The 72,089-nt window shown below is 42.6% G+C and overlaps 1 protein-coding gene and 1 long non-coding RNA gene across 2 annotated transcripts; both read left to right on the top strand.

Moving 5' to 3' along the window:
- The first annotated feature begins 44,032 nt into the window (after positions 1-44,032).
- On the top strand, positions 44,033-44,758 carry LOC124799065 (putative uncharacterized protein ENSP00000383309). The gene has a single exon (XM_047262604.1). The coding sequence runs from the start codon at positions 44,033-44,035 to the stop codon at positions 44,756-44,758; it is 726 nt and encodes a 241-aa protein (XP_047118560.1).
- A 9,079-nt stretch (positions 44,759-53,837) lies between these two features.
- LOC124798308 lies at positions 53,838-63,327 on the top strand. The gene is made up of 3 exons (XR_007016934.1): positions 53,838-53,991; positions 54,787-54,911; positions 63,311-63,327. It is a non-coding gene; the product is annotated as an uncharacterized LOC124798308 (long non-coding RNA).
- Positions 63,328-72,089: the final 8,762 nt, after the last annotated feature.

Raw genomic sequence — 72,089 nt, 5'->3', positions numbered from 1 at the left:
GCATGTGCAGGGATAACTAGTGACAGACTTTACACATTGGGAACAGTTTTGTCACTGGTTTTTTCAGCAGGCTACCACAATTCCAGGATTTATGTCATCCATCCTATTAATGGATGAGGCCAGCTTTACACAAAGTGGTATCTTCAACTTTCATAACAGTCACCTTTGGGATAGTACACAGAACCCCCTGGGATGGTGACAGTGAGACATCAGCATCAATGCAGCTGGAATTTGTGGGCTGGGATAATTGGTGATGATATCTGGAGGCCAGTCTTCCTTCCATGTCAGCTAACAGGCTGGAACTATCGCTGTTTCTTGCAGGTGACATTGCCTCCTCTGCTGGAAGAAGTGTCATTGATGATTCAAAGGGTTATGTGGCTACTACATGTTGGTGATCTCGTGTCTTCCCTGGTTTATGGATCAGACAAGGGGTCCAGTTGCGTGGCCTGCTCATTCACCGGGTCTCAATCCATGCGATCTCTGGTTATGGGGCCATCTCAAACGTATCATGAATGCAGAGCCCATTCCAGATGTGGAGACACTGGATCAGCATATTCATGCTGCCTTTTGACACTGTTCAGATGCAACCTGGCCTATGTGAACATTTGAGACAGAGCCTGCGGCACATATGTGCATGTGTTGGGGCACATGGAAACTGTTTTCAGCACATACTGTAACTGTGGTTGCATGGTACAGTGCATGTTAGACTGCAGTCTCTGGAACTCTATTTAGAGTCTCTAGCATGGAAACCATGCATTTCCAGACATAAGTTCATTAGAACTTTTTTCTTCCATATTTTCTCATCAATCACTCTCTATAGAGTTAGTACCTAGTGGAAAAAATCGACCTGTAGATTACCTTGATCTGCTATAATTCAGTTTGTAGCTGTCCAGTAGCCCATTTCTGACTGTCTACATTCAAGTTAACTTCCTGTTTTAGTTTGTTGATGTCCAACATTGATTTCTGATAGTTGACATCACCAACTGCTGACTGATTATTGAATTTTTTTTAACCAGTTCTTTGACTCCTTTTGTCACATCATTCATCGACTTACTTTGTATTTTCCAATGACACTTTTGAACTTACTATGTGTTATTTAATTTCATTGCATCTTTTGTTTCTTTGTTGAACATTCTGCTGCACATTTTGGTATATTCTTTGAGCATTTTGTTGAATTTCTCCCCATGTTTGTCGAACTTTTTGTCAAAGTTCTGGCCATATTCCTTGAACTTTTTCATTAATTTTCTTTTAACTATTATACACTCTAGTAGCTTTTGATCATTCTTGCAAATTGCATACTTAGTATATTGTCTTTGTTTTGAGTTTCACGTATCTTGTTTTGATGATTCATTATCGATTTTAGGGGTTTCTCCCACAGAACTCCCCACAGTAGCAAAGATACTGCATTCACTAATACCTGAATGTGTTGTTTCCTGATATCTTCTAAGCATTAAATGTGTGTTCTACAAATTAGGAGTCTGTCACAATGATAGCAGTGTAGTAACAAATTCCACAAAAAGTCCTTGAAACTGACTCTTGAACACAGCTTGTACCCTGCTTACAACTTGATAGCTATATTGTATTTTAGATATACCCCGGAACAATACGAAAAGTGCTTCATAATGCTACTCATGTTGAAACTGGACACTACATATAGACATTAAATAGCTGACTAAAATCACATAATACCTTCTCATATTTTAGTAAGACGCAGTGACATTGCATGTAAAATACATAAAATAAATTCCTGCACACAATGTAAGTAGGATAAAAGAAAGCAATATGCAATGCTGACAGTAGGACCTGTACTTTTGACACGTGAGTGGAACCACATACATGTCAAGTTACACGGATTTAATTTATACAGTACATTCACAACACACGTTTTCAGAATGACAACCAACACAACTTTCCTATAAAATACATGCATTATCTTGAAAAGTTTATGTACAATTTGCAAATACTGGCTGAATTACTTTGATGAGCAGTCAATTAGCAGATAATTCCCATGAAGTCAAATAGCAAAATTTATACTTTCTGTTCAGTTAAACACCATACTATATTTTCATCTAAGGTGGATTATCACATGTGGAGTTTATGTTTAGATAATGGTAAGCCACATTGAGTAAATTTTACACGAGAGACATTTGGAAATTCACAAAATCCCATAAATCAGGTGATGAACATAAAAGACACATTTATTGTATTATAAGATGATACATACATTAGCATTATAAGATACAACACACATTCATAATAAACAGAATTTTTTAATTACTGCACTTAGCAAAAAGCAATATAAAGTACAGGGAATGCATTTAATTTTGTGGTTTGTCATTGTACATCACCAAAGTTTCAGTGGCAACATTTGGCTTCACTGATCACAATTCCTGTCAATCTCAGCCTAATCTAAGACACCGCCATCAATTAGTTCTGGTTCATTAACCTGCTCTTCGGCCTTGTAGTGAGTCAGGGATAGATAATACCCATGACACACAGCAGATATCATGGGAAGCAAGTCCATGACATCAGACTGTTTATGATGCTGTATGGGAATAGATCTGTGATATTTTGATGTTAAGGTTGCAATCCAAGATGTTATTATTGGACAGCCATGCTTTTTGACATTATTTCACGGAAGTCTCCATGAACAGTGTGCTTCAGGAAAACTGAATCAGGATTTGCAGCCAAAAATTTGAACACGGTAGCTTCTGAAAAAGTTATAGGATTTCAATCTGTTACTGTATTTATTTTTGTTATATGTTGAAAGGGCACCTTACTGAACACTAGGAAATGTTCCTTATTCATAACTGTCAGAGCAAATTTCTCTTCTACTTTGCATTTCTTGATAATATCAACCCACTCAGTGGGCAAGAAAACTTGGCTCACATGGCGCCTTTTGCGTTTCTCAATGGATGCAAAATCTCTTATCTGATGGGAGTTGGGTGTGACCAGGTATCAAAAATCTCTGTTCTATTTCTTTGAATTTGTCACCATGTACTAGTGATGACCACATGCACATAATTGTACAGCTCTTATTTTGTCCAGCACAGTAATCTGAATAGCATATTATTCTGGAAGCACTGCTATTTGTCTGGAGAAATATGTGTAAGCAGCTACATATCTCACCACTACCATGTTTTGCAAACATCTTCATTCCACATTTACATGTGTCCGATGCCCATTCCACAATCATGTGTACCCACATTGTACACCAGAGTTTTCACTTGTAACAAGCTGAACCAGCACTACGTTTTGGAACAGGGAGCGCTTGCTGCAAGTTAACTGAGATGACCTTGATGCTGGAATCAGTTTTGGCTCTGCCAATATTTGCTGTCATAGGAGCCTGCTTTGCCTCTGCTTTCTGGTAATATAGTTCTATTTTCTTCTGCAGGTCATCAACTTTTTGTTGCTCATTGGATAGGTTGCAACATTTAATCTCAGTATCAAGCTCATCGCATACTTTACAAATGTCGGCAAGTGCCATCTTGAAACCTATGTTGTATTCTGTGCAGAAAATTCATCTGTACTTATCTTCTGTAACAATGGAAATTATCTTTTCCCCACAGTAGGATAGATAATGATCCTGGTATAAAGAACTGATTGTCATCTCACAGTCAAAATAAAACTTTCTGGGATTCTTTTGCCTGCGGTAGTGACTTTGGTAAGTGGTTTTGATTTATATTTGCTCTTGAACATCTTCTATCACTTCAGGTGGATATTTCCAGTGATTTTTAGGGTATCCTTTTTGATTTTTCTCTACAAATTCTTTACCACTAGCAACTTGCTGTACAATGTTTTCCACTCTTCCTCTTCATTTGTATAGTCCATGAACAGAGAGAAATCCCTTCTTGTAGATGATGACTTGAATCTTGACAGAGCATGTAGCAGTGACCTTTTGAGAAGACTGCTACTTTTTTTTTGTTTGGTAGGAGCTTTTGGAGATACCATTGAGCTACATGAAGAGATGTAGTTGTTTTGAGCATCAAAATTCCCTAAGTCCCAGAAGCCATGGAATGTTGAGGAAGCTGCTTCTCCTCTCTTTGTGATGCATTTTAATTGCAGTCACGTGGAGGTCCCATTTCTCTGGCAGCTACTTTCCTTTTGGTTGCATCGCTTGTATACTCTTGACACTTAAAAATAGAAATAATGCTCATGCTACAATTTGTTTATGAAAAAAACTTGTTACTTACAAAATAATATTAATGTAATATTATTCTCTGCTGGCTCTCCAAAATAACAATACTAATAATTGGTATTATTCAAGGAAATTGTATCATTTTTCTAATATTCTTTGATTCTGTTTAATAGCTATGAGTTAGTACATACTTGATTACACCAGTGTTTACATTTAGAGCTTTTACTCAACTCCAGTGTCTGCTGCCAACATCCATGCCTTCCATCCTTAGAAGGAGAAATAGGCACCTAAAGTCTCCCTCCTTACAGAAGACAAAAAGAATGCAAAAATTACTAACAGCATGAGCCTATGTATCTAAGCTGAACAATACTGCAATCTAACTGCTGTGAGGTGGCAAGCCACAATAATCCCTAGAAAATACAGAAATTTAACAGCTATATAATGACAAGCCACAATAACCCCTCTAGCGGTCACCTAGTGATGCCCACCCTAAGTATGACAATTTTATATGGTTAACGGCCTCCATATAAATATCTTAGAAAATGTCCCAGAGTAATTATTAATATTTAAAGTGTTTTGCACTGTTGGGGAAAGCCACTTTGGCACAAGATATAATATGGCATGTATGTAATTACAATTTGTGATGCTCTGATGATGATGAGATGATGATGATGGTGAAGAGATATCACATGTATCTGACTGATAATCCTCATCTGCAACACTATTAGAGCATGAAGATTCACTCTCAAAATCATCTGCTCCCCTATCAGTTCCACAATGCATTTTCTAATCCAAGCAAGTCACACTGTTTATTCTGTAAGTCAACATCTTTGCTGTGGCTTACCATACTAAAGAAAAGAAATGGTGTGCTGTGTCTTGGGGCAATACAAAATAATAGATCATGTGCTGCTTTCTTTTGGTTTCTTCAAATGCTACTTCCACCAGTTGCTTGCCATCCTCTAGCAGATATGAAAAACATAAAAATCTCCATTTTTCTCATTCTGTGATTTACCATTATCTAGCGCCAAGCACCTCAATAACCGTAGCCAACTGCAGGACAACACATACGGTACACTGAAGTATCATTGCCAGTGGTGTTAGTGTTCCAAGATGACAATATCTGCTCTGCCAACAGTATTGCGGTCTGTTTGTTGTGTGCAAACACAACATAATTGTAATCCAAGGCAACAGCTGATCCAACTAGCAATGGGAAAATACACCATGTGATCAAAAGTATCCAGACACCCCCAAAAACATTTTTTTTTCATATTAGGTGCATTGTTCTGCCAACTACTTTGAGATACTCCATATCAGCGGCCTCCGTAGTCATTAGACATCATAAGAGAGCAGAATGGGGAGCTCCTCAGAACTCACAGACTTTGTATGTGGTCAGGTGATTGGGTGTTACTTGCATCATATGTCTGTACGCGAGATTTCCACACTCCTACACATCTGTAAGTCCACTGTTTCCGTTGCAATTGTGAAGGGGAAGCATGAAGGGACACATACAGTACAAAAGTGCACAGGCCGACCTTGTCTGTTGACTGACAGAGACCACCGACAGTTGAAGAGGGTCGTAATATGTAATAGGCAGACATCTATCCATACCATCACACAGGAATTGCAAACTGCATCAGGATCCACTGCAAGTACTATGACAGTTAGGTGGGAGATGAGAAAACTTTTATTTCATGGTCGAGTGGCTGCTCATAAGCCACATGTCAAGCCAGTAAATGCCAAACGATGCCATGCTTGGTGTAAGAAGCAAAAACATTGGACGACTATACAGTGGTGTTATGGTGTGGTTGTGTTTTTCATGGAGGGGGCTTGTACCCCTTGTTGTTTTGCGTGGCACTATCACAGCATAGGCCTACATTGATGTTTTAAGCACCTCCTTGCTTCCCACTGTTGAAGAGTAATTCGAGGATGGTGATTGCATCTTTCAACATGATCGAGCACCTGTTCATAATGCACAACCTATGTCTGAGTGGTTACATGACAACAACACCCCTGTAATGGACTGGCCTGCACAGAGTCCTGACCTGAATCCTATAGAAAACCTTTGGAATGTTTTGGAATGTCAACTTTGTGCCAGGCCTCGCCGACTGATATCAATACCTCTCCCCAGTTCAGCACTTCATGAAGAATGGGCTGCCATTCCCCAAGATACCCAGCACCTGACTGAATATATGCCTGCAAGAGTGGAAGCTGTCATCAAGGCTAAGGGTGGGCCAACACCATATTGAATTCCAGCATTACTGATGGAGGGCGCCATGAGCTTGTAAGTCATTTTCAGTCAGCTGTCCGAATACTTTTGATCACGTAGTGTATAATCCAATGTAAATATTTTAGACACTTGATCGCTGGTCTCACTGTTAGTATCAGCTTTGGTTAGTTCATAGAAGTCTATAGTAGATGTACTTTCCATTATGTAGTATTTCATACTGTGTCACACTAGCACACAGCTTCTCATAATTAAAGTCCACTATTTGTAATGAATAAATATAAATTTAAGTTCGTTGTTCATAAAAGAAATACCAGTACTTCATTTCTATAGATTCAAAAACACATGTTGCTGCATAAGCATCTCTTGTACTGAATCAGATACTGACATTGTTTTTATTGTGATATTTGACTGTGTTGCCAGTACCTACACAGGGCATATTATGAATTAATATGTGCATGGTGCATTTATATATTCACTAATGTCCAACCAGAGCATGACATAGTTGACATCAGTCACTCAAATTTCAACAGCACATAGGCTGCAACTATTCACTGCCCACATTGCAAAATATCATATGTGAAACTGTTAACTGGGTAGATAGCAAGGGAAGTTCCGAATAACATACTATAAACTCAAAAATACATTTGCATATATTCCGAAAATCCCTTAATGAAAATAACCAATATGAGTTGCTAGAACTAATTATTGACTGCTCATTGTTTATGAATAATTTCAGAATATTTTTGCAACCTAGTACTACAATAAACTGTATAAGTAGTGATTCATACTGTCACTAAACACATTTAGAAACAAGAAGTGCAATTCAATTTAGTGATGTTACTGAAGTTCCATTGATAAGTATATTGATAATAATTCATGTTTGTGTGTACATGAACACTATGAGCAACAAAAACATTAGCAGAAATAATACCACTTTCTGTATAATGCAATTTATTTACAGTTCAGCACTGTCTAGGTATTTACACGGGCTCTGACACCTGTTGACTACCTCATGTCCAGGCGACATAACCAGCTCTGGCGACAATGCCTCAAATAAAATTATGAGACCTAGCATGCAACGTAAATCTTCAGATATTTTGTAAGGTAGGATGACAGTGTGCTCACACATGTATCTCTCATTGTGTTGGCCAAAGACAAGTGTGTTGACTTCTTTGGCATATTTTGTCTCCTCCATTGTCATATCTCCTTCTCCTTCTTCTTCTTCTTCTTCTTCCTCCACCTCCTTTTCTTGTGCCTTTGTCCTGCTTTGGAACAGGGTCAGCATGGTTTTTACAGATCTGGCAAAGTTAATTTGAGTGGTGACCAAACTCCCTTCCTATCGCTACCCTGTTACCCTCTGGGATGAAATATATGAACCCTAACTGTCTCTGTGTAGTGTTATTCATGTGGAAGTGAGCAGAAGTTTCCTGAATTTTACTGAGATGTACTGAGGTTGGACTTGAGTACCAACCCAGTATTCACCTAGTACCATGTGGTAAACCATCAAAAACCACATTCAAGACAGCTGCCTCTGACCCTCATTGTTAATCCATCCAGCAGATCTATTCCGGGGCTGGTACACCCCCTCATCCTGGAACTGCCGCTTTAACATGCACGGCAATCAGGGTGGGTCCTCCTCCACCGTCATGTAGAATCATGTTCTGGGCAATTTATCTAAAGTAAACAATTATTCAGAGGAGGGGAGCAATAAGAATATTGTATAAATTAGATAATCACACATCTCTCAGAGATGTCTTCAAGGATGTTGAAATTACTGCACTCACATATCATACCTGCTAATAAAATTTAAAACAGTTTGAGCTGAGCTCTTAGTTGTGTAATCAAAATACAAGGCAATAAAATAATTTTCATGTAGGCTTCCTCCTCCTTATGTTTTCACATATTTAAAAAAAGTGCAGTGCCTGAAAGGCAACAGAATGGCAGCTAGACCAAATAAGTTTTCTTTAAAGTATTCAGAGTACAAAAGATACATCACAGGACGGGAATTGGTTTGAGCATTTGCCGGAAATGTTATGTAGACTCATGAGTTATCACGTAAGCTCACATGGAGAGCCACGAGGCATTGCAGACATTGACAGTGACCTTACATGGTCACACAAGACACCACAGGGCAGAGCCCAGAAGAGCCAATGTGGAATGGGCAGCATGGCGTACCACATAGAGTATAGGTGAAGGCAGTAGCACCTGAAGGTAGAGTTTGGTACAAACAGCAGTCCAGGAGGGTAGTTTGTGTAGGTCAGGCCCAGGCCCTGGACTTGGAGCATTCGCTCTGGCTCTGCTCACACTTGTAGTCAGTATCTCCCTCCCTGGCATTTTGCAATCACGATTAGTGTACTTTCACTAAATGAGCAACTAAAGATTGTTGTTATTCAAGTCTTGTTTTTGTTCGATTACTTCTCAACCGAGTTCCATAACTATCTCCATGTTAGCTGGCTGGATGGAGATTCCAGTCTCCAATGTCATTGAGCTCATATACTGCTCATGTGATGTGACAGTCTGGCATTTAGAGTGGAATTATGAACTGATGGAGATGCCCCTATCTAACATAATGCAGCAATGTGGGAATTCTTCCCAGTTCAAAAGAAAATTACAAGTGTACCTCAATAGGAACTGTTTGTACAAATTGTCTGAACATCTAGATTCAAGGATTGAAATGTTCAGTTAGCCACAAAGCAAGCAGCAGTCTTCCTCATAAAGTTACATGACAAGCAGCAGTGTGTTGTAAACAGATCTTGGATGTTACAGGGGCTTTTAACTATTTTCTTTGAAAATTATTTAGCTATAGACAAGAGATAAATAGGAGCTACTGAATATAACTGAGGGAGGGGCAGCTGTTTCTACAGTACCAGCTTTTCTTTTAACTTACTCACTTACATTTAGCTGACATAAATAGAAATAGTATCGACCAGTGCAGCAGTAGTTTACGTTTAATACAGTGTTTGTGTCAACTTTTTATGAGCTGCTTTTCTTGTATTACTGTTTACCTTGACTCATTTTGCATCTCTGAAGGGTCTCCCTCTTGATGGGATCTGCTGAACATTATGAATAGATGAACTATGTTCAGTTTTACATGGCAGAGTGAAAGATTCATCCAATCAAATGACTTTCAACAACTGCTCCACAATGCAGGTTAACATATTCAGCACCACGTTTTCCTGTTACAGGCATTTCCATCACTGATGAGGGGTTTTTAAATCCCATCTTGGCCTGGAATTTCCAGTTTATGGAATACCCATCATGTTTCGGTGTTGATAGGGTTTGCAAGTGTGCCATTCAATTCTGTAACAACTTTTGGATCTATCATCCTCTTATTTTTTGTCACAGTTCTCTTCAATTACCCTTTGTCATAATCACTCAACACACACTTTTGTCCACTTGGTGACTTAGCAGGTGATGCTTCTCTGCTTTCCCTGTATGCATTATAAATCTTTGATTTTTTGACTGTTGAAACACCTTACACTTTGGCTCTCATGGTTATTGAAGTATTCACTATATGGGCATGAACAGTTTACCCATCTTTGAATTCATTTAGCTCCAAAATGATGCACTCACAACTGCACAGAACACTGTTCTGACCATGACTGTCACTTACAACATACTGAAGACATTGTACAGGTGCTGCTCATGATTGAGTCATGATGGAGTCATTGCAGAATCTGCTTCAAATTCTTCACCCAGTAAACAAAAGGACCCGTCTATCTTTGAACTGGATATTTTTCAGTATTTTTATACATCAGTGTAGTTGTGAGAACTCTGTAAAATTTACCAGTTTTTGTTATGAGTATACCATTTTCTTTCCATAGTATGTTGCAGTTGAAAAACTGAAAAATTTGAATAATGTAACATGCTAAGCAGGCAAGGCATTTATAGTGGATACAAATGAACAGGCATTAAGAAGTGAAATAATATTCTAACACCATAACCTGACATCAGCTACTGGATCTTAAAACTATATCTCAGTACCAGAAGCTGACATCCACTGTCATGTTATAACATTATACTATTGTTTCAGTGCTGAACATTTATTTATTTGTGTCATCTACCACTATCTTGCCTGCTTAGCATATTATCCTGTTACAATTTTCCAATTCCAACTTGAAACGGGGAAGCAAAAAAAAAAAATAAAATAAAATAAAATAAAAAAAAAAAAAAATAAATAAATAAAAAAAAAAAAATTCAAGTATGAAGAAAATCAAATGCTTCACACTATGGAAGCTGTAAATTGGATGCCCATAGCAAGTGCCAGTAAACAGTACAAAGTTCACAGAACTACTCTGATAAATAAAAAATCTTGAAAATATTCAGTTCAACACTAGATAGGTCTTTCCCATACACTGAGCAAAAAAATGTGAAACTTTGTTTGTTAAGTGGATCTGGGAGTGTCAAAAGAATAGATTTCCTATTAGTAGATGTCCACAAAATAGTTGAAGCTGGGTAGTCCACTCAAAGATGGGAAACCTGTCAAGTAGTGGATAGACTTGTTTTTGTAATGACGACCAAACAGTACAAAAAGAATTCCAGCAACAATGACTCCATAAAAATGCAGTGTTACTGATGACAGTCCAAGGAACGAGTACACATCATAAGAGCTTACTTAGTATATCGTGAAAAGAAGGATATACTGCTACTACTGGAATGTACAAAAATAGTAAAAATAAGTAACATTTTTCTTTTATTTGTGTGAATGTATTTACACATAAATAAGTAAACCATTTTCAGAACGAAGCTTTCTTTCTTTTTTGCTCATTCCCCCACTTCCTCATTGGAGAAATAACAAGTCAGGCTTATAAATTACTTTAAATACAATGTATGGAACCTACATGTGTTTCATACTACATTTTTTGTGTGTTTTGCTAAATAATACAGACAATACTTGGTTTCCTTTAAGACTAGTACAGTAATAACAGAGCTCATTAACACAGCTCTGTATCAGGCAATTTATTACAATTTTGGTGTAACATAGCAATGTTTGGAGCCATTTGTTCTTTGATGTAAAATGGTGATGTATGGTGCAAAGTGTCATATATTCTCTAGTGTGCAACAGCATAAGTTAGTGTTATCAGCAGAAGATGATGCACATTTTGTACATGGTCAATTTTTTACACTTTTTCTGTAACTAGCCATCTATGAAGCAATATGTTACAATTTTCTGTAGTGTGGGGCATTTTCTTACAGTTTGGCTGTAACATGTCAATATGTACAGGGAATTTGGTTATAATGTGTCTGTAACATGGTGATGTACAGAGTATTTTGTTGCAAAAAAATGTATGGTGTAATTTGTTACAACTTTGTGTAATAATTGTAATGTATGAGGCAGTTTTTCACAATTTTGAAATGTGGGGATGAAAGGGATGAAAGGGATTATTTGCTACAGTTTTGCAGTAACTTAGTGTTGTATGGGGTGAAGTGTCATCAATTTGCGATAGTATAATTTATCTTGCAGAGCAAAATGTCTGTCGTTTTCTGCTGACAATTAATACCTAGCATGGAGTCACTGCAATTGAAAGCGAGTTGTTGGAAGTGTGGCAACCATCGACCGCAAGTAACTGCCACCTATGAAGGACAGAGTAAACAGTTTTTTGGGACTCGTTGTTCCTTTGTTTGGTCTGGTGGACTTCGGTTGCAGTGTGCATGTTGTGAATTTTTCTAATGTTTTTTTGTGTTTTGTGTAATTATACGAACTTAATAAAAGTGCCTGATTGTAATTGGTTGGAGTTTTCAGTGCATGGTCAGTCGCTACATCCAATAACAGTAGTACCATGTGTGTTTTGAATTCGAAATCTTCACTTATTTTGATAAATAATTTTAGATTGGTGCAAATATCATATTTTAGAGATAATTAAAATTTTTCTCTGTGTAGAACCATCATTGTCTTGGGGTCTTTTGTGTGTTTACATTTTATATTTGGAGTATTACAAAGCTGTCCTTGCATATTACAAAAATATGTATTTTAAGTGATACAACACATTTAATATCTTGTCAAAGTGCATTGTGCTAACAGTTTGTGCTAAAATGTTGGAAAATGTAACATAGGTGGATCAGTTTGCTTCTTCAGTTGGTTACAGATCAAATGTATAATGTAATAATACAAAAAGCAATATTAGTCACTCAGTAGTGTTAATTATTATTTCTTTGATACATTATCTTCTTCCCCTCTATAATGATACTTGGTCAGTTCATTTTTGTATTTCCAATAACACAGTCTCATTTAAACCTATGAGGAACTGACAAATATCACTGCATTGCTTGCTGAATGTGTTTTGTCATATTGCAGAACAGTTTAGATCTGGCAGTTAATTTGATGGCCCATATTCATGCACAAGTTATATATTAATTGCACTCTTCCAGTAGCTGATAGTCGTAAAACAGTAATGTAGACTGCCTGTTTGTTTGTGACAACCATCACTGCTTGCTTGCTTAAAATTGTATTTAACCAAGATGTGATTTGTACATTTATAAGCTTGGTCAGGTTCGTTTTTGTACATAGCCTCATTTAGGCCCAAAGTGAAGTGTCAGCTGCCTGCTTAGCATGTTACATTTAACCACATGCATTTTATACTATTATAGAGCAATTTAAACATGGTAACAGCACTGGGGCACTTAATTTTGCAGTCCATAGTCAAGTTTTAGGCTTTAATTTTGATGGATATTTTAGATGGGGAAATAGCATTGTGACACTTGAAGTAAGCATTAAGTTTAGGCATTAATTTCGATACATATTTTAGTCAGGGAAACAGCATTGTGACACTTGAGATAAAGATTGTGTTTGTGTTTTTGGAGATGGGGGGGGGGGGGAGATGTTTATGTATTTTTTTGGAGACATAAAAATATTATCATTAATTTCTGTCTTCTTTTGTATTATTTAGCCATGGAAATAACATTATGACACTTGGCAAGCATCACAAATTTTATGGAATGAAAATATAGAAAATTTAGACGTGGAAATATTTCATTCGGGTCCATTGTGCCTTACATCACTTGCAGTATAGCAGTCGAACTAAGCTCTTTCACAAATGCTTCTTAATTTGTAAGTTAGATCATTAGTCCCAAGTTATACAAGAATGTCAGCACGTTTACATGTTACTGATAAATAATTCAATGCTTTTGAATATGGTGCAAAATTAAGCAGGTTCAGATAATTTTGAAGATTGTCAATATGGTAGCTCTGAGATGACATGTGATTGGATATTTTGCTTTAATGGCTGGTAAAAAATTGGGATGTAATTGGCTGTTTTATTTTAAAGGCCAGTATTTGCAATTCCCATCACCATTCCAAGTGATATCACCAATGTAAAATGAGTGGGCCAATCACCATAGCCATTCTACTTTTGAAAAAGGGCAGACAGTTATGCCATGGTGCATGTGAATTATCATCTTGGTAATGGCAAAGCTGGTCAACTGTTTGAATGCTAATTTTGTGAGCATCTATGGAGAGTGACTGAAAGACAGTGAAAACTGAAGTAGACAACAAGGTGTTGGATATCCATACATCATCACAGAATTTGAAAGTTGGAGACTTACCCACTCTATAAAGCAGGATAGGTGGTGACGTGTGTCAGATCCAGTGACGCTGATGGAAGCACAAGTGTTTTGGGGCACACCATTTGGTACACATTGTTAAATATGAGTCTATGAAGCTGACAAACTCTACATTTTTCCATGCTGACACAACAACATCATCAGTCTTGATTGCAGTGGGCTTTGGACCATCGAGACTGGACTGCGGGTCAATGTAAATGTGTTGCATGGTTGGATAAATCATTGTTTTGATGATTGTGACCAGATATGCCATTATCCAGGCAAACACCTGCCACAGATGCAGACCAGTGGGGTAGTATTGTGCTATGAGGGACATTCACCTGGAATTCCAATGGACCAGTGGTAGTAATTGAAGACACCATGACAGCTGTGGACTATGCGAACATTACTGTGCCCCAGCTGCATTCCTTCAAGCTTGATATCTTCCTCAACAATGATGGCATCATCTTAGCAAGATAACTGTCCATATCAAAAGGCCAGAATTGTGATTCAGTGGTTTGAGGAGCATGTCAGTGAACTCATGTTGGTTTCTTGGCCACGAAATTTGCCTGATCTGAGTCCAATGGACCATATCTAGTATACTGTTGGGCACCTACAGCACCCCACATACCACAGGCCCATAATGTACAGGAAATGTGAGGGTAGGCATTTGGTGCCACATGCCTCCAGAAACCTACCCAGGACTTGTTGAATTCATGCCATGCAGAATCGTTACTGTATTTTGTGCCAAAGATTGGACTAAAATACACTGGGTTAAGCAGAGAGTCATAACATTTTGGCTCTCCGGTGTATACACTGCCCATTACACACAGGTTATTACATACTATTTTAACTGAACATTAGGAGATCATTGGATTGGTCATTCGGGAACACAAAGTGGCCTATGTGCACTCAACACACTTAACACTTCTGGACTGTTTTCTGTGAGGAAAAGTAAACCATGGGTCTAAAAGGAAACACTGACTATTGATGCAGATGTGCAGTGTGGTATAACATGGTTTTCAGCATCAATAATTCAAAATGAAATTCAACATGCAGTATTGTCTGTCTGGAATTGCTTCATAGCACATATGAGTGTTTGAGATCTACATTTTGAGCACTTGATATAACAGTCATAATAATAAACTCACGAAACATACCTGAGTTATGTATTTGCTTACATGCAGTTGAGTATGGCAAGCAACAATATGACATTTTAAAAAACAGTCACATCTATGATTCGGCAGCCATAAAAGTTAAAAATTAGTCAGGTACCTCAGGAAACTTGCCATATTGTCCACTGTAATTTAGTGCAAACTACACCTCTATATAGTTACTTGTTCTGGACAAATTTGATATGAGAGGTCTTACCCTTTATGATTAAATGTAACTTCTGTGAATAGCTTTCAGCTTTATCTCTTAATTTGATGGATGTATATTGAAACAATCACATGATGTTGGAGAATATTGTTTCAGATAGTTAACTCAGGAAATATGGCACCTATAATGATTAAATTAATGTAAAAAGATGAACATAACACATACAGTGCTAATGAAATCACAGTTTCATAGAAAAATATTGATTTAATAACTTCTAATTGCTTCAAATGCAATACATTTTGTGTATCTCTAGTAAAATTTAGTTCTTTGAGTGTAACACATCTTTATACTCACCAAACCTGTCATTTCTAATAATGGCAGTTTTACACATTCCCCCCCCCCCCCCCTCCCCCCCCCCTCCCCCCCCCCCCCCCCCCCCCCCAACCCAAACACTGCAAACTTGATAAATTTCTGTGAACTCAAATGAATACTGAATATAAGCTGATCAACCAGAACACTATGAACACCGACCTACTATCTGTATTAACCCATTCAGGCGATAGCTAGTTAGACATATGTACGGTGCCTGTAGTATCAGTGACTGTGCTGTCCATGTTTAGAATGGGGAAAGCATACAATATACCTGAGTTTGAATGATGGCAGATTGTGATGGCCCGTAGGCTCAGCACAAGAATTTTGGAAACTGCACGACTTGTCAGGTGTTCGAGGAGTGCTGTGGTGAGTGTCTCCAACATGTAGCGAAGCAAAGATGAAACCACATCCAGTCGTCATGGGGTTTGGCAGCCGCCCCTCATTACAGAGGTCGGACGTTCATAAGTTGGGCAGACTGTTAAAACAGGACAAGCGATGCACTGTTGTGGAACTAACATCAGACTGTGTACAAGTGTGTCTGAATGCACAGTGCATCAAGCACTCCCAGGGACGGGCCTCCACAGCTGATGACCATGCATGTGCCATTGTTAACACCACAATATCGGCAATTACTACTGATATGGGCACATGACCATCAACACTGGACACTGGCACCGTGGCACAGTGTTGTGTCATCTGATGAATCCTGATACCTTCTTCATCATGACAATGCAAAGACATGAATCCATCGTCTTCCAGGGAAACAGCTCATTGGCACCTGTACTGCAGGAAAGAGACAAGTTGGTGGCGTCTCCATTATGCCCTGGGGAACATTCATGTGGGCATCTATGGGTCCAGTGGAGCCCATGAAAGGCACCATGATGGCCAAGGATTATCATCATACACTGGTTGCAGACTATGTACACCCCTTCAGATGATCATGTTTCCCGATGACAGAGGCACTTTTCATCAAGATAATGGACCATCTGACAAAGCTAGGAGTGTAATGGAGTGGTTCAAGGAACACAGTTGTGAGTTCCAATTGACGTGCTGGTCACCCAGCTCGCCAGATCTGAACCCAATCGAACACATTGGGGATGTAATTGAACGTGGCATCAGAACTCATTGTCTCTGTCCCCAGAATTTACAGAAATTAGGCGACTTGTGTGTGCAGATATAGTGCAGCGACCTACCAAGGCCTCATTGCTTCCATGCCACAACTTGTTACCAGTGTTATCTGTGCCAAACCAGCTATTAGGTAGGTGGTCATAATATTCTGGCTAATCAAGGTAGATTCAAGATTTTATATCAAATATATATATGCAGGAGTAGGCTACTACATTAGCAGTGACACATTAACTCTACGCTGTGATGACATACAAAGTGGCACAGGAGATGCTTAACCATTTCTACTGAATTTGAATATTATGACATATAACATTACAAACTACATAAACACAGAATCACAACATGGAGAATTGATGTCAATGAAAAACATGTTCAATGCAGCCACCATTTTGCAGCCATAGCTGTTAAGAATGAGCATTCATGTTTTGCACTACTCCCCAGTACATATCTTCATCTATGGTGTTGCACACTTCCACAGTGTCAACTCTGACTTCCAATACATCTTGAGTATTCTGATGGAAGACTTCTTCTGTTGAATAACGCCATGGAAAGTAATCACAGGGGTTGTTGTCAGGGCTGTGATGTGGCCAAATTTGGCAACACTGAAGGCGTTGAGGAAAGTGGTGAGACAGCATGCTTTCACCAAATGTTTCATCCAGAAAATCGAGAACAGCTTTGGCTATGTGTGTGTAGGCTCCATCCTGCTTAAACTAATGTGTGTGCATTGGAAATCGAGTGACATGAAATGCAGGAAGGAACTGGTTTCGCCAAATGCCCATTTGTCGTTCAGAATTGACAGTTTCACCGAAAAAAAAGAACCATTTAATCTATGGCTTGATATGGCACCCCAGACAGACACTTTTTCACTGTAGCTGCCCTTTCAGGAAAGGTCACTAGACATTTTATGTATTGATCACACCATTAAATGGATGTATGATTGTCAGAGAATTGGACATTGTGCAGGAATCCTTTCCCTTGCATTACCCAATCATCAATTTACACCTGCTGTTCGAGAAGAGTATGGTGGATCGTCATTTTGTATGAGAATAAATGAAGGCCTTATGGCATCTCTGGCCCAGAGTGCCCTTTCTTTGACTCTGACCTCTTTGAACCGCATTTGTTCTACATGTCTCAGTGCGCAACTTGTGTACTGCCATGTTATTCTTCTTGCCTTGGTGTCTAATAAATGGATTTACGATATTTAAGGTGTGTTTTTACCGATCAGCCTTACGTGATAACCCACAGTGGTGACCCCGACATCGTCATCACACGACCTATTAGCTGTGCTTGTGACCACAAGTGGTCAAGCGTACCTGATGTGCATTTGGTTAAAAGTAAGCAATTATCTACGGCGGCGGCCACTTAACCGTAACTGGCTCAACATGCCCACGGTCAATTGCATCAGCTTAACAATGGCCACAACATGGACAGTGCATGTCGCCAAATGATGTTGTGGAGGATCATCCAGTTAAGGACGTTGTGGCTTATCCTTCAGCTGCGCAGTCTCCTTTGGTTTGGTTTGATGTGCCGACGAAGTTCCAGAACTGTGACTCAAGCATTTCTATGCACGGGGATGCACATTCTTATATACCTAGTTTTGCAGAATCCCCCTCCCCTTTCACACGTTGTCTCAACGACACCGGTTGCCTCCACTGAGCTGGTTTCCGGGAACTTCACTCTGGTTGGGTACCTAGTCAGCCCCCACATGCATGCCCGCCATGGCAGCACCTCAACCACCTTCTGACCACTGTTGTAATGGCACCTGTCGTTACACCCATGCCATATTCGTCGCCATGGCTGCTGGACACACCGTGCCGACTTCTGCATCTGCACACTCCACACCATGTGCTACATGCGGCCACCCCACCACGCAGACCTTGGGCAATACACTGTCCATCACTACTGCACTTCCAGTGTCAGGGTCGTCCTGCTCTGCTCATATGGATCTACGTCTGCTGGTGCTGCCTCAACATGTGTTACCTGGCAGGTTTCCTAAGCTGCTTGCTTTGCAAAAAGATAACCCAAAGATTTGGTTCATGTTAGTGGATCACCCACTGGGTATTCACGGTATTTTGGATGATGACACACATTTTGTGTACCTGGTGAGTCACCTTCATGGTCATCTGAACCTCATCAGTGATCTGCTTCTCTCACCACTCGCCTCACATAGTATTCAATGGAGAAAGCACTGCTCATCAAGCGCCTTTCTCACACCCCGGCAGAGGCTATCTACCACATTATTCTTGATAAGCATTTCGATGACCACACCCCTTAGCAGCTTTGGTGGCACCTCCGTGCATTAATTGACGATCAAGCATTACCTGATGCTTTGGACATTGTGGATGGTCCAAATGTCTTTGAATCTACAACTTCATCTGCTGTCTCACATTGCTGACCTACTCGAGGTTCATTTACGTATGGCTGATTGAGCTTACACTATCATTTGTCACTGACACTGCCTGTCGAGGATGAGTTCTCCTTCACCTTGCCTCGGCATCTCAGCTGCCAGTCAGGAGCTGCCACGTAGCGGCCTACAGGAGGCACTGCCTGCAGCCTCCTCCGACAGCTGCCAACCTCATCCAAGCAGCAGCCTCAGCAGTTACCAGCCCTGACCCAGCCAGCTGTAGCCCCTCCCTCTCCACACCATCTCACCCCCCAGGCTGCCCACTGTGCTGGTATCATGATACTTACAGGAACACAACATGCAACTACCGCTCACCTTGCGCCTACCATAATGATTCCAGTGGGCACGTTTAGGCATCAGATCCCGCCATGTTCCTTCACGGCGCCTACTGTCCGGCACTGCACCACTGGCTTAAACGATGCGACGTCTCTATGCCACTGAATTGTCATCGGGCACTCGCTTTCCTGGCGACACCAGCACCAACATCAGCGTTATCCTGGCCAAGCACGACGGCAACATACTTTTACCTGCTAACCTCACTTTGACCGAGGCCTATTGTGGTCCTTGCCTCTATCAAGATGTCGCTTCACCTATTACCAATCCACACGTTCCCTTGGACTTTCCACATTGCCGATGTGGATGAACCTGTGATTGGGTTGGACTTTCTACACCATTACGAAATTTCACCAGACCTGCAGGCCACTGTGCTCTGACATGCATCTGGTTCTACTGTTTCATACTCAAACGAGTTCAGCACAACTTCGCTCTCCACCTCCTTGGCTATGCTTTCCACATGTGCATCTCTGCTCAAGTGTACTACTATACAGCTCTCTGAATTGTCGTACATGGCACACAAATTGACGAACTCCGCATCCAGAACGATGCGTTATGCACCCGCATTGCCTCTGCCTCCGCTGAATTGTCATACACGTGGTGTACTATACATCGCCTATCTGCAGAACCGAATGAGGCAAACCAATACAAACATCTACTGTGTCCTCTCACAATTTGCTCCTATGTTGAGCAGTCCACCGCATGCTGCCATTTTTGCATCACCGCGGACGAATCTCCAGGATGCACCTGCTCACGCTACTCCAGATTCCTCACACTGCACGGCTACTACACCATGCTTTCCACTGTCGACTACAGCTGGTGCCCTGCTTATGCTGCCCAGATCTGGCGAGGTCGGTGAACTGATGTTGCCTCCGGACCTCTTCTTGACCCCTCTTGCAGGCCTTCTTTCGTGAGTATCGGCCATCAGTAATGGCACTTGTCATAGGATTCGCACTACAGGTGACCCACCTGTATGTTATAAGACCAGGCGCCTTAACGCTTCTAAACTACTGCGTGCAAAAGAAATCGTTCAGGATTTGTTGGCTTCAGGCATGCTCCGTCCCTCCGACAACAACTGGTCTTCACCTATCCACCTTGTTCCTAAAAAGGACGGCTCCTTATTCATGGGTGGGGACTACAGGTCTCTTAATGCTTGCACAATTATCGATAACTACCCCATTCCTCATACCCAGGATTTCACGCAATTACTTCCTGGTTGTAGGTTTCTCTGTGTTAGATTGTTCCAAGGTGTACCATCAAATCCCTATACATCCACCAGATATTCTGAAGGCAGCTATCATCACACCCTTTGGCCTATTTGAATAGTGCTACATGCCTTACGGATTGAAAACTGCTGCGCAGATGTGGCAGTGATTCATTGACTCAATTTTGCTGCCTCTGCCATTTGCTTATGCTTACTTAGATGATACACTGATCTTTTTGTCCTCTGATGAGGAGCATCAAGTTCAACTCGATGCAGTCCATTTGGTCCTTGATGCCCACAGCGTAATGATCAACCATGATAAATCTTAACACTGCTCCACATCTGTTACCTTCCTTGACCATTCTGTCTCTGCCGACAGCCTCTGTCCGAGGAATTCCCATGTCGAAACCATACTGGATCTTCCTCTTCCTGAAGACTATGCTCATTTCCGTCACTTTCTGGGTTTGGCAAACTATTACTGGTGCTATATTCCTCAAGCTGCCTTTGTCCAAATGGCCCTCACCGACGCCCTCTCTATCAAAAACACCAAGAGGAAACAGAAGTTGGATGGACCAAACCCATGCTCAACGCATTTAGTAACCTTAAAACAGCCCTCATAAAAGCTGTAACACTTGCCTGCCCTGATCCTTAGGCCCTTGATTCGATCATGACTGATGCCAGTGACTCAGCTGTGGGCGCTGTTTTACAACAGCACACCGTGGACTGAACCCAACCGCTCCACTACTTTTCAAAGAAACTGACTAAGAGCCCGTGTAAGTGGTCGGCTTTCGACCGTGAGCTCCTTGCTGTGTACGAGACGATTAAACACTTCCGTCGTGACCTCGAGGAGCGACATTTCACAATCTTCTCAGATAATAAGCCTCTCATGGACACTATTCGTAACCTGGCTAAGCACCTTCTGCCGAGGCATTTCCGCCATATGGACAACATCTGTCAGCACTCTTCCAATGCATGCTACATCTATGGCGTGAGTACATTGTGGCAGACTAGCTATCCCACAACTGCATGCTAGTCACACCATTGAATCTGGAAAACTCGCCTGACTTCAGGCCCAAGATGACAATAAACAGCAATTAATTTTCGACAATGAATTATCGCTCTCTGTCCAACCCCATATCCTACATGGGTCGACGACCCATGTCCTTTGTGACATCTCTACGAGCACTCCCCACCCCCTGGCCCCTACCACCCTTCATAATGGGGTCTTTAGCGCTTTGCAAGGCTTGGCTCACCCTGGAACATGAGCCATGATGAGGCTGGTTGTTGAGTGCTTTGTCTGGCCTGGTGTGAAGCAGGGCTGCTGCACTTGGACCCACGCGTGCATACCATGTCACCATAACAAGGTCGTCAGGCAAGTTCAACCTCCATTAGGCAAGTCTGACGTTCCAATAGGATGCCTTCAACACGTCCACATCAAAATCTTTGCCCCCTCCCCCTTCCGAGTCGTACAGATACATCTTATCAATCATCAACTGCATAACCCGCTAGCTTGAGGTGGTCCGCCTTGTTGACATCACGGCTGATACCATCGCTTATTCTTTTGTCTCGAGTGGGTTGCTCATTTCAGCTCTCCACAGTCTCTCATGACTGACCAGGGACGACAGTTTGAGTCCATCCTCTTTGCACAACTGTACAAACTCTGTGGTGTTACTAAATTCCACACCATGGCTTACCACCCGCAAGAGAATGGCCAGGTCGAATGGGGGAAATGCACTCTCAAGGCTGCGCTTATGTGCCATGGCAGCTTATGGTCTGAGGCTCTCCCTTGGGTCCTGCTGGGCATTTGCTCGGCCTATAAAGAAGACTTGAACACATCGCTCACTGAGATTCTATATGGAAACCCCTCCTCCTTCCAGCAGAGTTCATGGAGGATTCACCATCCGCCAATACTATGGATCTTCTGGCTCTCGTTGAACAGGTTAGTGTGCACGTCGCATGCCTCTGCATCCCTCTGCTGCGCCCTCACTCCTTCCTGCCTGTGTTCGTCTACAAGGACCTTGCATCATATGGATTTGTAATGTTGCATGATGACTTCGTGCAAGCAGCCTTGCAACCACCTTATTCGGGCCCTCACCATGTGTTACGTCAGGGTGCAAACACGTTCGTAATTCATCTACATGGACGACCACAGACCGTGTCTGTTAATCGCCCAAAACCGGCGTGGTCACTCTCCGACGCTGCTCTGCCTCCTGATGCCGCTGACCTGCCTTCGACTGATGTCTCTCTGCCTATGCAGCTGTTGGCCACATGGAACCCTTGCAGCGCAGTTTCTAATGCACCTACTTCTCATACTGGCCGCCATCTACAACCAACGCGCTGACACAATGATTATGAATTCGAGTGATGAAGCTTCCCCTGCTGTGCTCCGCACCACCGGGGAGGGTGGGGGGGCTCTGTGGCGCCTCTGGTGCAGAGTGTCAAATCTTTGACTCTGACCTCTTTGAACAGCTTTTTTTCTATGTCTCTTGGTGCAGAACTTGTGTACTGTCATGTTCGTTCTTCTTCCCTCGGTGTCTAATAAATGCATTTACGATATTTAAAGTGTGTTATTCGTGATCAGCCTTACGTGATGACCCACAGCCTGAATGGGGGATGCCCTGAATAGAACGACATGGTATTTCAAGAGCAATTGTTGTTTTCCTTGTTGACCTACTGGGACTGTGTTGCATTGCTGCTCTCACAGCTTCCACATCTTCAGCTGGTCTAATATGATACACACATGACCGCTTTGGTTCTAACATTCCATTATCTTCAAGTTGCCGTCGCAACCTATAGGCTGTATTTTTAGTGGGAGTTCACCTTTTATAAAAATGTTGACGAAAATGTCTCTGTGTAATAATCACACTCCTTGTTTTGCATATAAAAGCACAGACTTAGCTCTCTATTGAGCAGTCATCCATCCCTTGTTCGCCATCTTAATTGAATGATCTGAGCTGAGTCCTACTAGACTTTCCAGGAGCCACTGCATGAACGACCAGGATTTACAAATCACTGTGAAATAAATATAAAAAGGTTAAATATCCCCTGCACCAACACAGCAAAAAGGTAGCGCCTGTCAGATACATCAGTTTATTAAATCTGTTATCAGGTGGCTGACTGCAGAGCAGCTCTTAAAGCTGAATACCGTATACGACCTCTTCATAATTGTTCTTTAAAATTACGTTAACCGAAATCGAAAGTACTACACCATGAACACCTGGACTGGACGCTACAAAACAGATTCGATTCCCAGCCAGGTTGGCAATTGTCTCAGATCAGGGATTGGATATTGTATTATCCTCATGTGTGTAACGTTGTAGTTGAAATTCCACTATTGAGATGGCTGTTAGGCATGACGTAAAAGATAATAAATTTAAAAAAAAAAAAATTGTGTTATGGAAAATAGGACAGCTCATCCCCGTACAATGACTAATAGTTAAAATAACAATAAATAACCGAAATTTATTAAAATTTCCTTGGGAACTATACAGTACGTTAATTGTAAAATGTGCAGTTCATACCGAGGCACTGTGATGCGACGCACTACAATAAAGATCGCGCAACACGACACTTATTGGTGAATCACTCTCGTTCCCTCTGGGCTAACACGATACGCTATTAAGATGCGATGCGAGTCGCCGTACAATAAACAACAAGACAATGCGAATCACGTTTTTGTTTCAGTTTCAGTAGCAGTCATGAGATCTTCTGGGAGGACATTATTGAGGCTTATCGTTGGTACAGCTCAAGAAACTGAAAAGAAAAGGAAGTACTGGATGCACCCGTACAATGCATGGAGGGCTCAGAAGCCAATCAGTGTAAGTCATCGTTTTAATGCAAGTAACTTATATGTCGTAACAGATTCCAGAGTATTAAATCGTTCAGTTGCCGATACCAGTAAGTCACAAATTGGCATTTCTTACGCTAGATGGCAGCACATGTACTGACCATAGAGTAAATGAGCCGAAGTGTTCCGAAGTCATTTAGTGTAAGTCAGTTTGCAACACTGGTTTGTTTTTCTTTGCGTACCGTTAGACATAGTAATCTGCTACTGTCACAGGATGTCCTCTCCACTCTTTGAAAATACACTGTTTTCAGATAGCGGTTCTGAATATGTACCAGATAATGATAATAATTAGTCCGGTTCAGGTATGTATATTTTAACCTCTCGCTTCTTTCCCAAAACTAGTGTATTGTTTATCCTGTTATTGGTATTGTAACCTACCGAATGGAACGTTACATTACAAGCATTACTGAACACGTGTTTTGGAATAATTTTTTAAAATTGTGAACTGTTTGGTGAGTTGCACTGAATAATTTCCTAAATATTTTATTTATTTGTAAATGTCACTGAAGAATATGATCGCCAATTAGACAACGATGATAAAAGCAATGAAAGCGAAAATATGATGATACAGTTAAGGGTATTCAGTTCCGCCAAAAGATGTTCTGGAAAAGCTTATGTGAGAAGAAGTGGGAAAAATCCTTCAAAACTGTGAACTATAAGTGTTCACGAAAGTGTTTTGATTTAGTAAATCCTGAAGAACGATGATCATTGTTCCAATCCTTTTATAAATTGGCGAAAATGCAAAGCAGAACGTCTATCTTTGTGGACTGATCCATAACATGAAGGTGAAGCATCATTGTCCAAGAAACTCATCGAAGGCGCGAAAATCGAAAACTCTGACATGTTATTTGACAAAAACAGTGATGTGTGTGTAAAGAAGTTTTTTATAGACACATTTCAAGTTAGTGATGCTCGTCTTTATAATATATCCATTACTAGAGAACCATCCACATGTATTGATCAAAGAGGCCAGAAGCTGCCACAAATAAAATTGATGTAACAAGTGAAAGAACACATTCAATCTTTTCCTATTATGCCCTCTCTGATGCGCCAAATCGGAGATATTTGCAGTCTGATCTGAATATCAGAAAGATGTACAACCTTTACGTGGAAAAATGTACACAGGACGGTACCGAACCTGTCAAAGAAAGGATGTATTATCAGGTGTTTTCTATTAATTTTAATTTACATTTTAAACGTCTGTCCAAAGGTGCATGCAGATATGTGATTCCCTGCAGAACATTCTTACTTTGGGAATGAAGATGCAAAAAAGGAAGAGACAGAGATTACAAAAGAACTTCATCTTTTGTGAGCACAACAAGCAAGAGATTCTTTGAATTCAGACAAGTTGCTTGCAGAAGAAGATGTTTACGTTTCTAGTTTCGATCTGGAAAAAAGCCTTACCTTACCCAAAACTTTCCCCAACTGTTGCCTATTACAAACGAAATATGTATGTATATGAGTCAAGAGTGTACAGTTTTAATGACACTAAAGGTCACATGTGGGATGAGACAGAAGGATCTCGAGTGTCACAGGAAATTGGAGCATGTCTCGTTAAACATCTTAAACAACATGCCTCACCTCACTGTCATATTATCATGTATTCAAATTCTTGCACAGCTCAAAACAGGGATATCAAACAAAGCTAATCCTTGCAAAATTTTTTGAAAGATCCAGTGATGGCAGCTGATTACACTGACTACAAATTTATGGTATGGGACACAGTTACTCCCAATAGCGATGCAGATTTTGGCTTTATCGAATCAAAAGCAAAAAAGAAAGAATTTACTTTTGGTCCAAGAGATTGGATTGATTTGATAACAATTGCAAAAAGCAGAAATCCATTTCTGGTGACAGAGATGAAGTGAGAACAGTTTCTTCCAACCAAAAACTTGGAAGCTTCAATTTCCAATAGGAAAACCAATACTGAAGGGCGTAAAGTAAACTGGTTGAAAATGAAATGGCTAAGATACTGCAAAAACCAAGAAAATTCCATTTCTACAAAGAACCGTTACTGGAAGCTATCGTATTTTATTGTATTGTATGTTATTGTAATTAGATCAATGTTGTTCGAGATCCCCTGTATCCAGATCATCGACCTGTTAAAGAGCTGAAAAAAAGCATTTGTTGGAACTTTTCCAATATATTTCTCCACATTACCACTCATTTCATCGATGGCAGCACTGGTGCAGATCGCACACGCTTGAATATTAAGTTTGTGAAGATTAGTAATTAATTCTATAATAACTGTCAATTAAGTTAATATTACACAGTAACAAACTCAATTAGAGTCTGTTTTATGTTATCTATTGAAAATTTCACTCGTTTCAAAGTATTTCTCGAAAAGTCTTGTAATCTGTAGTTAATAGAATAGTACTGTTAGTGCCTGGATAAGTTTTCTAAAAATATTGTAAACAGCCATGAGAGAGCAGTGTTTGAGATGCTATAGGAAAGTCAGTTCTGGCTTTCTGTGCAGCTGTTGTGGCAGATGGTTACATTGGGGGGAATGTAGTGGCATAGGAATGAGAGAAGTAAATGGGTCTCTTCCATGGTATTGCAGATTATGTTCAAGGGATAGGAAAATAGCGGAACAGGAAGGGAGGATTAGAGCCCTTCAGGCTGAATTGGATAGTGCTAGGGAGGAACTAATGAGGTTAAGGGGGGAGAAGAGTGAAGAGCGGTGGGAAGTGGTAGCAAGGAACAAGGGGCCACAGAAAGAGAACAGTATCTGACACTTTCATTATTGGCACAAACAATAGGTTTGCATTGCTGTCTCAGTCAACTAAGGAAAAGTCTCAAGTAGATGTGAGTGTAGTCAGCACTCAACAGACTTTCACTAGTAAACCACTGTTGCAAAAACAGTAGAAAGTAGAAGGAAAGTTCTGTTGTTAGTTAGCAGCCATGGAAGAGGTGTGGGCCAGATCTTGCAGGAAAAATCAGGTGATAGGTACCAGGTCACAAGTATTTTAAAGCCCAGCGCATGTCTCAGCCAAGTGGTAGAGGATGTAGGATCATTGTGCAAGGGTTTTACAAAGCAGGATCATAATGTGGTAGTGGGCGGAGCAGAAAACAGTATTGATAGATATTAGGGCTAAAATATTGAGTATGACCTGTTAAAAATAGCATCAGCAATTAACCATAAAAATGTTGGCTCTGTTCCTGATTTCATGTGGCATGGTTGGCCCAAATTGAACAGCTTTGTCAGGAGGGTCAACATGGAGCTAGATCAGCTGCTTCAGGCAGCTACTTTATCAGACATAGGTTTGGTTCCTGTTGATGGTATTGGTAGGCGGGACTTCACAAGACATGGCCTGCATCTCAGTACAAAAGGAAAGGGTAAACTGGCTGGGATGGTACCAAAATCTTTAAGGGGGGCACTGAAGGTCATGGAAGTACTTTTTTAGGCTTAGTTCAGTGTCCAATCATCCTGCATTGATTGAAATTAAGCTTTATGAGAAGTTCCGACAGGCAGGTACTAGAGATATGAAAATATCACAAGATTCTCATAATAGTACACTAAAAAATAATGTTAGTATGTGATAAGATTCACATAAAATCACAGTGAAAAATAATGTTAATACACTCCTGGAAATTGAAATAAGAACACTGTGAATTCATTGTCCCAGGAAGGGGAAACTTTATTGACACATTCCTGGGGTCAGATACATCACATGATAACACTGACAGAACCACAGGCACATAGACACAGGCAACAGAGCATGCACAATGTCGGCACTAGTACAGTGTATATCCACCTTTCGCAGCAATGCAGGCTGCTATTCTCTCATGGAGACGATCGTAGAGATGCTGGATGTAGTCCTGTGGAACGGCTTGCCATGCCATTTCCACCTGGCGCCTCAGTTGGACCAGCATTCGTGCTGGACGTGCAGACCGCGTGAGACGACGCTTCATCCAGTCCCAAACATGCTCAATGGGGGACAGATCCGGAGATCTTGCTGACCAGGGTAGTTGACTTACACCTTCTAGAGCACGTTGGGTGGCACGGGATACATGCGGACGTGCATTGTCCTGTTGGAACAGCAAGTTCCCTTGCCGGTCTAGGAATGGTAGAACGATGGGTTCGATGACGGTTTGGATGTACCGTGCACTATTCAGTGTCCCCTCGACGATCACCAGTGGTGTACGGCCAGTGTAGGAGATCGCTCCCCACACCATGATGCCGGGTGTTGGCCCTGTGTGCCTCGGTCGTATGCAGTCCTGATTGTGGCGCTCACCTGCACGGCGCCAAACACGCATACGACCATCATTGGCACCAAGGCAGAAGCGACTCACATCGCTGAAGACGACACGTCTCCATTCGTCCCTCCATTCACGCCTGTCGCGACACCACTGGAGGCGGGCTGCACGATGTTGGGGCGTGAGCGGAAGACAGCATAACGGTGTGCGGGACCGTAGCCCAGCTTCATGGAGACGGTTGGGTATGGTCCTCGCCGATACCCCAGGAGCAACAGTGTCCCTAATTTGCTGGGAAGTGGCGGTGCGGTCCCCTACGGCACTGCGTAGGATCCTACGGTTTTGGCGTGCATCCGTGCGTCGCTGCAGTCCGGTCCCAGGTCGACGGGCACGTGCACCTTCCGCCGACCACTGGCGACAACATCGATGTACTGTGGAGACCTCACGCCCCACGTGTTGAGCAATTCGGCGGTACGTCCACCCGGCCTCCCGCATGCCCACTATACGCCCTCGCTCAAAGTCCGTCAACTGCACATACGGTTCACGTCCACGCTGTCGCGGCATGCTACCAGTGTTAAAGACTGCGATGGAGCTCCGTATGCCACGGCAAACTGGCTGACACTGACGGCGGCGGTGCACAAATGCGCAGCTAGCGCCATTTGACGGCCAGCACCGCGGTTCCTGGTGTGTCCGCTGTGCCGTGCGTGTGATCATTGCTTGTACAGCCCTCTCGCAGTGTCCGGAGCAAGTATGGTGGGTCTGACACACCGGTGTCAATGTGTTCTTTTTTCCATTTCCAGGAGTGTATATTGTATAAGAATATCAGGGGATTAAAAAACAAAGTTGATGAGCTTCTTGTTTGTTTAGGAGATTTAGAAACTGAGGGTGGAATAGATGTACTATGCCTGTCTGAACATCATATAGTCACTGGTATGGAAATGGTAAATGTAGGTGAATACAAGCTTTCACCACAAGTAAGCAGAAACACTATGGAGAAAGGAGGAGTTGATATACATGTTAAAATCTGCCATAGTATGAAAAATTTGGAAACTAAAAAATTTTGCATTGAGCAACAAATAGAAGCATACACTTGTGAGCTTAAACTAAATACTGACGCTGTTATAATTTTATGCATGTATCGGTTCTATTGGAAAATTTTCAACTATTTTTGAAAAACTTGGATTCTTTGTGGCGCTATCTGTCAGACAGAGGAAAGCAAATTACTGTTTGTGGGGATTTCAATGTAGATTTTCTCAAAGAGTCCGTTAGAAAGCTTGACTTAGAAGTATTACTTCGTTCTTTCAACTTGACATCACTTACTGACTTTCCTATTGAGGGGGTACAGGAAAGCAGCACACTGATAGATAATGTTTTCATAGACCAGGATAAATTTAACCAAATAAAAACTTTTCCTGATAAGAATGGTCTGTCTGGTCATGATGCACAGCTAGTTACAGTATATGATATAGCTCCATACAGTAATGCAAACAATCCTCCAAAATGGAATGTTCAATTAACAAAATAACAATTAAAAATTTTAACGAAAGCTTGCAACGGTTTGACTGGAATGAGATGTAGAGGGAACAAGATGCTAATTTAAAATTTAACCTATTTCATGATACCTTTGCGAGTATATTTGAAAAACAGTTTCCCCAAGAAAACAGTGAAATATAATCGTAAGAAACTATGTAAAAAGCCATGGCATACTAAAGGGATAAAAATATCTTGTAAACAGAAAAGGGAAACGTATCTCATAGCTAGGAGGAGTAATGATCTCAAAACTGTGAAACATTGTAAAAGCTACTGCACTGTATTAAGAAGTCATTAAAAAGCCCAGAAGTATGTGCATTATGTCTGAGATTAGCACATCTGATAATAAAATTAAAACAATTTGGATTATTGTTAAAAGGGAAACAGGGCAACCGAGAGCACAGGAAGACTGTATTTCTATGAAACACAATGAGAAGTTTGTTAACAAGAAGTCAGAAGAGGAAAACATTTTTAATAATCATTTTTTAACTGTTGTAGAGAAAATAGAATCCAGTTATTCATTAGAAAATGCAAGGCAGTATGTGGAAGAGGCAGGACCTATGAAATTTGATAAAATTGAAATTCAACCCACCTCTCCTACTGAAATTAGGAAAATAATAAATTCACTCAAAAATAAAAGCTCACATGGAATTGATGGAATTTCCAACAGAGTACTAAAAGCTTGTTTCCAACAAATAAGTAGGATTCTCAGCCACATATGCAGTAGCTCACTGTAACAGGGCATTTTTTCAGAGAGATGGAAAAAACGCTGTTGTTAAAAGCATTGCATAGAAAAGGGTATAGAACCAGTGCTAACAACTACTGCCCAATCTCACTTCTGACAGCTTTATCCAAAATTCTTGAAAACGTTATGTATTCAAGAGTAGCATCACATATTCGTAAAAATAAAGTACTAACAAAATGTCAATTTGGTTTTCAAAAAGGCTTTTAAACGGAAAATGCAACATATGCCTTCACTGATGAAACATTAAATGCATTGAATAACTGAACATCACCTATTGGAATATTTTGTGATCTCTCAAAGGCTTTTGATTGTGTAAATCGTAAAATTCTTCTATATAAGCTTAAGTATTGTCATATGAGTGGGTCAGTGCACAAATGGTTTAATTCATACTTAACTGGAAGAATGCAGAAGGTTGAAAGTTTGCAAAAACCAGCAGAGTCCTCTAACTGGGGAGGTATGAATAATGGTGTCCCACAGGGTTCAGTCTTGGGTCCCTTATTGTTCTTAACATATATTTCGGACTTGCCACTCTGTATTCATGAAGATGCAAGGGTAGCTCTTTTTACTGATGATACAAGTATAGTAATCACACCCAACAAGCAAGAATCAGCTGAGGAAACTGCAGATAATGTCTTTCAGAAAATTGTTGAGTGGTTCTCTGCAAATGGACTCTCACTAAATTTTGAGAAAACACAGTTTATACAATTCTGTTCAGTAAATGGCATAACGCCATTGATAAATATAGACTATGAACAGAAGTCTGTTGCTAAGGCAAAATACTCAAAATTTCTGGGTGTGTGCATTGATGAGGAATTGAATTAGAAGAAACACATCAAAAATCTGCTGAAAACGTTAAGTTTAGCTACTTATGCTATGATGGTTATTGCAAATTTTATTGATAAACATATCGGTAAGTTAGCCTACTATGCCTATTTTCATTCACTGCCTTCATATGGCATCATATTTTGGGACAATTCATCATTAAGAGGCAAAGTATTCATTGCACAAAAGCGTGTAATCATATAATTGCTGGAGCTCACCCAAGATCACCTTGCAGACATTTATTTAAGGTTCTTCGTATACTAGTAGTACCTTCACAATACATATATATTCACTTATGAAATTTGTCATTAAAACCCCACCCCAATTCAAAAATAACACCAAGTGCATAGCTTCAACACTAGAAGAAAGGATGATCTTAACTATTCTGGATTAAATCTCACTATGGCACAGAAAGGGGTGAATTATACTGCCACAAAAATCTTTGGTCGTTTGCCAAATAGTATTAAAAGTCTAACAGATAGCCAACCAATATCTAAAAGCAAATTAAAAGAACTTCTGAATGACAACTCCTTCTACTCAAGAGATGAATTCTTAGATATGAAGTAGTAATTGTAAAAAGAATTGTGTAAAAAAAACTTACGTTAAAGTGACATGTTTCACATCATTACAAAATGTCTTATTCATGATTCATGGATCAAGGATTAATGTATGTACGTATGCATGTATGTATGATGTTTACCTTCAATAACCAAAGCACACATGCATCATCCTCAAAAACAAAAGAAATCGAGAATACTGCAGAGTATGGCAGCAATAATGATGAACATGTAGATTAAATTCATCAAAAGGTGCAGTAGGCAGTGACCATAAGTTACAGTTTTTGTGTTAAATTATAGTTATGTTGTAAATTATTTAAGTCACTTTCTTCTGTATACTCAGAATAGGTGAGTAGGATTAGGTTTTGATACAAAAAGTCTTATCATTGTATGAAACAGCTGTATTTTCTGTGTTATGTTTTGAAAACATCTAATTATCTTCAGTTTCATTGTGGACTGACTTAAACTGATTGGAATCTGGACCTTCCAAATATCAAACATTGTTCAGTTGTGGTTTCCTGTGAGACCTCACAACACGAACACAAATTCCACTATTTCTACAGACTGAAACCAGGCTCCAGCTTTTGTAGCAACCACTATCAACTATTCTCGCAAAACAGGACACAAATTTTCTACTCGCTATTTTCCTGCTGAGAAGCTACTCTTTTCGATAAGGTAAGGCGCTGAAAGTGTGTGAATGATGTTACAAATACCACCACCAGAAGTTAACTTTTTGTAAGACTACCTAGTATGGCAATTTCGTTCAGTGTGGTACGTACTTATTCTAATTAATGGTTTCAAATTAGTAAAGCTAGGATAGTATTTCTAGAATTGTTCAGTTTCACAGAGTAGCAAATGATTCTCTTTTAAGAGTATTCAGAAGAAACGTTACTAGATTCTATGTCAGATAAGATACCATTGATGGTGTAGCAGTGGTGGTGAGCTCTGCGTAGGGTAGACAATGTTTCTGAGGATATGGAAGAAGCCCATAATGATAAGGAAAATTCCGACATGTCATCCTTGGCTTTGTCCAGCAGCTCAAAATGGCTCTGAGCACTATGGGACTTAACTTCTGAGATCATCAGTCCCCTAGAAATTAGAACTACTTAAATCTACCTAACCTAAGGACATCACACACATCCATGCCCGTGGCAGGATCCGAGCCTACGACTGTAGCGGTCGTGCGGTTCCAGGCTGGAGCGCCTAGAACCGCTCGGCCACTCCGGCAGGCTCCAGCAGCTCATTCAGAAGTAAAAGGAAGTTTGCTTTCAGTTCTCTTTTAGGCCTGTGAAAAAGTTTCCTGACGTAGGGAACATAGACTGAAAAAACATTTAATCAGTTCCATCAGCTGGTGGTTCCCAGTTTTTTTTATACCAGTAAGTTTTTCATTTCCAGCTTTAGCTTGTATCAGCAGTGAACGAAAAAAAACCTCAAGGCTTTGTAGCTCCAGACACAACCATAGTGTCGAACAAGGCGTGTCATAGCTCATCGCTGCAAATGTCAAATTGTATCACTCATTTAGACAAGACTGGAAAGAGGTATTACTCTTCTTACAGCGTTCAAAACAATTTACATATGTTGGCTACATTTAGTAGGCAGAATTATATGCCCTAATATGAAACAAATAAAAACTGTCCAGTGATTACATTTTTCACTTCAAACTTCTCAAAATTTGCAAGGTATTTTACTTTACTTCGAAGTATCACAATAACTATACGTAATAGCAAAAACCAGGGTCATTGTCAAGCTGTGATATCATACTATAATATGTGAAAAAATCAATTTTTTACCCGATAGTTTCTTCAAAATCAAATGAGAAAGATCACATTGCGAAGAACACACATGAATCCCAAAACACTGGAGAAGCGGGATATCAAATTCATTATGCAAAGTAATTAATTGATCAAATAATTACCCCCACCCCCTGATGACATCATGGGTTTTCCCCAGCTAGCACATGGGTCCCCTTCAGGGAACTTCTAGCCCCCACCTCTCCCCTTCCCCCGAATGATGTAATCCAACATGGTGTCCCAGGGAAAAAATGGCTGGAAAAGGACACAGTCTTTGTCAAACTGCTGGACAGGGAGCACCTCATGATGGTGGGCTAATATAGTGTGCAAAAGGCATTGTTTAAACAATTTGTTTCAGAATATTGTTTATTTATTTCTGCAATCACAATACACTTTAAAATAGACGCTGGTGTTTAAACAATTTTGATTATGTTAAACAACTTTGGTTCTTGCAGTATGCGATTTTCACTCTGCAGCAGAGTGTGCGCTGGTATGAAAATTCCTGGCAAATTAGAACTGTGTTCCAGACTGAGACTCGAATTTCAGACCTTTGCCTGTCGCGAGCAAGTGCTCTACAGACAGCTACCACAGCACGACTCACAACCTGTTCGCATAGCTTCAAATGTGCCAGAACCTCGTCTCCTACCTTCCAAACTTCACATAAGCTCTTCTGCAAACCTTGCAGAACTAACACTCCTGGAAGAAAGCGATTTGTGGAGACATGGCTTAGCCACGGCCTGGGGAATGTTTCCAGAATGAGATTCTCACTCTGCAGTGGAGTGTACATGGTTATGAAACTTACTGGCAGATTAAAACTGTGTGCAGAACTGAGACTCGAACTCGGAACCTTTGCTTTTCGCGAGCAAGTGCTCTACCGACTGAGCTACCCGAGCACATAGTGATACACACTCCGCTGCAGAAAGAAAATCTAATTCAGGAAAAATCCCCCAGGCTGTGTCATGTCTCCACAATACCTTCCCTTCCAGGAGTGCTAGTTCTGCAAGGTTCACAGAAAAGCTTCTGTGAAGTTTGGAAAGTAGGTGACGAGATACTGGCAGATTTGAAGCTGTGAGGGTGGGTCGTGAGTCATACTTGCGTAGCTCAGTCAGTAGAGCACTTGCCCACTAAAGGCAAAGGTCCCGAGTTTGAGTCTTGGTCTGGCACACAGTATTAATCTGCCAGTAAGTTTCAACTCTGGTACTTCTTTTTTTATTCTGATAGCGAAAGGAACCATGTAATTACACTGTCACAGACCACACTAAAAGTATCTGAAAACTTCCTGGTGCGTGCTCCATCCACCAGTGCTGCAGCTGCTGGAAGGAGCCATGTGCTGGGCTCACGGTACCGGCCAGTGTCCAACAAGTGGCACCCACAGGGCTGTGCTAAGAACTTCATGTCACGCAGGGCAATACCTCTGCCTTCTGCCTCTGTGGCACAGTTTCTTCATTGTGGCACACGGATACCCCTTGTCATTGAACACAAATGGCTGCAGGAATTATTAAATCTGGTGTTTAAGCAGTGTGTGGAATATTGTCACATATATATCTTGAAGAAGTCACAAAACTCTGCAAAAAGCTGCTGCTTGAGAAGATATGCCACAGGAAATATGAATTAGACAATTCCCTCGACAAATATGAATACATCACAAAAGTACTCGAAACACAATTGCACACAAAACACTGTGACAGCCATAGTGAAAATGTTTAAACAAAAGGACTTTGTGTGGAATATTTCACACAGTTGATAAATTGAAGATGTCACAGGAACTAAATGCAACACTGTACAAAGAGAGGGAGCTTTGCATATGACAACAATATTTAAACTTTTTATTCTGAGGAATATCGCCACACTTGAACACAGACTCTAAAAAGATTGTGGCAGGTTCTGGCACACTTGTGAAACATCCCAGTCTTCATCCAGACTTCCTCCTGAGACACTTCGCACTCTTTTGTGGAAAATACCACAGCCTTCCCTTGTCTTTGAGCACAAACTGTTTCAAGAGTTATTAAACCCAGTTGAATATGTCTCTAAATACACTTTCAAAGTGATCGCTTCACAGTAATGCGCATCAATATGTGTCATAAATAGATCGTTAGACAATCTGCCCAGATGAATTTCACAAATTCAATATATAGTTGCATAGTAGGATATATTAATTCCAACTACAGGTCGACACTGCTTTGGAATATTTGCATGCATAAACAAATTAGGTAAAGTGTTTGATGCCTCAACACATATGCAAATATTGCGTTAAACAATTTGTTTCAAATACACTTGCACACGAAACACTACATTGTCTTCCCAGATGCACACTGAAAGTAAATACATCATAACAATAAATGAAAGCAAATACACTCGAAAACACATCGTACAGGAATACGGTTTATAAACTGAAACTAAGGTAAACGAGCACAAATATGTCGCGACGAAACTCTAAATACGATCCTATATCTCATAACAATATTGATAAATACACTATCACAGTAGTTTGCTTCTTGGGGTATGGTTGAAACCTAGGACCCACAAAGTGGCGCGCCAATCAGTGGCCAGAGCTCGAAACAGAGTGAACCACCTACCGGAAGTGGGCTCTCCCGCTGGATCGACGAGCACGTCCGGCACAAAGAACGGATCGGTGGAAAAAGTGGGTATTTGCAGAGTGCAGTAGAACCCTCATACTAAAGCTCGCGAAATCCATGGCAAGCAGAATAACACCAACGTTTCCTGCGAGCTCACACCAGAATTCATCAGCAGGAGGTGAAGAATGTTCGCTGCCGGCCGGAGTGGCCGTGCGGTTAAGGGCGCTATAGTCTTGAACCGCTTGATCGCTATGGTCGCAGGTTCGAATCCTGCCTTGGGCATGGATGTGTGTGATGTCCTTAGGTTAGTTAGGTTTAAGTAGTTCTAAGTTCTAGGGGACTGATGACCACAGCAGTTAAGTCCCACAGTGCTCAGAGCCATTTTGAAGAATGTTGTACTCATTGGCTGTCTGGGTGAAATGGTAGGTGCCTGGAGTAGAGGTTATATAAACCATCAGCGTGGTGCAGTTAATGTAATTCTGCTATCGTCAGTTCGCCTGTGTGGTTGCTTGTGTGTTCTTATGCCAAGTTTCATTTTTTTCAGGAAAAAACAATGAAGTGTGCAATTTCCAACAACAGCATCAGCAGTGGTAGCAGCAGCAGACGCCTTCGCCAGGACAGCCTGGCATTTAAATTAACTGTTCTAAGCACTCAATGTTCCTGTGAGCCCCATAATTTTAGTATCTCTCACAGCAACTGTTCAGGTCATAGTCGGTAGAGGCTTGCCTCTGTAATACTGAGCTTTTGAACTGTTTGCTGCTGTAATTTTAGTGTGTAACGAATTTTTATTCAATAGCAGGTATTACAGTCCTCGTTTTTTTTCTTGTCATTGTAGCCTTCATCTTTGAGACGTAGGCAGATCTAGATCGGCAGGTGGAACCTGAGAGAGTATTGCAGCAACAACCTCCAATTGGGGCCGCAAGAACGTAAGTGCAGGAATGAAACAACTGTTACAGAATTTTTTTCATGTAAACCACTGCAGTTCTAATGATGAAGACTGGGGAATGTACATACTTTTATTTTTCGTAATATGTTTTGTTCAGTTGTCTGAGACATATTCTTTGCTTTTCTGGACGAGGAAGGAGACGTAGAAGTATGTGTCGAACCTGAGAGCCAGCCTTTTAAGTGACAAAATACGATTTTCAAATTCGGTGTGTGTGTGTGCTATAGAAAACGATTTTCAGTGTGCATGTCTCTAACATTTTCACAAAATAACTATGTTCAATAAATTATTGTTGGAGGTAGTGTCAGTGAGCAGATAGATGGTCCCAAGGCGAGGGTGAAATGCCACAGTGTATGAGATGGCGGATTCTGAGGAAGCTGAAAGGCAGCGCCCTTGTGGCGGCAGCACCGTCCAACGCATGAAGGGCTGAACTACAGCACTGCCGACACAAGTAGGGGCAGCTGTAACGTTACGCAGAATTTCGGCAACGTTGCGTCGCACACTGGACCGCACGGGAACAAAGCAGGCGGGCAGTGCGAGCTAGTCGACGCGACGCGACACACGTCTTCCAGTCCTTCCGCTGCGGACCACGTGCGTCGAGTCAACGTGACTCCGCCGTAAATGCGTACGCGAGGTCGTAAACACAGTCGCCGTTAAAGTGTCTTTCGCTTCTACGCGGACGTTACGGCGCCTCCGGTTGCACCAGGAGCAGAACATTCAGTGACGCGGCCTTTTGTCTCGCTGGGTCCACGCGGTCGCGCCACGGCTCGTCACTGGATTGTACACCCTCCGGGATCGGTGATCGAGCCGTGCCGCCAGGGCAACGCACCTGTATGGACGGACATTAGCGAAGAATGTTATTTGTCATTTATTGTAACGGTAGGAAAAATAAATGTGTCCTGTCCCGAAATCGCTTTAATCGTTTATTGCCACAAAGCCTCTCCCTTGAGCATAGTGCGTGGGCGCGGCGATAAAGCCGGTTCACTGCACATGAGTGACTGTAAGCGGAGATACAACACGTTCCCGCTTCACTGGTGACCCCAAAGTGATCTGAGGCTAAAAAAAGACGTGGTGACGAACGTTCGTCGGTACGAGAGACGTGGAACCACGAGTAGGCTTGCGTGTATACGCCCACGTCGAACAGTGCTCCGTAGTAAAATTTTTTTTTAACTAACTTCTTTTGTATTGTTTTTGTGCGCGTATGTTTTGATCGCGGACTGCTTAGTGTTACTTTTTTTCGTGTGTTTCCCTTGCCATGTTATTTTCACTGTGTACTTTCCTCTAGTACGAGGATTCGACTCTGAACAAAGATGGCGACACTAGAGGAGTTGCAAAAGACCGCGAAGAACTGCTCGCACGCAACACGAGGCTAGAGAGTGAGCTGCAGGCACGGACTACACGCGCGGATGCCGCGCAGCCACAGACAGCTCAGGACAATGTTGGCGCGCAAATCCCCGCCACACCGACGCCTCCTACGACCGCCGGAACGCCGACAAGCGCTGGCCAGGCATTGATCAAGCTGCCTCCCTTTTGGCCGCGTGACCCTGTAATGTGGTTCAGCCAGGTTGAGGCGTTATTTATGAACAACCACGTGACCTGCAACCTGGCGAAATTTGGGCACGTAGTGAGCCAGCTGGACCAGAACTATGCGGCCGAAGTGCGGGATATAATCCCCGCCCCGCCAACGCAGTCAAGCTACAAACGGCTTAAGGAAGAGCTGATCCGGCGGATTTCGTCGTCAGAGGAACAGCGAGTGCACCAACTGCTGCAGCAAGAGGAATGCGGCGATCGGAGGCCCTTGCGGAGCCTCGCGCAGTCCGATATGGCGCCAGATTTGCTGTTATGCACTATCTGGGTGCGCAGCCTCCCAGCTCAGGTGCACGCAGTGAAAGCCGCACAGACGTAGATGCAGCTGGACGCCGTCGCTGACTTGGCCGACAGGGTGCACGACGCGCTGACAACGGCGCCTAGCACCGCGGCTGTGGCAGCTTACGACTCTGTCCCCCCACCTTCGTGGTGACAAGCGCCTCCCTCACCCGCATCGGATGCCGACCTGCACCAGCTAGTGCAAAACTTGACCACACAGGTGGCAGCTCTCTCGACGGAAGTCGACCGGTTGGCGCGCTCACAGCAAGAGGGCAGCACGCGCCGCAGCAGCAGCAGACCGGGCAACAGGCGGCGCAGCTCACGCAGCCGGCAACGCAGCAACAGCCGCTCCAACGGTACCCCGCCGACGCCACAGGACGCACAAAGCGGCTACTGCTGGTACCACGCTCGCTTCGGCAACGTAGCAACCAGGTGCCGCGCTCCTTGCTCACACCCAAACGCCAGCTGCGACCGGACCTAGGCGCACCTGGCTGCAATACGATATCGAAGTGTCTGTTTGTTGCGGAACGGGGGGCAGGCGTAAGGTACCTCGTCGACACGAGTTCGGACCTCTTGATATTCCCCCATTCTATGTTACGAGACCGCAGGCGGGCCGAGGCACTCTGCCTTACAGCAGCGAACAATTCCGCTATTAAAACTTACGGCACACACAGCCACAATATACACTCCTGGAAATTGAAATAAGAACACCGTGAATTCATTGTCCCAATAAGGGGAAACTTTATTGACACATTCCTGGGGTCAGATACATCACATGATCACACTGACAGAACCACAGGCCCATAGACACAGGCAACAGAGCATGCACAATGTCGGCGCTAGTACAGTGTATATCCACCTTTCACAGCAATGCAGGCTGCTATTCTCCCATGGAGACGATCGTAGAGATGCTGGATGTAGTCCTGTGGAACGGCTTGCCATGCCATTTCCACCTGGCGCCTCAGTTGGACCAGCGTTCGTGCTGGTCGTGCAGACCGCGTGAGACGACGCTTCATCCAGTCCCAAACATGCTCAATGGGGGACAGATCCGGAGATCTTTCTGGCCAGGGTAGTTGACTTACACCTTGTAGAGCACGTTGGGTGGCACGGGATACATGCGGACGTGCATTGTCCTGTTGGAACAGCAAGTTCCCTTGCCGGTCTAGGAATGGTAGAACGATGGGTTCGATGACGGTTTGGATGTACCGTGCACTATTCAGTGTCCCCTCGACGATCACCAGTGGTGTACGGCCAGTGTAGGAGATCGCTCCCCACACCATGATGCCGGGTGTTGGCCCTGTGTGCCTCGGTCGTATGCAGTCCTGATTGTGGCGCTCACCTGCACGGCGCCAAACACGCATACGACCATCATTGGCACCAAGGCAGAAGCGACTCTCATCGCTGAAGACGACACGTCTCCATTCGTCCCTCCATTCACGCCTGCCGCGACACCACTGGAGGCGGGCTGCACGATGTTGGGGTGTGAGCGGAAGACGGCCTAACGGTGTGCGGGACCGTAGCCCAGCTTCATGGAGACGGTTGCGAATGGTCCTCGCCGATACCCCAGGAGCAACAGTGTCCCTAATTTGCTGGGAAGTGGCGGTGCGGTCCCCTACGGCACTGCGTAGGATCCTACGGTCTTGGCGTGCATCCGTGCGTCGCTGCGGTCCGGTCCCAGGTCGACGGGCACGTGCACCTTCCGCCGACCACTGGCGATAACATCGATGTACTGTGGAGACCTCACGCCCCACGTGTTGAGCAATTCGGCGGTAAGTCCATCCGGCCTCCCGCATGCCCACTATACGCCCTCGCTCAAAGTCCGTCAACTGCACATACGGTTCACGTCCACGCTGTCGCGGCATGCTACCAGTGTTAAAGACTGCGATGGAGCTCCGTATGCCACGGCAAACTGGCTGACACTGACGGCGGCGGTGCACAAATGCTGCGCAGCTAGCGCCATTCGACGGCCAATACCGCGGTTCGTGGTGTGTCCGCTGTGCCGTGCGTGTGATCATTGCTTGTACAGCCCTCTCGCAGTGTCTGGAGCAAGTATGGTGGGTCTAACACACCGGTGTCAATGTGTTCTTTTTTCCATTTCCAGGAGTGTAGATCTAGGCCTACGGCGCACGTTCTCGTGGTCTTTTACCATGGCCGACGTCAATGAGCCGATCCTGGGCGCAGACTTTCTCGGCCACTACGAGCTGCTAGCCGACATCGCAAATGGCCAGCTCATCGATGCCACAACGAGTTGAAAGATAGCGGGACAGCGCCGGCAGGCTGCATACTACAGCGTTAAACCCAAGAAGTGGCCCGGACCGTGCGCTGACATTCTTGAGCAATTCCCCGACCTCACACCCCCCAGCCGGTGCACCGAGAGACATCAAACATTCGACGGTGCACCACATAATAACCACACCCGGACCCCCCACATCGAGTCGCCCACGTCGACTCGCGCCGGACAGACTCGCAGCAGCAAAGGCAGAGTTCGTGGCCATGCTGCGGCAAGGCATCGTGCAACCATCGAGCAGCCCATGGTCATCGGCGTTGCATTTAATGCCCAAAAAAGACAATTCGTGGCGCCCGTGTGGGGACTATCGTGCCCTTAATTCGCGAATGGTGCTGGACCGATACCCAGTCCCACACCTTCAAGACTTCAGCTACGCCTTGGTGGGCTGCGCGGTGTTCAGCAAGATTGACTGCGCAAAGGCGTACACCCAAATTCCGGTGGCGCCCGAAGACATCGAAAAAACAGCCATCGTAACACCCTTTGGGCTTTTCGAAAGCCTGTTTATGACTTTCGGTCTTCGGAATGCTGCCCAGACTTGGCAGTGGTTCCTGGACAGCGTCTTGCGAGGCTTGCCGTTTTGCTTCGCTTACCTCGACGACATCCTGGTGTATTCCAAGTCGCCTGAACTCCACCGCCGCCACCTAACGACCGTCTTTCAGCGCCTGAGTGAAGCCGACATCGTTATTAACCCTGCTAAATGCGAGTTCGGTGTGACGGAAATCGAGTTCCTCGGCCATTTAATTACGCCCACCGGATCGACATCGCTACCGGAGAAAGTGAAGGCAATACTGAACATGCCGCGTCCGCAGAGGCACAAAGAATTACGACGTTACCTCGGCATGTTGAACTTTTATCGTCGACACCTGCCCAACGCCGCAGCCGTGCAAGAGCCGCTGACTAAGGCGTTACAAGGTCCTACCTCAAAAGGAAAGACCCTCGTGAACTGGACAGATGCAATGGAGCAGAGCTTCACAGACTCAAAAAGGAATCTCGTGGAAGCGACGCTGCTCGCGCACCCGGTACATGACGCAGACTTAGCTGTAGTTGTGGATGCCAGCCAGGCAGCCATCGGCGCGGCGTTACAACTGCGTGTCGGCAGGAGTAGGCAGCCTCTCGGTTTTTTCTCTAAAAAGCTTTCCGATTCGCAACGTGCTTGGAGCGCTTATGACTGAGAGTTGCTTGCGGTATACGCGGCGGTGAAATACTTCCGACCGTCCATAGAAGCCCGACAATTCGTCATTTTCACTGACCACAAACCCATTACACACGCATTCGGGAACAACCACACTAAGTGTTCACTGCGCCAACTCCAGCAGTTAGAATACGTATCGCAATTCACGACTGACATTCGACACATTTCGGGGATAGACAATATCGTCGCCGATTGTTTGTCCCGAGCGTGTGCCGTTATTTCACCCCCTGTGAACTTTGAGAACGTGACCCAAGTACAGGAGAGTGATGAAGAACTGCACCGCTTCCGTCACGACACTTCCAGTGGCCTGCAACTGGAGCTGGTGCCTGTCCCCGGCTCCGCACGGAAGATTTGGTGTGACACCTGAACCGGCACGCACCTACCGTTCCTCCCGGGGAAATTCCGGTGCAGTGCCTTCGACCATGTCCACGGACTGTCACACCCCGGCACCAACACCACTGCGACGCTCGTGGCTGCGCGTTTCGTCTGGCCCGGGCTTCGGAAGGACTGTCGCGAATGGGCGCGCACTTGCACCGCATGTCAGCGCGCCAAAGTCGGGAGGCACACCCACACACCCGTGGGCACCTTCCCGGACGCGACACGCCGATTTGCACACGTTCACATGGACCTCGTCGGCCCGCTTCCTCTCTCACAAGGCAAGCGGTACCTCCTAACTATGGTGGACCGCTTCACTCGCTGGCCGGAAGCAACGCCCGTCGTGGACGTCACAGCCGGGACCGCCCCCACCGCATTCGTCGACACCTGGGTGCCACGCTTCGGATGTCCCAGTCACGTGACAACTGATCGCGGCCGCCAGTTCGACTGCGCGTTGTTCACGCACGTCGCCAGACTGTGTGGCACCCGGTTACACAGGACAACCAGCTACCATCCGGCGTCGAATGGCATGGTTGAACGGTTCCACAGGAGTCTCAAAGCCGCTCTAATCTGCCACGACACCTCATGGCCAGAGGCGCTCCCACTGGTGCTGCTCGGCCTGCGAGTCACGCCGAAGGAAGAGATGGGCGCGTCATCCGCCGACCTCGTTTACGGGCAATCTCTGACAATCCTGGGTGATTTTGTCGAAGATGTAAGACTCCTACGCGACGCCGTGGCACCCACTCTGGCAGAACGTCTGCTCAGTCACATGGCCGGCCTCCAAGCGCACGCACTGACGTGGCACCGCACCGGGAAGATATTCATCCACGCTGACTTGCAGCGCTGCACGCACGTCATGTTGCGTACCGACGCAGTACGGCCACCTCTCCGACCGCCCTACAGTGGACCGCACCGCATGATCGCCCGAGGAGACAAAACGCTGGTCATCGAGTGCAATGGAAAGCCATCGACAGTGTCAGTCGACCGTGTCAAACCAGCCTACATCTTGCCCGCTCCATCAGCCACGCATTTCTTCGACCCGGCAGAAGATCTGATTATGGACGACACTCCCTCTGCCAGCAGTCAGACGGAATCCGCACCCGGAGCCGCTGTCATTGCGCCGCCACGTGCGCCTCCCACCACCACACTCAGGCAGCTGGCACGGCCACCTCGACCGCGCCTACCACAGGCGCACCGGTCGCCCCCACCACAGCCGCCAGCGGACAACGTCACGCGCGCCGGCAGCCGCGTCAGATTCAAACGGCCGTGCTGCATCGCCAGCGCGCCACGACACCCAAACCGGCAATCACGCACTCGACCCGCCGAACGCCGTCAAAATTCGGCGCCCACGAGCCGCCGTCCGTTGTAGAGACCCGACCTCCAGCTGCAAGTGCCTTCGGCCGGTAACTCCAGTTGAGCCCCGGACACCGTCTCCTGCATTCGTCACAGCTCCCGGACCCGCGTTCGCGTCGTTTGCCTCCGTCGCGTCGGGCTTTGAGGCCGGATCGGCATCCACGCCAGCTTACCGCATTCGCTTCTCCGTCGAGCTCCGGACATCTCGCTCCACACCGCCCGGCTTGTCCGTAGTAGCTCCCGGACCCGCGTTAGAGTTCCGACGGCAACGCACTCGCGCAAGCGCCTTCGAGACGTCACCACCAATGACCTGCAACGCGCGCCTTCACGCGCATCGCTACGGACAGTCGCAGCCAGTGCCTGCTGCCGCTGTCACTAGCCGCCAGCGCGAGGACACGCCCACCGCACGCTCGCCGGTCCGGCGCGCTGACGTCACGGGCCGCCGCCCTTCCGACGCCGACCGACCCCCACCAAAGCTGCCGCACTGCCATCACGCAGCGCGCGAACTTCAAACACACGCGCGCCACCAAACGATCGCCGCGTTTTCGCAGCTACGGAGCTCCGCTCTCCAAGGGGGGATCTGTGTGGCGGCAGCACCGTCCAACGCACGAAGGGCTGAACTACGGCACTGCTGACACAAGTAGGGGCAGCTGTACCGTTACGCAGAATTTCGGCAACGGTGCGTCGCACACTGGACCGCACGGGAACAAAGCAGGCGGGCAGTGCGAGCTAGTCGACGCGACGCGACACACGTCTCCCAGTCCTTCCGCCGCGGACCACGTGCGTCGAGTCAACGTGACTCCGCCGTAAATGCGTACGCGAGGTCGTAAACGCAGTCGCCGTTAAAGTGTCTTTCGCTTCTACGCGGACGTTACGGCGCCTCCGGTTGCACCAGGAGCAGAACATTCAGCGACGCGGCCTTTTGTCTCGCTCGGTCCACGCGGTCGCGCCACGGCTCGTCACTGGGGTGTACACCCTCCGGGATCGGTGATCGAACCGTGCCGCCAGTGCAACGCACCTGTATGGACGGACATTAGCGAAGAATGTTATTTGTCATTTATTGTAACGGTAGGAAAAATAAATGTGTCCTGTCCCGAAACCGCTTTAATCGTTTATTGCCACAAAGCCTCTCCCTTGAGCATAGTGCGTGGGCGCGGCGATAAAGCCGGTTCACTGCACATGAGTGACTGTAAGCGGAGATACAACACGTTCCCACTTCACCCTCTCACCATTAGTTGCGATTATCTCAAGTAATAAACACAAAATTCAAATATTAAAACAAACACGAAATACAAGTGATTATCGTCCACCACCTCTGTCTCAACAATTGGTTATATCATCCACAAAAACTTCCATTGTTTGTGGAGAAAAACTTGATGTACTTGAAGAAGCGCTTATATCACTGCTGCACATATTTTTGACAAATGTGCAGGGTACTTGGTTGACTACATTAATAGTAATAGAATTTCTGTGGAGATTCCCACTTTCTCCTAAAAATATGATGTAATTAACAAATTTTTTTAGCCAGTCTTTTTTGGCCACTATCCATACTTTCTAGCTTAATGGCCTAAGCTTTTGCTAACAGAGTGCTTTCAATTTCCATGTTTTTGATGTGTTCCTTTGCCAGTTGCATCAATTCTTACTACAGATCTTCTGTCTTCTTCTTCTTTCTGTGTAGCTGTGTAGTGTCTGTAATTTTGTTGATGGCTCTGTTGGTGATTCCTGCAACAATAAATCAAGAAATTTGTATGCAATATATTCATGCATCTATTAATTCATTTGTGGATCTATTTGTTTCAGCTACCCAAATCAGGAGACAGTTGGAAGAATATATCGAAAGAATTTAGAAGTTGTTGGAATTTCTTTAATTTCGTTCAAGCTATTGATGGGAAACATGTTACTATTACGAAAACTCAACATTCCGGCTCCTATTATTATAATTACAAAGGGACATACAGCTTTATAGTAATGGGTATACTCAACGCAAAATGTGAGTTATGGTGGATGTTGGTGCTAATGGCAGAATATCTGATGGAGAAGTAATAAAAAATATTTAATTTTGGAATCTACTGGAAAACAATCAATTGCAGAGTCCACGGCCATCGGAACTGCCAAATGCAGAAAAGATGTTTCCATATGTGTTTCTTGCGATAAAACCTTTCAGTTGCCTACAAATTTTATGAAAGCATATAACAAAAATGTGTTAAATGACAAGAGAATAATTTTAACTATCATTTGTTTCGTGCTCATCTATGTATTGAAAATAATTTTGACATCCTCATAGCAAAATTCAAGAGTTTTTAAAAAATCGATTAATTTGTCACCAGAGAAAGCAAAAATTGTCGTATTTGCGTGTTGCCATTTGTACAATTTATTAATAGCAATTTGTTCAGCATGGAGAGGTAGACATGGAAGATTGTGATACAGGTACTATTACATCTTGTGTCTGGAGGAATGATCACAGTGTGATGTTTCCACAGTCATCCAAAGCAGGGAATTCTTTATTGCTAGCAAAGCAAGCACGGAAAGACTATTGTGAATATTTTGTGACAGATGGAGAAGTTTCCAATTGTGTCATTATACAATGAAGAGCAGAAACATTATGGCCACTGCCTACTGTGAGATTGAATGACTCTTGCTGGTGTTGCGGGCATGTGGTGCAGTAAGAAAACAATGTAAGCAGAGCAGAGACGAATGGGCTGTCGTTATAGCAAGGTATGAGCCACAAACGCGGAAATCCGCTGATATAAGTGTTTTTGACAAAGAACACATTGTTGTGGTGCTGCGACTGGAAACGAGAATCTCTGCAATGGCGAAGCTGATCGCTTTTTGCTGTACTACTGTCGCCAACACATATGGTAAGTGGGTGAAGGATGGTGAAATAAAGAGTGGGCAATAGGCTTTTGGCTGACCACCTCTCATCACAAAATACAGAGGTCAGAGGATCCCCCACTGTGTGATCCAGGATATGCAGAGCTCTGTGGCAGATCTGACAACAGGGTACAATGCTCGTGCAGGCATAAGTGCTTCAATGCACACCATTCAAAGGTCGTTGTTGACAATGAGGTCCACATCACACAACCCCTACATATTCCTGCGTTGATCCAACATCATCAGGTATGATAACACTGGGCACAGCATCACTGAGGTTTCACCATGAATCTATAAAACGTGTCGCTGTCGAATGAATCCTATTTCTTGTTACACAAAGTCGTTGGTTTGGTCCTCACACGCCATCATCCAGGTGCATAGGTGCACAAGACAAGTACTGCACCACAGATGCAGACAGTGAAGGCAGAAATATACTATGGGGTACACTGAGTTGTGCTTCCATGGGTTCTGTGGTGGTAATCGAAGGCATCACTACAGCAGTAAACTATCTAAACATTATTGTGGATCACGTGTATTGCTTCATTCTTGAAGTCTCCCCTATAGCGGTGACATCTTCCAGCTGGATAACTGTCCATGTTACAAGGTCAGAATCTTGCTACAGTCGTTTGAGAGGCATTTAACTCACACTGACGTCTTGGTCAGAAAATGTGCCTGATTTACACCGATTGGAATATAAATCAGCCGCTGCTATGTGCCCCTAAACCACCATCCCATAATTTGTGGGAATTGCTTGGCCTGTGTGTAGATACCTGGTGCCACATACTTGTGGAATCCTGTCAAGGACTTGTAGAATCCATGCCAAGCAGAATCTTTGTTATACCGTTTTTTGAAAGTTAAACAACACGCTGTTAAATGGGTTGTCATAATGAGGTGTAGAAAATGTGACAAAACACAAATAAACATATTTGTAAAATATTAGTTATCTGATTTTCGGGTGTGGTAATTCCAACCTACTCTTCCATTTGGTCTTCTAAAGAAGATAGTTCATTATAGTATCACAGTGAGAGAACATACACATCGTCAGCAGAACACTGGAGAACATTTATTTCATCATTTTATTGTTCTTTTGCCTGTACGATGTCTGAAGAATATTTCTTTTTTCTTCACATCTGCCTGCATGATGCTGGTTTCCAAAAGATGCAACACCTCCACCATTTTGTTCAGAGCTAGTATTCTTTTATTTTTGTCCAGATAATCACTCGACCTTACTTTCCATAACCGTGGAAACTCTCGATACAGTGGTATAAACTGCAGCACTAATTCTTCAAATGTTCGCGAAGAAACATCACTACCATGGTCTGTCATCTTCGAAACACGTCATTCAAATGCTATCTTTTCGGTGTTTGTTGCTGCTTGACTAATATAGGCATACACGACCAAACATGCTAATCACAACTTGTCAAACTTCTTTTAACGGTAACACTGACCACCTTAAACGGCAATCAGTGCTAACATTAGACCTCTGCGAGGAATTTTTGAGAAAGTTGTGACTGTGAGATAGCCTAATCAGACAAAACAATCAGACGGGGACTACTTTTCGAAACACTCCAGCAGAGTGTAATCAACAGTAAACACGTGGGTCAGGAAAAGACGTTCTCCCAGCACAAAAGCAAGTTGTAATATTACATATTAATATTGGTCACCAGCCTAATTAGGCATTCTTGTGTCCAGCAAAACACACACACACACACACACACACACACACAACTCTCTCTTTATATCTATTCACACTGCAACATAGTAACCTAACTTTGCGGATAAATTAACTTGGAAGACAGAAAAACAAATGACCAATGACATAGCAAGCAGTAACACATGCCTCTCAACAACACATATCTTAAATGAACTAGATGCAGCAATTTATCGAACCAATCACCAACACAAGTGAAACTAATATCAGTACTAAACAGGGAAGAGCATGAAATGATTCTGATTTAAATCAGGGGCTATTAATGATCATACTCTACAACATCATTCCCTAGTACAGGGTCTCTATGCCTGTGCACTAACCAACTTGCATTAGAATAGCTAACACAGTAAATATATCTTTCTTAAGCCAAGTTTGAAGATATTAAACAGAATGCAAATCTAACTACACTGGCTCTGAAGGAGGCTTTGCTTTGCTTTGTTTACTAAGTAGCCTAGCACATGAGGCCCCTTAAAGTTTCATGGTTTGAAGAACCTTGCTCATGAAGAAAAGTAGACAAGTATGTATGAGAAATGGTAAGTATTCTCATAAATAATTATTAATTAAGTAAAGCTCAACAAACTTTAACTTTTGAAATAACAAATGTGCTTTGATAAGGAGTCTTCAACCTACTCAAGATATAGTTGGCTGTGGAAATGCCAACACAACATTGAATTTAAGTTCAAACCCCTTCTCATGAAATGAACACTGATAAAACTTTGTAATTCTGATCACAGTGCATAAATGCAACAATTAATTATTGTTTTCACTTCAAATTTTAACTAACAACTTTACTATTTTCAGGCAGCCTTTCAAGTAAAGCAAATTATTTAAGAAAAGACTGTAGATTGATTTAAAAATGCACTAGAAGTGGAGAATTTCTCAAACCATAAAACTGAACTTTAAACATTATAGCTCCACACATTAAAAACCAATAACAACTATTTTTACAGCTGCTGAGTAAGCCTTTCCATAAAAAGTTAGGACACTCGGAATTAAATTCACTAGGATAGGATTCCTGTTCAGGTTTGTGATTTGGGATAATCACAGCTGTAAGATTCAGTTGTTGGTAACACCATGATTATTTCGCAAATACCTGGTTCATTTACAGAGTGCCAAATATGAACAATTTAGTGGAAGCTGGTGGCACTGGTGGTGTAATTTGCACTGGTTGTTAACATGGCAGCGATGCAGTCATGGCATTACTGTTTGCCTCGCCCTGTTGTGGATCTTCTTGGCGTTGGAATCATATTTTTACAGGACCTAAACCCAAGCCATGATAAAAGTATCACCAAATGTAGCATCTAAAGCCCATATATGCTGCGCTTAAGGTCCTCTGGCCCCAAAACTCCAAGAATATGAGCCGCAACGAACCGCTATTGCTAACGAAATGTTATCCACAGCACTGTTCAGCCCAGACTCCTCACCTGTCACAAAAGAAGATTTGCCACGTGCGCACCAACCACACCTTTACCACTCTGCCAGGTTACTCCTGCAGCTGCGGGACTTCTCCACATCTTTTACATTCAACCCTATGTTCTCTAACTATGGACCAAGTCATTTACAGTACATTATATAATAATCATTCCAGTAGTTATTTAAATCCACAAGCACAGCTTAAACAACTTCATTCAAAAAGTTCAAATAACTGAAATATTTATACATAGTCAAAGATTTCCATGACAGATACAACATTCTACATAAGCAACAGTACAAATTGACACAGAAATATAGCTACAGATACAAAATAGGTCCAAATAGATGTTACATATTGTCAACCAGAATTCTTGTCAGACACCTCAAAAACGCTCTATGCTTGACAAGCACATCAAACAACACCATGCATGATAAAATATATGGCAATCATAGTTAAGTATGACAAAATTTTTGATCGTTTGTGGGATGCTTAAAGGCCTGTCCACACACAGCGATGTGTCTGCACAGATATCTGTGCAAATGTCTTCTCAAACAATAGACCGCTGCAAATGTTGTGTTATCACAATTTACTGTGCGCCTACCAGCTGTCGATGTAGAAAAGAACTTTCAGTGACAAGCGATTATGTTCTCACAACCGCAAAGTTTATTTCATTCATTCAGAAATGGAGGAAACTCTACTATGGTTTATATTCGCAACTTGTTTTGTAAAAAAAGTAATGGAAAACAACATGTAAGAAACAGGAAGAAGTATCAATATGGTCTAGGTAGGTAGTTTTCACACATAAATTTACTTCATGAAGTGCAGGGGAAAACCCAGTGACTGGTGTAATTATATGCAGATGGTTTTGGAAAGGTATAATTATCTTTTAACACTCAAAAGTCATTGCACAACATGGAAACGCATTTGTATGCGCATGCTCCGCTCTTAGTTTTCCATAAACACATATAACATTTGTACATTTCGAAATGAAGGAAGGAAGATTGGATTTAGTGTCCCATCTACAGTGAGGTCATTAAGATGGAGCACCAGCTTGGATTGTGTAAAGCATGGGGTAATGAAATCAGCTATGCCCTTTGAAAGCAACCATCCCAGCATTTGTTTCGAGCGATTTCGGAAAATCACGGAAAACCTAAATGTGGATTGCCGGACACAGGTTTGAACTGTCGTCCTCCTGAATGCGAGTCCAGTGTGCTAACCACTGCGCCACCTCGCTCGGTATACATTTCGATAAATTCGGAGATGAACCCTCTACACCACTGACATGTATCTGCCATTTTCCAATTCACTGTTCATGCACAGACGAGGAACACTAGACTGAGCAAAACATTGACTCAAATACGTTTCTCGTGCGCCATATCTGAGATGATCTACTGCCCACACGCTCCAGCTTGTTTGCGCGGATGTGGTTTGAACTTGCAGAATTCAACAATTTCGCTCAAAGCTCCAATCCCAACATTCGTGTTTGCACACATCTCTCATCTGCGCAAATATCTTGTTCACGCTGTACGATATATCTGCGCGGATGTGATCTGCACAGACATTTGCTTACAGAGATGGCTGCATATGGACAGGCCGTAAGCCAGTCAGCATCGAACAGCTAGTCTTGTGGGAGACCCTCGACCAGGTCGAAGGGGGAGACACGTTAAGCCCGGTCCACACACAACGATCTGTCTGCGCAGACATCGGCACAGATGTCTGTACATGCAAAAGATCGCTGCAAATGTGGTGTGTTCACATGACACAAACCCCAATCTACTACTCGCCCGCCATCTGTCGGTGTAGAAAAGAAATATCAGTGGCAAGCGACTACGCTCTCCGTAAACGTCAAAAATTTAATTCAGTTATTTTGAAATATAGAAATGGAGGAAGTTTTGTTGTGGTCTGTGTTCGCAACTTCTGTTGCAAAAAACATTCAGACCAACCGCAGGAAACAGAGAAAGCGGTAAAAATGGTGTAGACAGTGGCTGCTAAAGCGAAAGCAGTTTTCTCACGTAAATTTACTGCGAGAGTTGCAGGGCGAACCTAACGACTGTCGAAATTATTTGCGGATGGATGTCGAAACTTATAATTATCCCTTAAAGCTTATAACCCCTCATATTATGAGAAAAAATACTTCATGAGAATGGCAATTTCTCCTCATGAACGGCTGGCAGTAACGTTAAGATTTCTAGCAACAGGAAGGAGCTACAAGGATTTGGAATTTTCAACTGCAATATCGAAACAAGCGTTTAGAGAAATAATACCCAACACATGTGAAGCTATTTACGCTGTCCTGTAGGATGAGTTCATGAAGGCAAGTCAAGTAAATTAAGTCTGCCAAGTTACAGATAATGTTTTTGATGTTGTAGACGTGTTTGAAACACAGTAGGCCTATATTATTAGAGATTATATACCTACATGACCAATGAGCTATGGTTTACTTTGTTTCTGAGTAGGCATTTTCAGTTCACTACTGTGTAGAAGCAACCTGTTACAAACTTTTGTTACAGGATGCAAAACTCCACTCTGAATTCTAGACGGAGTTCGCAACGATTTTTTTTTATTTTTTTATTACTGTTTCTCTGTTTGCCGAGGCATCAACTGCCGGCAATTTTTCAATTACAGCATTGTATGCTGCTGTCTTTTTGTCTCCGTCACTATACTCCTTACTTTTAATCTTCCACAAACATGGGTGGTTTATATATATTTCAATGAATTCATTTACAAACTCTCGAGAACACTGGCGAGTATCAGCCATTTTAATGCCCTGTGCGCACAAATACAAACACTAGACTGAGCAAACATCTGTTTCGCGCCAGATTTGCGGCGATCTGCTGTCCATACGCTCCAACTTGTCTGCGCAGATGTGGTTTGAACCCACAGATTTGAGAGGTTTCGCTCAAACCTCCAACTCCAACTTCCAGGTTTGCACACACCTCAGGTTGGTGCAAAACTCCTGTCCACACGCAACGATCTGTCTGCGCAGATGTGATATGTGCAGACATTTGCGCAGACATATCGTTGCGTGTGGATGGGCCTTTATAGGGGCTGTTTCATCGTATACGTTATCGTTGCAACACACCCTGGGAATCTGTGTTGAGTGAACCTCTTTGCTGTTTGTTTTCTCTTCACCACGATATTGAAATCTTTGGTTAGAAAAGAAAATAATGCTTTCGTTGGATGCGGCTTTATTTTGCGCCACGTATCTGAAGTTAGGCTTGTGAAGCCTTGGTGTTATAGGTTAACTAGTAACGTAAGTGTACGAAATATTTGTTTATGAATTTCATGTCGAAGCGGATGCTGAGTAATTATGTTAGGATCGTATCTTCGTGCTGAGACAGACAACATTTGCTAATTGATCACAAATCTAACAATGTGTTTACGATAAAGAATATTTTTTTCTAAACATATGTAAATGGAGAGTATTTGTCTACCTACCGAGAAAGTGCTTTAGCGTTGTCGTTGCAAGTGATACGTCCGTGTAGGCCAAAGAAGCATGTCTCGTTAAGTGTCAGCTTTCCACTTTCCATCAGTACATTTATACCGGCGCGGATACTGTATAATGAGTTGCAACTGATTTGATGCAAGAATATTTTTGCAAGTTTCATTTAGATCCGCCTGCCTCATCGTAACTTAAGCCTGCATATAAGATCACTAAATTTGATGTAGAGCACCATCACTGTGTTTGATGTTAAATATTAGCTATCCCTTTATTCCATTGAAAGGATTTAGTCTGTAAAAAGACTCTGCATATATCAAACTTAGGTTAGGATAAAATAAGTTTCCTGTCACGCTAGTTGTGACAAGTATTGTTCGTAAGTGATAGTTTTGTTTGTAGCGACAATAGCTTCTCGTGTGTCAGAAAGTCTGTGTATTATATTAAATAAATGTCAGCTGCCTCCGTTATCAGATGACATTTACGTATTCCTGCTATTAATTTTCAACTAATAATTTTGTAGTTTCATAATGCATATTCATTAAAATGCGTAGTGTTTATACCATAATGTAAAGAAGAAACTGAACGAAGTAAAATTTGTGTGTGTTTCAGGATGATCACAGACGTTCAGTTAGCTGTGTTCGCCAACGTTCTGGGTGTGACACTGTTTCTGCTGGTTGTCCTATACCATTACATTTCTGCAAACCATTCGAAATCCTGACTACTGCGATCAGGTGGTGAGTTGAATTCACTCGGTTACCTAATTGTGATTAAGAAATAAATACTCATTTGCTTTTACCCTTAAAAACGAAATATTACTGTCAGTCAGGAAAGTGAATTGAACAATTTGAAAATGCCATAAGTTTAAGTTCCAATTTCACCACATATTTTATATTGTTGACGTTTGATCAGTATACATACAATGCAGCAAAATATATGTCGAATTTCTATATTATGTTAATACGCTGTTTCCCAGTGTACCTTGCTGTTTGTTAATCTTAAAGAAAAGTGTATTAAGTGTTGATTGGTTTGCAAAGTGCGAGTTGTATGTAATTGACTGAGTGTCATTGGGGTTTCAAGTAACCAATTACATGGTGGAAAACAGACAGTGTGGATTTAGCTGTGAAATTTCTGCTTGCCTTTTCTTGGGGTATGCAGTATTGTCAGGAAGACACAGAGAGATTATCTTAAGTTATCATCACAGAAGTGAACCATGATAAATTGTTTTACTGTAGCTGGAAAGTGTTTCCGAGACCCATCTTTCCAAAGCATTCCACATACCAAGTTTGTGCTTGTATTGGAATACGAAAAAATAACTTAATTGCTAAAATAGCATACAGTATATCGACATCTACATGACTAATCACAATTCTCAATTAAGTGCCTGGCAGAGGGTTCCTTCAAGCAAATTGTCTACCATTCCACTCTTGAACACTGCACAGGAAAAACAAATGCTTAAAACTTTCCTTGTGAGCTCTGATTTGTTGTTTTATTAAGAACATCATTTCTGCCTATGTAGGCTAGTGGCAACAAAGTATTTTTGCTTTAGAAGGAGAAAGTTAGTGACTAGTTCCTCCATCATTCACACACTAGTAAATGAGTGATTAGTCAGTCCTCAAATTAAATTGCTTTTATTCTCAAAGTTAGGAGAATGCGACTTAAGAACTGCAAGTAAACACAAAAGTGTCAAACTCAAAACGAAGAGAAAACATCAGCAACTACATCAAAAGTCCAGGGAAGAAATATATTAATTTTTAAGCTGTACCTATGCTTTCCACATAGTGTCCCCCCCCCCCCCTCCCGATTTAGAGTGTAGCTCCTGGAATTGCAAGTATGTATAGCATAATCACCAGCTTCTTCTAGTGTAGCAGGTGTCTGTTGCATCGCAAGGATTTGTACACCTCATGAAGGTTGACACCAGGGTTGTATGTCCATCCCACTATTGGTTTGGCTGGAAGCTCCTGATGTTGAGTCCTGAACCTGTATTGGGATGTCTGTTATCAGCAAATACGCCAGGTTGACCTGCTCTAGTGACATTGTCGTTGCGCATTATCTCCACTGTGTGCTTGACATGTTGAGCACCTATACAGATCCAGAATATGGTGGTTGTAACAGTGGGTGCACTGTATCCATTCTTAACATGATGCGAGAGCATATGTTAAGATCGGAAACTGGTGAAGAAATGAAATTTATTTCATGTAAGCGTTTGCTTATTATTTCATTATATATGACTACAGTTGCTGAAGATTGATAAAATACTAAAGTACTGTTTTAAGATCCTTGTGTACAACTACTTTGTTCTCCGTGGCAGACACTGCTGAAGGGCATAACTTGGATATCTGAAATTTGACTTGCTGCAGCAAAATGGTACTTCTGTCTGCATTGGTAGGATGTGTGTCAAAGAAACAGATGCCAGACAGTCTATCTCCATTAACCATATTAGCTGTTGATGCTCAATGTTTGGCTTAAAATCTGTACGAAGGCCCAGTAAGACCAGCTGCTTGCAGAGGTCAAACTTTTTCAATGACACATAAGAGCAACCTTTAATGTTCTATGCCAGCATTCTTCCATCCCATTGCTTACAAGACGGTCTCTTGTTGTATGGTGGTGCGGGAAACAGCAGAACTCTGAGAGCTCATGGAAAAGTGTCAACTCGAGTTGCAGCCTGTGATCTGCAGTGACATAAGCTGGACATCAGAAATGGGAAATCCAGGTCACTTAAAAGCTCATTGCTGTTGTATCAGCTGAGATGTCACTGGTTGGAATTGCCTGTGCCCATTTAATGTGTCTGTCAACAGCAGTAAATATACAATGATACCCCTCTGATGGCGGACTCATGGTATCTGTATGGCAACGGGAGAAATGCCCTGTTGTCTCTGGACATCTCTAGCTGGCTTGTGTACAGACCTGTTCTCTTTACATTGCTGACATGCTACACATATTCTTGCTCACTGGCAGCACTCCTTTATGCTGGACCACAAAAACCTCTCCGTCAGATGCTAATCTCCATGGGGATTGAGAGACCAGCTGTCCAGGTGTTCTCTCAATATGTTGCACTGTGTTATGCAGAGTTTCACCTAATTGGCTGCAAAGTTCCTGTCTGGTTGCATAAAAATTTCTCTGTTCACGTACTGCGTCAATTTCGGATAAACTTCCAAGCTTTCAACGATATCCACTTTCCTCTTCATCAGGGACTAGTCAGTTTTAGTTCCTGATAAAGGTGATGGTGCCTACCATCAAAAGCGTGGAATTCTATTTAAATAGGATGTGTCAAGTGAACTGAGAAATTATTATGCAAGGATTCTGCTGTAAAAAAACTTGGTGGCCATATTCCTGTCAGGTTGCTGGTAAAATTGAGCTATGGGCTGAGGCAATGGTATTGGTAGCACCTCTGCCTACAGTACCTGTGATCTCCTCATTGTTCACCTTAATATGTGACGTACAGCAGTTTATTTCCAGTCTTTGGTGATGAACAAAATCTGCTCCCAATATTAGCTCAACCACATTTGTCGACATGAACTTCCACTTAAACATTCTACTAAAGCCTAAGTCAACTTTCACCTTACAATCACCATATGTTGTTAAGGGTGAATTGTTGGCTGCCGGAAGGTGGAGGGGCGTGGCTACAGTTGGTCTCCCTAGGCATGAATAGTAGCTACTTACTTCGAACTTGAATTGATCAAATAGCAACGTTTTGCTTTCTTGCCCTATACACACAAACATAGTTACTAGTCAAGCAAGCATGACTGGTTCAGGACCTGTGACATTTCCTTCATTTGTAATTTGGCGCACTTGTATAAACTTGTGGCCTGCTGTGCTACTGCAGGCCACTGCCTTAGTTGTACTCTGCACAGCATTAAAGTCTGATGTCAGTTCCGCCTGTGCTGTTTTACCAGTCTGTCCAGCCTTCTAACATTTTTGACAGCGATTTAAAGCATGAAGTAGACGTAAAACCTCCCCCCCCCCTTTTTTTTATACAAGGGGTCTTACTTGAGATTCGCAGCTGATCATCTTATCTGGCTGCTGGAAAACTCTGTTGACTTTGTCTCCGTAGAATGATGCCAGGTACAGGAATGTTTAAGCCTCTCTCTGTAATTGTGAAATAAGTAGATACGCAAACTTTACATTTCGTTAATGAACAGTGTATTTGAACTTGCTTTCCACATACCTATATGACTTACAGTAAGTCACTCACTCCGTCCAACATCAGAAACAAATTTAATTACCTTTATTAAAGAGCTGGCTTAATAACCATGACTGTATTTCACATGAATCATAAAATAGGTCTTGCCTCTACCAAGGCTGGATTAAGAGTTTTTAATATTACTTTTTTCAATTGTTCTTTTCACATAACAGTAGTCAGTGACACAATACGCACAGAGCTGCATAAAAACTCCATGGTTCTCCCATAAACATGGAATAACACATCTATGGATTGTCTGACAGGTACTCATTGGTGCCATTCGACCGCCGCCTCGACCTTCTTCTCGCGACTGATTTTAAACCTGCACACACACAGCCATGTGATGCACAGTATGTAGGATCTTACTATCCCACACTTATATCTAGAATGAGTTCGAGACGGTAGAAAGCTGAGTGGTTCTAGAATTTACACAGAAATTCTCGATTCACTACAGCCTTCGCCGTCTGTTCTGAGGGGTGGCCACCAAGCGCCACAACGTGGTTTCACCTTGGGCTCGCCAAGTGTTGAAGACACTCACCACACCACGCATGGAGAACACCCAACAAGTTGTGCAGTTTCTGAAATGCTCATGCTAAGCCTCTGGACCCTCACAATCTGCCCTCGTACAAACTGTGCACCTTCTCTATCCCACACATGGACAGCATGCTCACTGATACTACATGCACAATGCATGTATGTGACTAGCAGACATTCCTCTCCAGGTGATGCTGCTATTGAAAGGGTTTATATTGATAGGTCGGTGGTCATAATATTCTGGTTGATTGACATATTTCTCAGAATGCTTAATTTAATAACCTTTGTTCATAATTGTGTTTGAATTTGTGGTTAAAAGTTTATAATTCTGTTTCCAATATATTCTATATTATACCAATATATATTCCGTAGGCTGTTCTAACTTCAGTGGTCGTGTGCAGGCAGGACTGGGCAAACAGCTGGTGCAGAGGCAGGCAGGTAGGAAGCTGAGTGGTTACCTAAGTAACCTGGTTGAGCACCAGTGACTGTTGTGGGCAGGTGACACACACACACACACACACACACACACACAATGTATGTGGATTGGTCTACTTGTCGAGTAATCTGTACTACCTGTACCTGCTCATGAAGGAGCTGACAGAGACTTGCAGGCCCCACAGGATAACATAGTAACAGCTTAATCTAGAGCTTTTGAAATAAATCCAATGGCCTTGCAGTGGTAACACTGGTTCCCGTCAGAGCACCGAAGTTAAGTGCTGTTGGGCTGGGCTAGCACTTGGATGGGTGACCATCTGGTCTGCCAAGTACAGTTGGCAAAGGGGGTGCACTGAGCGTTTGTGGGGCAAACTGAGGAGCTGCTTGATTGAGAAGTGACATTCCAGTCTCATAAAGTGTGCTGACCGCATGCCCTTCCATATCCGCATCCAGTGATGCCTGTGGGCTGAGGATGATGCAGCAACCAGTCGGTACCGTTGTGCCTTCATGGCCTGTTCAGGTGAAATTCATTTTTCCTTAGATAAAGATTGACATTCATGATAATTTAACAATTGTTATTTTTCTCTCCAAAATAGTTTTTCACCTCAGTCATTTCTGGTTCCAAAATTTCTTGTTGATAAAGCAGTTCATGATTTCTATCCTGATATTACAGTGCCTGTTGTTGTCATTAACTTTGGTTTACTTCTGTTTAGCTGTTTAAATTTTTTCCAAATCATCATCGTATTAGGATAGCAGGGTGTGTTTTATTGTGAAGGAGTATCTGTCATTTATTTTTGAAACTGTTCTGCCTGTTCTGATGTGTCTTTAATATCAATACTTTAGGCACTGTTAATAACAACATGTAAAACTGTTGACCTACATAGATCTGTATATGTAGATTAAAATATATGTAATTAAAGCTCTCTTTAATTTTTCTTTCTCCATATATCTGATAATCCTATGGTGGTTACTAGTTCATACTTTGTTCAGCTTAAAGTTCCAGCGTTCTAGTATATAGTCCTAATATGGAGAGTGACAGTACAGGTTTTCTAACGGTGGGTAATCCAGGATGGAACAATGATAAAAGTATCGGACCTTTCCAAATGCTCTACCTTTGTTCCCATTCCCAATTTCAATCATCAGCTTGTGCCATCTGGATCCTTCCTACTAACATCACCTTTTCTGAATTGCACTGATGGGAACTCTCTTAGCAATACATGCTACATTCTCATGACCCTCCTGACCTCAGTCTTGGTTAGTCATTGCCCTTACCCACCTACCCAATTCCGTGTTCCCATTCCAACACTACATAGCCTTCTGTTCCACCAATGCACTCAGTCTTTTTACTTCTCTCCTTTTCCACTGCCCCGCTCGCCGCCTTGCCTTCCGTGTAAGCTGCCGACCACACCTAGCTACTCTACCCTATCTCCATCCCATCCCTGTTTGCTACCACAAGCTGTACTTTACTGTCTCCATCCCTACCTTGCTATCCTTCCCCGACCCAGCCTCCTCCTTACCCCCAACACACAGATCCCTTCTCAGTCATGTATGGTTGCTTGGAATCTGGCCTTGGCAGCCAGAGGCAGTGGTCATTTGTGTGAGTTGCATTTGTGTGGGATGAGGGGGGGTTCTAGTTCAGAAGAAGGCTTTTTGGCTGAAAGCTTACATGTTTAGCAGTCATTTTCTTGTACCTCTCTGTAACTCAAAATCTCCACTCTATGATGAGCAGCTATCTATCCTTTTCAGAGTGCATGTTTTCTTTGTTCCATTGTATTTTACTTTAATCAGACAGTTCAAAGATGCATTCAAAGAATTAATGGTGTGGGATCTGTATTCAGGCACATTGCCAGAGTTCCCTCAGTGCGCCATCTCCAATATACTTTCATTGATATCAAGACACCATCATTTTGAGAGAGTTAACATAACAGTAGTGCCTCAATCATACCCATGGTGTACTACAGTCTTTGTCAACTGCAGGACCGGCACTTTTGGTGGGGAAGTGGCCTCTCGTGGATGAAAGATACAGTCGTCATACTGCATAACTACGAATTAGTTTACCTTCTAGCAGTGCAGTTTACTGTAGCCAAACTAGAGTGTTTCCTGCAAAATATGTGGTGAGACCGCAGTTAGTGATAACTTTACACAATTTCTGCTTTAAATGCCTACCTAATCTGGGCATCTACATAATTGATTTATGTACTAGGCATGAACTTGTAAAGATTCATGTCATTATTAGCACAGTTTTATTCTGTGCAAGGTGTATGTATATGAGGTTGGAGACATATTGTACCCATAGTATCTGCAGTACTGGTTTGAGAACTGCATTTTAATGTTTATTTTTCATACAGAAATTTAACAGTATCTGTAATATGAAAGCAATGGGGAGGGGGAGGGTGTATTTTGTGGAAGCATGCTATGTGGTTGATATGCAGTAAATTTCATAGAGGCTTGCACCATTTGAGGACTGGTCATAAGGCTTCAATCACCTCAAAAAGTAAATTTGTTCTCATAAATTTTGTTTATCGTGTCAGTCCTCCTCTACATATTCAGTCTTCAACACCTCATATTAGTCCTCTACATATTCATACTTCAGTGCAAAATGTTTTTCCTGACAATGGGTGACTTGCCGAAGACCTTGGTTATGGAAGTCTGCATTTTGTCTGTTCTGGTACGAGTCGAAATTTGATACCTCAAAGAAGCAGCAAGCGTGAGCTAGGATGTTGTCCAGCAGAAACACCCCCATGGACTGCTTCCCGTGGCACTTTGTCTTGACAGCCTTCCAGTGCTTGTTTTGATTATTCATGTTGTCATCAAACACCCACCACTCATTCACGGTGATTAGGCAATTAAAGAAGTCATCTAGATTGACAAGACAAGCCTGCTACATTTCTAATGTCTCAGTTTGGTGGATTTAAAAAAAAACTGAAAATTGATTCATAACTGATTTTCACTTTTTCCGCTATTGTCTTGATTGTGATACCTTGGGAATTCTATCATCAGGGCCTTCACTTCTCTCTCTCTCTCTCTCTCTCTCTCTCTCTCTCTCTCTCTCTCTCTCTCTCTCTGTTTTCCCCCCTCCCCCCCCCCCCCCCCCAGAGAAATGGTCAAATGGTCTGCTACTTAGTTTTTCGTGCTGGAAGCATCTGCACCACTTGACCACTGCGTCATATGTTGATGCATTGTTGCTGTACACTTTCACCAACTCAGAAAGGATTGCTGCAGTGTTGCCCACCTTCAAATGCAGAAAACAAATAACAGCATGGTACTTCAGCTTATTAATGGGCTGCTCTGTTTTGTTTCAGCTCCTCTAGCAGTATTATGCTACTGTATTGTGCTGGGGAAATTTCAGTGTATATCAGGACTGCAGACACGTACCTCTAAACAAACAAGAAATTATTTATGTAACCTTCCTTACTGCCCCAAGATTATAATGAAAACTTAAATTTCCCTCGTGTATGTAGCACCGTTGAGTCCTGTTTGACTCAGGGGTACTATATCAGTATCTGCACTACTGCCAATACAGGTCTAAGCTTCCCATGAAATTGCCAGTCTCTCCATCTACATATCATTTCATACTAAGGCACTAATGCCATGAAACAAGATGTAATGCACAACTGGAAAAATATATATGTGGGAGCCAGTAATATGTACAATTAGTTACTTGCTCCAAAGATTATAATCACAGTAAATAATTGTGATTGTCATGTATTAAACTTCCACACACTTGACTAAAATTTGACAGGAAGAAGGAATGGGTAACGATTGCTTACTATTCCAAATGCTGCTGATACACATGTGGAAGTAGAAAAGCTGTATGTTATGTTAACAATGTAAAGTGTTACTTTCTTCTTCAGGGAGTAAAAAAAAGATAGGGTGTACCTTGTAGTTGGCATTTTTTGTACATTTGAAGTAGAGCTGTTATTACTGTATTTAGATGCTTATGCTATTTCATGCTGCTAATATTTTTACTTTGTCTGTTTGCAGATGATTACGACAGCGAGTACTTCGTATATCACACACGGACACGTATCTCTTCATTACCATGTCACTCGCATCCAAAGTCACTTTAGCATTTGCCTGTACAATTTCAGTGGGAATCATTGGGTATGTTCATTACAGGCAGCAGTATGACAGAGAGAAACTGCATGAGGGTGTTATTCGTGATGTGCAACAACAACAGCGAAGAAAGACTGAAAATTTATATCTCTTGCAGCAACAAATAGAATTGACAAAACAATTAAAAAAGGATGAAAAAGCATAATCAAAAATATTAGCAAAATTAGTCATTTCCATAGAAAAGCAATGTTTTGTATCATACAAACAAAGGAATAAAATGATCTAAAATAAATATTATTCAACTTCATATGTATCACTTGACAAAGTGAACTATTGACACAACCATAACAGTATCCAAGTTTATCATGTGACTATAACAGATCTGGTGAAAGAAGATTCATTACAGTTTGTCAGCTTGGTACGGATTTGTGCGTCTACATCAACCAGTCATGCGACACACATCCCTGTGACAAAATGTCAGTGTTGTGGCAGCTGTACAGCTGACTTGTTCTTGCACACAGTCATTTACACTTTAGAACTGAAAACTGACAACAGCACTGCTAGCTATTCTGATTTTCTGTTGCCAACTCTACTATAGATACCCTCATGTTCCAGTTCGTAGTAGTGCATGTTGTTACCTCAGATCATAAACACTGAAAGCAATCAAGGAAAGTTCCTTTGCTGGCAGCAGTAACAGCTCAGTGCTAACATCATTTTAAATTTATTGATGATAAGATGCCTAAAGGAATGCCAGAACAGGCAAGCAAAATGTTAAAGTTTAGAAAGTATGCAAATTACAGGAGGTGGCGTAAGATGCTAAGCATACTTTAGTATCGACCTCAGAGAAAAGAAGCCAAGTGCATGTAATAAATGTCCCACAGATGGGATGGAATACTGTTACCAGTAACCCCCACCACAATGCTTCAAAGAATCGAACTTCCATGTATAAAACAGCTTCAAACATCTGATTACCTCACAAATGAGTTAATGTGCTAAATATTCTATTTTTGCATGCAAACGAGAAAAAATAAAAGTTTGAAATTATGTTTAAAGTTTGTTGGAAGTTGCTAAGTGCTCTCATTACTAAACACTAGGTGAGTATAGTTTGAGCCCTATTTTAAGCAAAAGCTAGTTTTTCTTGCATCTCAATGGTTTTGATGTCATATCTCCTCAACTATGTGTTGCATGACATAATTTTCCAGGAACATTCAGTGGTATATGTGGATATGGTATGCAAAATGTGTTGCAAATAGAGTTAGAAGTAATAAATTAAAACATCTTGCATGCTGCTGAATTTGTACTGCATGAAGAGTGAAAATTAAAGAGAGCGATAAACTTTTTTCCTTTCACCATTCTTCGGATGTCAGTGAGGAAAAGTTTCATAAATGTTTATAAATTATGTGTAAAGCTCATTAGAAGTTCCCAAATTCTCTCATTCTCAAATAACGGCTGAATATAGTATGGGTAATGTACACGCCATGAATTACACTCATTTTAAATGCAATCAGTAATTGTATGAAGTACTGAAAATCAAATTTCTGTTGCTCCTGGAAAGTTCTAGATAGGGAGCCTGCAACTCAGTCCATGCACCATGTACTGAGTTAGGCATTTAGAGATGCATATGAGGCAGTAATTTCTCCAACATTACTCATAGTGTAAAAAAATAAAAGAATTCATTGCTAAGCGGAAACTTAATAGCTTTTGTTACACAGAATTAGACATCAGGACCACAAGGAAACTGAGAAAGTTTTCTGTGGGATTGTTGTGTGTGAATAAGACGGCAGTTTCAAAAAGGGTGTATTGTATTAGGTTTGTGTGAAAAAAATGAAACATCAGAATTAATGCAACCAGTGGTTTCTTCAGGTGAAAGATGGATTCATACACTTTAAACCGTGAACAATTGTCAAATGTGTGAGAGTATTATTGGCAAACCCATACACCAGTCAATTTTTAATTGTTGTGCTATGTATTGCTGTATTGTGTGATGTTGCTCCATTTGTGAGAATAGTGAAGAACATGCTGTTACTGTCTTCCCTCCCTGTTTCTTACATGTAAACATGATGGTGCTGCCACCCTTCCTATTTTCCAGTTAACTTTTGTGGCAATAGATCTATTGACAAATCTTTGTATTTTCTGTAATGCAGAACTGCCTGTCATCACTTTAGACAATGAACTTTTTAAATATTTATATTATGTTGGTCATCATTGTAAAATATTTATTGAATGCATTTCCACAGCTACAGTAAAAAAGTGAATGCAGTGCCTTGTTCTTAGGTTTGGTAAAATTAGGATTTCATGAACTTTAAACAGTACTCCTGGAAGTAACTATCTGGCAGAGTCTAAGAGTAAGACAGTACCTGGTGTGTGGTTCTGGTAACAAAAATGTTATGTATTAATAGTAGTAACAATATTTATTCATTTTTGATAATTTTGAACAGTCTTTTCTGTAGATATCTTGTCTTTTTCCACACTGGATTTTCCATTGTTTCATTTTCTATACAGTCTGGCACACAGAATGGAGATATTAGTACCTAGAAGCAAACGTGTATAATTTCAGTGGAAATAGTGCATTATAATCTTTCTACTCATGAGGATCACCCAGTATGGAGCAGGAAGTGCAGGGTTTATAATAGAGAAATGAAAACCCAAGAGTTGAAAATTAAGATACGCATACCCTACGATGAAGCTGAAAACACTTTAAGTTATGCAACTTTCGGGGTTTGCTGCTTCTTTCGCGTAGGCCCTCAAGAAGCTAGATGCCGAGTCGGATGCCTTCACACAAACTTGAACCACAGATTCAAGTATGAGTACAAGCATTTGTCCATTTAACTATGGAGGAAAAGCTACATCTGTTCCTAATACATTCTCTACAAATGCAATCAACTCTTCCTGTAAGTTATAGAGAAGTCACACAAAGTCATTAGAAATCAAATAAAAGTGGCAGCAAAATCCTTGGATCTGTGAACGTTCTCCTTTTCCAGTTGTGACTTTATGGTCGAGGAAACTGACATCCACATACAAGTGCCACAGAGCTGGGCATTGTCTAATGTTCCCCATGAACCCTGGGGTAAATCACCACTGCCTACAAAGAGGGACAAGGACAACCATTGCAAATCAGTGGCTCCCTCACAGGCTTCTGAATTTGCAGTGGAACTTACGTTGATACCTATCACACTAGGAAAAATTAAAGCTGTTGACCCAAGAGAGATAATTCTGCAATTGCTTACAGGAAACTTGTTTTAAAGTCGCCAACACACCAGAATTAAGGGGCTGTCGCTTCTATAGGAAGAACTATCTCACAGGTGACAGGGCTGAGGGTGAGGTGGCTGTTTTTGTTGAAATATGCCACTCCCCTCCTGTTCCTTTTGCCACAGCTATACAAGCAGTTCCAGTGGAAGTTCTCAGACCAGTCAAGATCACAGTGTATTCCTAATATGTCCACCTCATGATCTGTTCGATGCAGATACTCTGGTAGAGATCTTCCGGGCACTCAACCACCAGTTCCTCCTCATGGATGACTTCAGTGCACACTATGTGCTGTTGGTTGTGGCTAGCTATTGCTCCAGGGGTCAAACTATCAAGCACCTCATTCATTTAGAGTGTATGTGCCTTTTGAACTGTTGCCATCTGTCCAACTTTTCTACTACAGGCCTTTAAGCCACTGATCGTAGTTTTTGCTCCCCAGCTGTTGCAAACTCAGTTCAGTGTGCATTTGCCAGAGATTTGTATACCTGAGACCACTTTCTGGTGGTGTTATACCTGACTCAGACAGTGGTCGACAGAAGATATCACAAACATGGATCTTCAGAGGACAAATTGTTTGCAGTATAGTCAACAGGCTTGCTTCGAACAACAGGAATGTGCCGGGGTGTGGATTGTCACCTGTGTGATCCAATGAGCTGTTGGCCATTCCATTCCTCAGTCTAGCAACGACCTCAGATGCCTGTCCCGTGGTGGAGTGAAGAATATCCTCAGCATTTCAAACACCATCTAGCTGCAGGAAATGTGCCTTCAAGTCCACGAGATCACAAGCGAGGTGTGTGATAAAAGAATGGAAGAGGAACATCTTGAAGGAATTTGTGAGTTCTGTACATTTTAGTGCCCAAGTTAGGGGCTCAATAAGATTAATTTCAGGCAAGGGCGGTACACGTCCTCTTAGGGCCGCGTTGAGAAGTGGAGGCTTCATGGACGCGCCTAAAGACACGACTCAAGTTTTAGCTGAATTCTCTCTCTCTCTCTCTCTCTCTCTCTCTCTCTCTCTCTCTCTCTCTCTCTCGTCACTGCTTCACCCAGAAAAACTCCTGGCATGTTCTGTAGGTCTGTGTAGATGAGGAGACTTTGCTTCTCCTTGTGTAATGAGATGGCCTATGACCTTTCGTTCACTATGTGGGGGTTGGAATTGGCTCTGTCTGCAGCCAGAACAATGCTGTAGGCCACATGAAATTCAATATGCCATGCTCCATCATCTGTACCCTGCAACCAAAGACAATCTCATATATTATTTCAATCAGATATGGTTTCATGGACAGGTCCCCTATCACTTGGAAGAAGCAATATTAATGCCCTTATTGAAACCAGGCAAGAGTAATACCAGCCCTAATAGTTACTGGAGTAGAGCCCTCACCAGCTGTATGAGTAAGACGCTAGAGCACATGATCATACGCCACCACATCTTGCTTCTCATTCAGTGATCACCTGTGCTGTTCACAGTGCTGTTTCAGGTGATACCATTCTGCATTAACAACTTAATTGTACTGGAGATAGTGATACAGGAGTCTTCCTTGTGCTGCAACCATTTAGTCGGTGTGAGCGGTTTTTATCTTGAAAAAGCATAAGACACCATCTTTTTTTCTTTAAAAAAAAAAAAAAAAAAAAAGATAAAACATCTTTGCCAGTTTCCCAAATGGGGGCCATGTGGATGTGTCTCACATCTTAATCAGTCATTCCATGAGGACGGGTGGTTTCACTATCACATTGGTGAATCCTTGCGCGATTGCTTTGTTCAGATGAATAGGGTCCCCTGTGGAGGTGTACTATGTGTTACTATTTGCAATCACAATCAGTGGCATCTCCTCTGCAGTCAGATGCCCAGTTAAAAGTTCTTTGTTTGTGGATGACTGCAATCTTCTACGCCTCTTCCAATCTTACTGTGTGACTGAGGCAACTCCATCTGATAATGAGGAGGCTGCAAAATTGGGCCAATAAAAATGGTTCTAGATTTTCACTTGAGGAGACTGCATGTATCAACTTTAACCATGCTCGTGCAGCTTTCATCCACCAGAGCTCATGAAGGGGAACACTATTTTAATGTTTAAGGACAGTGTACATTTTCTAGCCTACTATTTGACCCAGAATTAACCTGGGTCCTTCTCCTAAAATACGTGCGAACAAAGGGATTCAATCATTGAACATTGAAAAATCTCTCAGCAGAAAGATGTGGAGAGCTAACAGTTTGCAGTTTTATGGGTGACTTGTCATATCACAGATAATCACAATGTGTTTTAGAAACAGTCCATATTTCCTACCTCAAGATGTTAGACACTGTCCACCTTGAGGGCATTTGGACATAAACTGGAACCATTTGGACAGTGTAGTTCAGAGTTTTTTTGCAGAGACTGGTGAACCACCACTCCGAATTTGGTGGCACCACCTTGTTGCTCAAAGACCCTGAAAATCTGAGCATTGATTCAGTCATTGGCATTTAGTGTGGTGGTCCACCCCAGTTCTCAGCAGCTGTTGAGGAATCGGTTCCAAGTGACCAAGGCACTCAAGTTAGATGCTACCAACTTATGGATCTGGACGCATCAGGAATGGAACAAATTACCTCGAAGTCTTCAGAGGCCCAAAGCGATTTTAAATCTAATGCAATACAATAAAACTTTTACTCTAGATTACGTTTTTAGGACTTCTTACAATTTTATCAATGTTTATACGGATGGATTTCAGTAAGGGAACACCCCCAGTTCTTCAGCTGTTTCCGCTGAAAGGTTTAGCCAAGTGTGTTTTGCGGAACAATTTACCAATTATGATGTGGAGTGAAACGCTATTATGACAACAATGGAGGGGATCAGAGGCAGACCCACAAAAAAATTGGCTTCGCTATTGGTGAATACATATGTTTCAAGTGTGTGCCTTGCCCCTTTGTCTAGCTGTCATAATAATACACCAACATTCGACCATTGTGACTAGGTGGCTAAAGGAGTCGTAGTGTATTGGTCACCGTGCTTCGGAGGGCTATTTGAAAGGGTGTGAACAGATGCAGAACACAGTGAAGGTGGCCCCATGTTCAGAATGTCATCCACCATGTTAAAATCTGATTCGTGATTGATTTTTACGGTTTCCTCTGTAGCCTCAGTTGTAATTACCAAGTGCTGCTGGTGTAACTAACTGTACCCGACATCCCTAGTGATTCCCGATTCTTCACAGAGAGATGTACTACGTACACATGAGATACGATTTCTGTAAGACAAAAACCAAATTTAAGAAACCGTTTTTCACAGTTGTGTTCACATTTTAACACTTGAAGTGGTTTTGTTAGACTGGTCAAATATCTGTTTTCCGATCACCAGTTATTTCTGACAAGTGGCCTCATGAAATCAGCTGTTCCAGTTTCTCATTTAGTCAACCCAATGGCTGTTTCTCTTCAAGTAAAAGTTTGAGGTAGACAACTTTGTGCTCATTTCAGTATGTCAGTATTGGTACAAGGGTGCTAGGAGATCACTCTGCATCGTTGCCGGATGTATCCAAGATGGCGGTGACGACTTCATCTAAAATGGCATTGTGTATACTTGGAGGCAGCGCATGACGCCATCCAAGATGGTGGTGGTGACGTCATTCAAGATTGCGGATTTGGCAGGAAGTTTGAATTTTGGTGGGAAAGTGCTACTCCCCCAGAAAAAGGCGAGAAGTTCAAATTCCAACAGGATAATGCACCACACCACGGTTACCTCTACTAAGCAAAGAAAATCGCTCGAAGATAGCTGACTTGGGTTACCTCCATTAACCGAAGTCAACCGACCACTATTTTGTCCTACGAACTGGCGCCAACATTGAATTTTGGCAGTAAACAAAGCTCACTTGGCATTTCGCTGCTAAGGTAAAAAAATGCTGGCAAAGAAAGCACACTTACACTAACCTCACTTGCCACCTCTTAATGATTTGTGGAAAAAAGGGCTTGTCTTTATTATTTAACCAATTTCGTGCAGATGTGTTCACCACGGACTGGACTCCAACTGGCTTAGTACATTTCGCCACCAGCAGAGGACGCCCTATGACGTCAGGTGATGACGCAAGTACCGTTAATCAAGATGGCTGCATACATTTTGTTCGCCATGTGCTCTAGGACACAGCCACTGGACGGTCCCATTGCGTAATCCAAGGTCGTCTGCTCTCTCGCGTGTGGGGCCAGCGACTGCTGACGTCACAGCCTCCACCCTCCATCCTGCACATTCATACCTGCGCCAGAGATGGGCTTCTACTACTAATCCAACTGAACACCTGTGACACCCACATTGCTCATCTGATGTATGAATTACCTAAGTACTTAATTCCAATTCAGCCTTAAATATTTTCAGTAACTGAATGTACCATTTCTATATTCAAGGATCAAATGAGAAGTTGCACATTTTCCCACTAGGAGCACAGTGTTCTTTCGTGACGTATCATCCCCCGTCCCCTAAAATGCTGCTCTCCTATTGGCTACTGCATTAGTAACGTGATTCGACTTCATAGAACCTAGGACTTGGAATCAATTTTAACAAATGCCACACCCACCTGTACTTGGAATAAAATAGTTAAATTCTCCACCATGATCCTCATCCGATCGCCACATCTCCCTACCAGTCCAAGTTGTTGCGCTAATGTGCATAGTGCATGACATGATAAAAGATGGTGGGGCGAAATTGTGAGAAAACGACTCTCTGTTATGGACATCAGTTTTTATTTTGCAAGAAATGTCTCCACCACTAGGTCTAAGAGTCCAACTGACGTAGTGCACAGTACTGGCACCATATGGTGCTGTCTTCCCTCATGTGACATATTCCAAGATGGTCTGGAGGGGAAAATAGCCCGAAAATGATTCAGCCTGCTCTTAGCTGCTGTATAGAGTAAGGAAGGAGTGCACTCCATTTATTTTGGAACATTTAGGGATGGAGTATATTTATCACACTGATACAAAACGCGCTCTGATATGCTTGGGTTCACAATACACAGTCTACAGACATAAAACTACTTCTAATTTACCAAAATAATTTCAGTACAGACCTGCAAACTGCTCCTAAATAATGCATCACAGTGATGTTTAGACACATTTAGTACCCGTAAACTGACCAAATAACACATAGCACCGACTACAGACCTGCTCGCAAAATAAAGAAATCAATGCATGCAAACACCCTCCGCCACCCCCTTTCTAGTAGAGCGCACGTGCTGCCCCAACGAAGTGACGTGGCCGTCATCTGCCAAACCATACACAGACGTCCGTTCACGACTGCGCGCTCCACCACACCTGGAAGCTGCCGCCGAACACAGGTGAAAGTTGTCTCTATACAATCTCCGTTATACTAATGTCACAGAATTCCAAGGCGCGCTCACATGAGATGTAGTGACGTAACAAGACTGTTACGCCACACGGTAGTAGCCAAAAGAAAGGCACGCTAGACTAAAGCTGTAGCCGATAGTGCACGCACGGCAATAAGCATACGGGCGT

This window comes from Schistocerca piceifrons, chromosome 5 (genome assembly GCF_021461385.2).
Source record: "Schistocerca piceifrons isolate TAMUIC-IGC-003096 chromosome 5, iqSchPice1.1, whole genome shotgun sequence".
Taxonomy (NCBI): domain Eukaryota; kingdom Metazoa; phylum Arthropoda; class Insecta; order Orthoptera; family Acrididae; genus Schistocerca; species Schistocerca piceifrons.
The sequence above is the reverse complement of the archived record's forward strand: the minus strand, read 5'-3'. Positions and strand labels throughout refer to the sequence as shown.

Excerpts from the sequence above, each read along its gene's own strand:
- LOC124799065 (XM_047262604.1), top strand. The coding sequence starts at position 44,033 with ATGGGCGCGTCATCCGCCGACCTCGTTTACGGGCAATCTCTGACAATC.